The sequence below is a fragment of the Papio anubis genome, chromosome 18, assembly GCF_008728515.1.
Source record: "Papio anubis isolate 15944 chromosome 18, Panubis1.0, whole genome shotgun sequence".
NCBI classification, from domain to species: Eukaryota; Metazoa; Chordata; class Mammalia; order Primates; family Cercopithecidae; genus Papio; species Papio anubis.
The window spans coordinates 38,857,590-38,929,678 of NC_044993.1; positions in this window are offsets into that span (position 1 = coordinate 38,857,590).

A 72,089-nucleotide genomic window follows, 5' to 3' on the forward strand; every position below is an offset into this window, starting at 1 on the left:
CAATCAGGGATTCTGGGGCGGGCCTGTGGGCCAGCCATCCGGGCAGACCTGCCCTGCGCCACTGTTTACAGAAGAAAGGAAAAAATAGAAATCGATCTATGGCGTTGGTACAGGGGCCGGGTCAGGCGGGGCAGAGTATTCAGTTGCCACTCTTTCAGCCCCACGAAATGCCAGCTGATCTCTATCGGGCCCAAACTGGGGTATCTTTAAGGTAAATCTCCTGTTCCACACTCAGAGCCAGGTCTCTACTTTCCGATGCCTGGGCAGAGCGGTCCAGCACTGAATCCGCCCCGATCGGGTGACGTCTCGGGTATGGCAGCAAGGTGGGCATGCTGACATAAACCTTCCTTGCCGCTGGTCTGTGGCTCTCTCTGGAGGAAGGTACTGTCCCCACCCAGGCCTGGCCCCAATAGTTTCCATAAAGCTGAGTCATATTCCTGATGACAAAGATACATGGAGTTGGCCTTTCTGTTTTGAAATGTCCAGTTCTTTAAGTTATTAAAAATCAATAACAGGGGAATATGTATAGATCTCTATCTGAGATCTAAAGACAAGAGGTATATTGGCTGAGTGGCTGCTCACCAGGTGCCGTGGGTGGCATTTTGTATCCATTATCCTCATACAGGGAAGGACATACTGTTTTCCATTTTACAGATGAGAAGGCTGAGGTGCAGAGAGATTAAACAGCTTTTCCAAGAAAATGCAGCTGAAGTGACAAAGCCAGGAATTGAACAAAAGTCCACTTGTTTCTAAAGCCTATTTCTGTCGCCCACAGCCAACCATCTCCCACCAATAGCAAAAGTTTTTTATATTAATCTGCATTTTATTTCTAGATGTCTAAATATCCCAGTGAATGCCCCCTTGAGCCTCAGTTTCTCCATCTGTAAAATTAAGCAGTTGGACAAAGGCAGCTGTGGCATTTTCTTCCCCAGCTCTGATATTTCTGTAATTCTGTGTCTATGAATACATTCAGAGGCTTCCAAGCAATAAATCAAGCTGTTTAAAAATTACAAATAAGCAGGGAAACCAGGACTCACAGTGGCTGGGGCCTTTAAGCCATGGTCTATAAAAATAAAGAGCGACTTGAGAGGCTTACTGTTGGCAGGGGAGGTGCCCAGCTGAACTCGGCTCTTGTGCAGAATGTTGCCACCCTCCCTAAAATGGCTGGGTGGATGGAGCCCGCTCTGCAGGTTGGGCCTCGGTTCGAGGTGTGCCCCCATCGGGCCATGGGCCAGGGAGAAATGGGACTTCCTGTGGGATGGCGGGAGGGAGCTCAGGGGGCCACGTGTGGGTGTCAGACCATGCAGCGGGCAGATTTGGCAGGACCCATGGTGTTTTCTTTGTGCAGAGAGCTCTTGGGAGCCAGTTTTCCAATCCTTTGCTCCGGTCTATGACCCCTACCTTCCCTCTCCTGCCCCCCTCTTCCCGCTCCCAACGAGTGTGGCGGGAACCTGGCCAATGACTGAGAGAAAATGAAGACATTTCTCAAATGGCATGTTCCAGTGGGTGAGCGCTGGCAGGCAGAGGCTGCAGGGAAGTGGAGCCGGTTCCCTGTCCGTCCCCTAAATATCCTAAGTACGTTTCCTCCTTGGCCGCAAAACCACAGCAATGTCTCCTTGCCTTCCCCTCCTCCCTTGGACCCCGGGTCTGCAAGGAGCTCAGCCCACCGCAAGGTCCCAGAGGCGCCGCCGCTGCCAAGGGAGGGGCCTCGGCCAGCCTGGCGCTCGGCGGGCCTCCAGGCTTGTGCCGGCCTTCCGTAGCATGTCCTCCCCAGGCGTCCAGCCGCCATGGCCAGAGTCGCTTTCCAGGGGCAAGTGAGTCTACATGAAGAAGGCCCTCTAGGCCCTTGTTGCTCCTTCCTTCTTCTCCTGTTTCTTAGTGAGAACTCTGGGCACTGGTGGGCATGGAGCAGAACTCCTGGGCACTCACCCCAAGGTCCAGACCCATTTCTGACATTGACCCTTTGCATCACCCTTGGAAAGCCACTTCCCTCTCTAGGCCTCTGCTATATCATGAAAATGTTGGGGAAGATGAGTGGCTTTGGAACTTTCTTTTCAGAGTTTGATGGAAAGCACAAGAGAAAGGCAGCCAACCAGAGATTCCAGGCCCTCAGCTCTCAGGGCAGCTCCATTTTCCACCTGCTTTCAGACATGTTTATATGTTTTCACCTATTTTATACATTCATTCAACCAACATTCTTTGCATACCCTGAGCTATACATGTCAAGACCACCACTGATGTCACAGGTCCTTGTCTCCATGGGGGTTTCCAATGCAACCAAGGATAGAATTTGCACCAGCAGAAGTGACCATCAACTGGAACTAATGAGGAAAGGTCTCCAAGGCCCTTCATAGACTCGAAGGAGATGAGTCTTGGGCTGAGTGACTCTTTATCCCCATCCTCCCACTTAGGGTTTTCCTTTAGTCCTAGAGTCAGAGAGGTCTTCTACGGTCTTTCCTTTGAATTGGTTTCTCTTGTTCCACTCTCTCAAGATAACCCTCCAAATGCCGGTACTGCCAGGGTTCTGGTGTTTTCCTTGGTGCTTTGCTGTCTCCGTCTTGGTGGCCTCAATACCTCTAAAGGCTTCCAATCCCTGAGGTCAGCATTTTCAGCCCAGTCCACTGTCACTGTCCAAGATCTAGACCTGCAGTTCTACTCACATCCAGGCAGCTTCCCAATGTGACTTCCTGTACTTCTCATTCAACAAGGCACCAGAGTAACCGTCACCATGCTCCCAAATCAGCCCTTCCTCTGATGTCTCCATCCTGGTTCTTGGCACCACTATGACCCAGAATTACCCAGGCTCAAATCTTAGACTTGAGCTTCGCTGTGCCTTGAGTCTTCCCCACACTCCTGCCTGGCACTAACTCAGTATCTCCTTGCTGTATTGCTTCGTTCTTTTCTCTTCTCTCTAGTTCAAGACCTTGTGGCCATTGCCTGGATCCTTGAAGTAGCCACCATGGAACTTTCCTTCACTTCCTTAGGGGAAAGCTTACTGCTTCTGCTAAGCTGTACTTTGGCTTCATTTCCGAGATCAGATACCAATTTTATTTCTCTGCTTCTAGGTCTTGGCCTCTGAATACAATGGAACCCAGATGTGGCAAATGAAAAATAGTAACAACAGTATTTCCTGTCTTGTATACTCTTCTAGAACCTTGCCACTCCCACTTAAGATATGAAGGCTTAAGGATCCTCCCTTTGAGCCTGCGGAGAGGGGATTACTTTTGTGACTGACCCCATTAGATCACTTTCAAAGCTAGGCCATAAAAGGCAATACCACTTTCGCCTGACATTCTCTCTTGGGACATACACCTTTGAAACCCAGAGCTGCCATAAGAGAGGTCCAGTGACACCAAAACCACCGTGCCACAAAGACCAGATGGAGAGAGAGAGAGAAAGGCCTGAGACCATGAGATAATAATAAATAATTATTGTTCAAGCCGCTAATTTTAAGGTGGTTCATCACACAGAAGAAAGTTACTAGAACATCAAACTTTGAAGCCCGAAAGCCCTGGCTTTGCAGCCTAGCTCCAAGACAAGTTGCCCCAGCCAGGTCCCTTACTTTCTGAACCATCAGAGTCTCCTCATCTGTAAAATGGAAGGAGACATACTCACCCAGCAGGCTTGCTGTGGGGCTCACAGATGCCAGAGATGGTGCTGGCACAGCAGTTCTCACATTGCTGTTCTTGATGAGTGATAGTTTGCAGTATCATCTCCTCTAACTATTGCCTCTGAGGTGCTCCTAACCTCAGTCTCCATTTAGCCAAATTCCACATTGCTCTAACCCTTCCCTTTCAGGGATTTCCTTCCTGTCTTTCTGGCTACAAGAGAATAATCTCAACTCAGAACTTGATACCGTCTGCCTGACACTTTTCACACCCTTTTTTATCTTGTGGATATTTGCATATGGTGTAAGACGTAAATATACCTTACTAGCTAGCCAGGGAAATGCTATGGGTAGGGGCTGTGGGTCATCTCAGTCATCCTACATCCCCTTGGACACTGGACACTTCCTTATTCAAACATAACCAAGTGCAACACATATTAGCTGACCAGGATAAATAGATAATAGAGCATATCCTTTCAGAAAATCCTACTCATTTCTGTCCTGAAATCCATATGCTAGAGTCTTAGCTGATTCAGCCTGGGGCCTCTCAACACCCGTGCAGCCTGTATCTGGGTCTTGCTGGGACCCTCCACCCGCACTCCATGGATTATCTAACAGGAAGCCACAACGCGCCCATGATCAACACCAGCCAGTCACTCAGCACCTGCTGCCTCGAACAAGCAGAATGTGAATAATGAGAGAGACGCAGCTGTTCCCTGAAGTGTGACTGACCCAAGGGTAAGTTTGGAGGATGAACCAGGCAGGCCCCAGGAAAACTCTCATCTCAGCAAAGTGAGTAGATTTGCCCACAGCATGAAAAGATCTTGGCCAAGGAGATGCAGCTCAGAGGATGAGGACCCTGGAGCCCCGAGGCTCCCTCCTCACTTGTACTATCCCTCTATTAGAGGGACAAGACTGCAATGTTATCTGCAAACATCAACAACATGCTGGGTTAAGCACAGACACAGTCCCCACTTCTCCCCACTGAGCTTGCTTCATTGATGTAATTATTCATTCTGCAAACATTTGCTTCTGGCCCACTATGTGCCAGAGATGTGATTGGAACAAAATGGTGATCAAGGTACAGGCCCTTCCCTGAAGGAGCTCCTGTTATAAGGCATGCATGGGTGTGTACATGGGTGGGGTACAAATAATTGAACAGGTAATTGGCCCTACGTAGAGACTGTGGATGCATCTTGGAATTCAGGGAAGGTTTGCAGAGACGGTGGCTACTAAGCTGAGTCATGAACAGCTAGCCATGCAGAAGGATGATTGGAGTGCTGTGTGGGGAACCGGAGGCATTCCAGGCCACAAGGACAGAAGGCACAGAGGCCTGGAGGTGAATGAGGACTCAGTACATTGATGGGACTCATGTCATCAAGCAACGCTGATTAAGAGAGGGTGTGAGAGGCAAGTGGCAAGAGAGCAGGATGGGGAGATGCTTGGGGCTCAAATCACCTGGGGCCTCGTGGGTCGTTCACCAGCTTGACTTCATCTTTGAGCCACTCATGGGCCTTTCACCGTGGGTCAGTTCTGCATTTTAGAAACAGCCCATCAACAGCACAGAGAATGGATCTGAGGGGCCATGACTGGTGCAAGTCCACAATTAGAAGGTAATTGTGGTCACCCAGGCAAGCATTTGGCGTAGTCCAGACTAGGAGGATGGCAGAAGGCAAGAGAGGGACAAATGGATGGCCCCAGACAGGTAGAAGAGACAGAAAACACGTGGAAAGTTGAATTACAAACAGTACAAGGAAGTATAATAGCAAATTCAAAGGAGTGGGGCACACGGGCATTCCCAAGGAGGAGAGGTTCTCAGTCTTTAGCTGTGAGCACCAGCTTCCTTTTGATCCCTGTTTCTAACCAGGTGAGTGTTGATCAGGAGACACACAGAAGCAAGGTCACTAGGAGAAGCAAGAGGCCTGAGTCACCTCTTACCCACCCAGGCCCCTGGTGCTCCTGCTGCCATGATGGGGACTTGGCCAACACCCATTCCTCAAGGGAGCAGAGCCTGCCTGGCCCTCTGGACTCCAGGATGCCGGGACTCTGAGTTGCAGGAGGGAGCAGTGTGGAGTGGACGAAATGACCTTCTAATACTTCTAGTACTTCTGGTACTACCATGAGCCACATGCCCAAGGCTTAGCATCCAGAAATGAGAGGAAAACAAATCAGAGGGCTCAGATGGACACCAAGAAGGATTCTAAGGTTTGCAGTCCACCTGTCAGGAGGCCTTGCCACCTGAAGACCCAAGAATGCTTTGAGTCCTTGCTCAACAGTGGGCCTCAGTGTGTCTGTGGGTCCTGGCTGGGCTGGATGGCACCTGTTTTCAGAACCACTGACTTCCCTCTGCCAAATGGATTCCAGGAAGTGGGTAGAAGGTTTGGTTAATGGCTGCTTACTTGTCCATAGAGAGTGGTCAGAGTCCAGGGACAGTATTAGTTTAAGTGAGCAAATATGAGTGTTTAGCTATACACATGCATGTGTTACATCTAAGCATGTCTCTGGGATGTATTGTGGATGTACATGTGCGTGTGTGCTGTTTACACATACGTGTGTGTGCCCATGTGTGTGATCACTGAAGTGTGTGTGAGTTTACCTTTCTGTCTTTCTGTGCTTGTGTATACAAATAAGTGCAATGCATGGGTGTGTGCATGATGTGCAGCTGTATGTTCCTGTGAGTGACTGTATCAGTTAGCTTGTGCTGTGTAATGAGTCATCCTGAAGCTTAGCAACAAACATTTATAGTTTCTCATAATTCTGTAGGTTGACTGGGAGATTCTTCCAGTACAGACCCGCTTTGGTAAACTCTGTTCATGTGTCTGTGGCAGCTGGTGGCTCAGCTGGAGAGGGTAAGAGGTCTACTGTGACATCATTCATCTATCTGGTGGTGGCAGTTGATGCAACATCAGAAACTGACTTGGCCACATGATCTCACCCTCCAGCAAGCTAGCCAGGGCTTATTTATATGGCAGTTTTAAGGTTCTAAGCACAGCAAGAGCGAGTCTTCATGTATAAACACTTCAATCTCTGCTTGCATTACATTTGCTAATGTCCCACTGCCCAAATCAAGTCACATAGGTAAGCCCAGAGTCAGCAGGGCTGGGGAAAATTACCAAGAGCATGGGTGCAGGAAGAGGATGTACTGTTCCCATTTTTGCAAAAGATTTGCCAAGAGTACCTGTGTGTGTGCACTTGTAGGGGTGTACCCATATATACCCCTCTATGGACACACATACCTGTTTATGTACCTGTACATGCATGCGTGTGTGTGGATATGAGTATGTGTGTGGTTGCCCCAAAGAGCAGCTGTTGGAAACAGTGTGTAAGCACACCTCGGTGTGACTCTGTGTGTACATGCACGTGTGTCTATGTGGATGTATCTGGATGTGCATTCATGTGTTTAAATGTGCACATGGCGTGCATGCATGATTGCTCAAGAGAGCACAGCAGAAGTATGTATGTGAGCACATGAGTGCCCCTCTGTGTACATGGACACGCATTCCTGCATGTCATGGATGTGTGCATGGTGTGCATATGTGACTGCCTGATGGAGCAGGTGCAGGAGCCTGTGAGCACACACGTTGTGCCCCTATATGTATATGCATCTGGGAAAGGAGCCAGAGCTCAGGCTAGGTCACAGCCTGAGTCTAGACTATTATGTTGGCATTTCCCCAGGTGGTGAAGTTAATGAAGGTTGCTAGTGGTCTCCACTCTATACCTGCCGCCACCCAGCTCTACCTGCTGCCACCCAGCTCCACTTGCTGCCACCCAGCTCCACCTGCTGCCACTGTTCAGCAACACCTTTCCTTCCTCATTGTCCACTTCAGCTCTCCCTGTCCCTTGACACCTTTACCCTTCTCCAAGAAGCTTTCCCAAGTGGAACTACATCCCAGGGATGTGGGCATTACCATTATGCTCTTTTACAGATGTTAAAAATGAGGCTCAGATAGGCTAAGTGACTTGCCTAAGTCCACACAGCTAGTCAGTGGGAGGCCCAGTCTATCTGACCCCAACGCCCAGGCTAGGAACCACTCTGCATGCAGACAGCAGGAGCTGAATGATGCTGGTCCCAGAATCACAGTGGTAGAGCCAACGGCGAGTGGGCGGTCCATGCTCTGGGCCCCAGCCTGGGCCCCCAGGGCTCCCCAGACACTTGCCTGAGTTGCTGGTTATGTTAGCTCTAACCACTGTCTCCGGTGCAGGGGACACTGTTGTTCATGTGCGTGCCTCCCCCTTTTGCCTGAGAGCCCCTGGAGGAAAGGATCCACATCATGTGCAGTCCCATGGCCTCCCTGCCCGCCTTCCCATACATGGTGCCTTATATACAGTAGGTGCTCCATCCACACTGCTTAGAAAGGAGTTCAGTCTGCTGCTTCTCTGGCTGTGGGAGCCAATGAAAAAGGAGGCTGGTGGCCTCTTCCCTGGCTGGAAACAACTTCTCCCCAATGACCCCAAGTCCTACCTCCACCCACCTTTATGCAGGTCCTGTTTCCTAGCCCCCAGGTGGTGAAGTTAGTGACCACGTTAGTGAAGTTAGTGATTATGCAATAGGCACTCACGTAAGTGCGGTAAAAACAGTATTAATTTTAATCCCCAAAATAAGATGAGTAGCTGCTGTGATGTGAGCATTTACTACTATATTTTATCCATTCTCAGATGACTTTTTTTTTGTTTCCATTTTAACATTCTGAAATTGGGTCCTCCTTACAAATGATGATGTCTTCAACTATCAGCCAAGTGGCTGTCACGATGCAGCTGTCACTGCTTGGACAAGCTTGGTTATTGCTGTTCCCACTGTTGTCACCTCACTGGCTTTCCCTGCGGTGTTGTCGTCCCCACACTAAATGTAATTCCCATTTTATGTGTCTTCACAACCATCGGTCTATGATCAGTGATGAAATGACAAGTGACTGTGCACACAGAAAGGCACAGTTAAGGACACCAAGCCATGTGGGCAGAATTCAGGAGGCAGACATTCATTGTTGAAGAAATGACCACAGTGTATTATTATTATTATTATTATTTTGCAAAGCTACAACAAAGTGCATTATGGCACATAAGACAGGAAGATATCCCAAGGAGATAAAGTTGTGGGGTTGTTTTGTTTTGTTTTGCTTTTTTGTGTTTGTTGTTGTTGTTGTTGTTGTTGTTTGAGACTGAGTCTCGCTCAGTCGCCCAGGCTGGAGTGCCGTGGCGTGATCTCGGCTCACTGCAAGCTCTGCCTCCCAGGTTCTCGCCATTCTCCTGCCTCAGCCTCCCGAGTAGCTCGGACTACAGGTGCCCGCCACCACACCCAGCTAATTTTTTGTATTTTCAGTAGAGACGGGGTTTCACCATGTTAGCCAGGATGGTCTTGATCTGCTGACCTCATGATCCGCCTGCCTTGGCCTCCCAAAGTGCTGGATTACAGGCGTGAGCCACCACACCCAGCCAACTTAAGTTTTTTATGTTACTGAGATACACTCTAAAGGATTGTCTATCACTCACCAAGAATAAACTGAAGGCAGGAGAAATTGCCAAATACATAGAAATACATTAAACACATTTCAAAGCAAAAAGAGACTGGTCTGACCCTTTGCTGTCTCACATTATTGTTAAGATATTGCACCAGAGCTTAACAGATATTTTTCTTTCTTAGTGGTACATAAAACAATGGTGTGTCCTGCAATTAATAGTCTTAGATTAGATGTCAAATGACACATGTTCAACACTAAACATGCTTATCTCATTTAAGCCTCTCCATACCCTGAGATATGGGTGTTACTATTATCCCCTTTTACAGAGGTTAAAACTGAGGCTCAGAGAGGTTCAATGACTTGCCTAAGGTCACACAGCTATTATGAGGGAGGACTATTCTATTTGACCTCAGAGTCCAGACTGGGAACCATTCTGCATACCAGGAGTTGAATGATGCTGGTTCCAGAGTCACAGTGGGAGAGCTGTGCATCCTTCACCCCAACAGCGATTGGGTGGTTCATGCTCTGGGCCCCAGCCTGGCTACAGGGGAGTCAGAAGTCCTGATGGATCACATTCACTCTAATCAGCTTCAGCAGGGCCCCACAAGCCCAGATTGTATGTCCCAGGGGCTGAAAAGATTTCCTCAGTCTTCTCCTCTGTGTCTCACCTGTGGATAGTAATAAGGCAGCCAAGTTGACCCAATCTTTGCTATATCTGTATGTCCTGTGCTATTGTTTACTTGTTTTTATTTCTAAATCAGCCTGCTTTTCATATATCTGCATCAGTCAGGATATGCCTGATTACGCTGCAGTAACAAGCATCCCCACAAATCTTGGCAGCTGATAATAATGCAGGATTCTATCAGCCTAAGGTATATTTCCTGTTCACAAAGGAAAAGGTCATGTGGAGGAGGTGATCTGTGAACCTAAGAAGTAGCACTTAAGCCAAAAGGAAAAAACAAAGACACTCCAGGCTCTTCGTCAGGTTCTTCTTGAACCCATAATAGTCTCACTTGTCTAATGGGTGTTAGCAATTATTTCTCCCTTGCTTCCTTCCGACTGCCGTTCAAGAATCCAATGAGAGTGCGTAGACACTTGAAAAGATTGATTTTTAGCTGCTGCAGGTGATTGCGTTGGTGTTCCGACCATACCCTGTGGGCCTTCCCCTTTCTTCTTGCCTTGATCAACTCCCAACTGTGAGTACCTAGATCATTCCACTTGAAAGCTTTTCTGAACATTGGGAAGGCTGCTCTGGCTGTGTGCATGGCAGCCTGGAGGGTCCAGGGCCTTGCTACCCAGTGGCAGTCACCCTCTGTCAATGACTGACGGGATGTGGTACACATTTCCCCAGCTCCCTGGAGTCTTGGTGAGATAACTCTAAGACGATGCTTTGCCTTGTTTTCTGGAGTTCTCAGGGCACTAAGCTCCTGTATAACACAGGAGGTAAATAATGCACGCTGCATATGTTACTGTACCTGACTCGCAGCCTTGTTCCTGCACTTCCTAAATTAACCACTTGCTCTCAATTCCTTGTCTTGGGCTTTGCTTTTGGAGAAACCCAAACTAAGAGGGCTATAAGACCTCAATTCATAGAATAGATGGAAGAGGCATTACTCGACTTCAGGTGGAGTGTGATGCCCAGCATCGATTCCTGCTATTGCTTTGCAAGTGATGATTTGCTAGATACTAGCTCCAAAGTCCAAGTCTGCTACAAACAGCTTCAGGGGTTGCTGGGGACGGTGTCTGCAGGAGCAGGGACGGTGCTCACTGAAGCTCTCCTGAAGGCCTGGCCTGGATCACCTTTACAGCATGCCCCTACTTCAGTGTCAAGGATTAAGACATCAAGGCCCAGAGAGAGGCTGTTCAAGGTTGCATAGACTGAAGATGGAGACTGGAGACTGGGATTCTTTTAAACCCATCTCAGGGCACAAACCCACAGATGGAATTGGTTGAGACCTCTCTTGAAGCCGTTTTCCTCTCCTCAAGGTTTAGGATGCTGTTGGCCTTGGAAAGGAAGTCCCTGGCCAGCATTGGTGCCTGCTCTAGCCCTTTTTTAGGAGCATCTCCTCCTGCCTTCGGGTCTTCCAGAGCCCAGCCTCTGCTTGCTGGTCCCACATCTTTTCTTTTTCTTCTTGTTTTTTTTTTTTTTTTTTTTTTTTTTTTGACGGAGTCTCGCTCTGTCACCCAGGCTGGAGTGCAGTGGCACAATCTCGGCTCACTGCAACCTCAGCCTCCCAGGTTCAAGCGATTCTCCTGCCTCAGTCTCCCAAGTAGCTGGGATTACAGGTGTCTGCCACCACACTCAGCTAATTTTTGTGTTTTTAGTAGAGACAGGGTTTCACCATGTTGGCTAGGCTGGTTTCAAACTCCTGACTTCAAGTGATCTGTCTGCCTCAGCCTCCCAAAGTGCTGGAATTACAGGTGTGATGGTCCCACCTCTTGTCTTGCCACTCTCCACCCCTCATCATCTCTGCGTCAGTATCTGAACAGTATTCAGTTCCCAAGATTGTTGCCTGCTCTTAACACTTGTGTCTTAGCATGTGTTGACCCCTCACCATGCTCCTCCATTCCCTCCTCTTGCCTGCTTTGCCCAGCCAACTCCTACTCATCCTCCATTTCTTAGCTGGAGTGTCACTTCTTCCAGGAGGCCTCCCTGCTTTGCTCACTTACAAATTCTTGCAGTTCCCCCTTGACAACTCGTGTCACCCACGTGTTGTGTGTCTGCTAGGTCACTGGCTCCATGCCTGCAGACTGTGCCTTTTCTCTATGCCATCCCAGGGTCCAGCACCAGCCCTAGCCTACAGCAGAATCCACTGGGCAGTATGGGGCAAATGGGTGTTGGTGCCCCCCCCCCCCCCCCCGCCCCACAGAACCACAGAACCACAGAGACAGGGGCCCAAGGGTTGAGTTATCAAGACAGAGGCAGGGGAAAGAAAACAAGATCCCCCTTTGACTGAGCCAATGAAGTCACTGGTGAGAGAGTAAGCACAAGGAGCTATAAATAGCCCTGGAAATCATGCATATTACATTAGGGGTGTTGGTGACAGCTTAAGTATATTTCCATAAGGTTCCATTATATTTACGTATTAGTTAATGGATACTTAAAATATTATGTTACCGTAATGCTCATGTTTTATTAGCAAACTATCACATCAAATGGAGTTGCTAAGTGTGATAGAAAATTGGCTCTGCAGCTAGATTTCTGTATTTTCACACTGAATTTTTGATTTCTAATTCCCCGCCCACCCGCCTTTGGTGAGGAGCTAATACTCTCTGGAACACATGTGATTTCTGCCTTCCACCTGACCGGGAGGCTTGGAAGTTTAAAGAGAGGGCCCCAGCCCCTTGCTACAGAGCAAGAGATTTAGCCTAGGCATTTTTTGGGATGGATTCAAACTGTTATTAATCTGCTGTGTGACACTGGGGAAGTTACTTACCCTCTCCGTGCCTTGGTTATCCTTTCTGTTAAATGAAGAGTCGGACTCGAGGTTCTCTGGATATTTCAGAGGTCTCCAGAGAAACAAACCAATACAACGTGTGTGTGGAGAAAGAAAGGTTTATGTTAAGGAATTGGCTCATGAAGTTGTGGGGGCTGGCAAGTCTGAAATCTGCAGGGCAGGCTGGTAGACTGGAGACCCAGGGAACAGCTGATGTTGTACTGGTGTCTGAAGACAGTCTGAGGCAGGATTCCTTCCTCCGTAAAGAACCTCAATATCTTCTCTTGAGGCCTTCAACTGATTGGATGAGGCCCACCCATATTACAAAGGTGTACCTGCTTAACTCAAAGTCTACTGATTTAAATGTGAATCACATCTGAAAGATACCCTCACAGCAATATCTAGACAAAAGTTTTGACCCCAGACTGGATATCATGGCCTGGCCAAGTTGACACATAAAGTTAATCATTATGGTTTCTAATGTGCTTAGGGTTCTGTGGGTCAAATTCTGGATTATCTGCAAAGAAACTTCAAGCTCTGTTGTCTTAGACATCCTTGGGTACCCCAGAGCTTCCCATGAGGTGCGAGGGATCTTGACCTAAGGAGTCTTCAACTCTTCCTTCCTCTTATAGTGGCACAGACCCAGAGGAGGATTTCAAGCTTTGCTTCTCACTGCCAAAGGACAGCCCCTGAAAAACACCTGTTTAAAAGGCTGTAATTTTTTTTCCAGCCTTTGTTCAAGGATACAAAGAATCTGAATGAGAAGAGGTGGGGAAAGGCAGTCTAGGTGGAGAGACTGGTGCAGGCAGAAGCTGTGTGGGGAGAAACTGCCAGGGTAGGGCAAACAGGAGAGCTGGTCCTGGAAGCACCATGCCAGGCTCTTTAGTTGCATCTTTATGGCCACCCTGGAGCCCTGGGGGTCCCATAAGATGTGATCATGAGGATGGTGATTTCCTCCTGGTCACAGGTAAGTCAGAGGCTGGGGGGGAGCATGCTTAGGGCTTCCCACCTCCCAGCCAGGACATCCCAGGCCCCAGGCTCTTGGTGCCCGTGAAAAAATAGGATGACAAAAATGCCAGAGTGGTAAGAAAATGGACTTTGATGAACAGGATTCCAGTCCTGACCTCACCACTTGCTAGCCACCCCACATCTGCCTCAGTTTCCCTGCTTGCACAAGGGGAAAAATAACAGATCCAGCCTATCTTACAGGGGTAGGAGAAGGATTTGATAAATTCATACATCGAAATAAAGAAAACTGCAGTGAAAACTCAAGTGTGAGATCAAGAACATCTACTGGCTCGGTGACCTGGGACAATTCCTGCAGCTTTCTGGTCCTCAGTCTGAAAAATGGGGATCCTAACAGTGCAGACTTCAGGGTTGCCTGTTGATCAAAGGCTAAGGAAGTGCCGGTTATGGGGCCAAGCACTGGCTTGATACTAGAAAGGCAAACATGATTCACGTAACAGGCAAGTTCTCTGTCCTCATGGACCTGACATTCTACTGGCAAGTGTGTGCTGCTGGTGGTGGTATTATTAACAACACAACAAAGCAAAGACATATTTTAATCTATCTATCTATCTATCTATCTATCTATCTATCTATTTATTTTAGAGACAGGGTCTCACTCTGTTGTCCAGGCCAGAGTGCAGTGGCATGATCAGGCTCACTGCTTCTCCTTGGGTTCAAACGATCCTCCCACCTCAGCCTCCCAAGTAACTGAGGCTACAGGAATGCCCACCGTGCTTGGCTAATTTCTAAATTTTTTTTGTAGCAACTGGATCTCGTGATGTTGCCCAGGCTGGCCTCAAATGCCTGGACTCAAGCCATCCACCCACCTGAGCCTCTTAAAGCACCAGGATTATAGACGTGAGCCACCACACACAGCCCAAAACATATTTTAAAATATGCAATAAGAGGTATGGAGAAAAATAAACCAAGACTGTGAGTTGAGGGATGCCCAGAGCTCAGTTCACTTTTCTTTTTTTTTTTTTTTTTGAGACAGAGTCTTGCTCTGTCACCCAGGCTGGAGTGCAGTGGCTGGATCTCAGCTCACTGCAAGCTCCGCCTCCCAGGTTTATGCCATTCTCCTGCCTCAGCCTCCCAAGTAGCTGGGACTACAGGCACCCGCCACCTCGCCTGGCTAGGTTTTTGTATTTTTTAGTAGAGATGGGGTTTCACCGTGTTAGCCAGGATGGTCTCGATCTCTTGACCTCGTGATCCACCCGTCTCGGCCTCCCAAAGTGCTGGGGATACAGGCTTGAGCCACCGCGCCTGGCCCAGTTCACTTTTCAATAGTCAGGGAAGACCTCATTGAGAAAGTGACATTAGAACAAAGACCTTCGAAGAGTTGACAGCATCAAGCCAGGGTCAAGCCAACGATGGCTGAATCCTGCCATGACCATTTTTTCCATCGCTGATGGCTGCCTTCTCAAAGGACACATTGAGTGGCTGCAACAGAGACACTACATCCCACAAAGCCTAAAATATTTACCATCCGACCTTTGTAAAAAAGTTTACCAACCACTAGCACAAAGCACTGCATAGATGATCTGAACCCTAGTGAGCTTAATAAAATCATTTTTACTGTTATTATTTTTAGACGACAGTTAAATGATGCTGTCACTGGAGGTATCAGGGAATGGGGAATCAGATGTGGCCCCTTTCCCTGCACCTAGCCAAGGTTCCATGTCCCAAATCCTGTTCTTAGAATGTATAGCATCTTATCTTATTTTTAGTTTTTGAGACGGAGTCTTGCTCTGCCACTCTGCTGGAGTGCAGTGTGGCGCGATCTCGGCTCACTGCAACCTCTGCCTCCCAGTGCAAGCAATTCTCATGCCTCAGCCTCTTGAGTAGCTGGGACTACAGACCTGGGCCACCACACCTGGCTAATCCTTGTATTTTCAGTAGAGACAGGGTTTCACCATGTTGGTCAGGCTGGTCTCGAACTCCTGGCCTCAAGTGATCCGCCTGCCTCGGTCTCCCAAAGCGCTGGGATTACAGGTGTGAGCCATGGACCCAGGTCTTAGAATGTATAGAATCTTGACAGATAGAGTCATGGGAGAGGGGACTCCAGGCCGGGCGAGAAAACAGCATGAGAAAAAGTGCAGTGGCGGGAAATGACAGATTGGGTTTGGAGAGCCATAAGTGGCACATGGAAACAGGACTGCCATTTCCACCTCCAAAAATACCCCTGCCCTGCGTGTGACCAGCAGCAAGGCCCCGGGCCGGGACCCCCGGCTGTCAGCAGGCTGCTCTGCTGGAGGCTGTGGGCTGGAGGCTCTGGGAGCGACATTAGCCGCCTGATTGAGTTATGACAGCTCCTAGCGCCCAACGGGAAGCCGGGCAAGGCCGTCCTAGCGGGGGCCTGCAGACAAATGATGATAAAGTGCTCACTTTAAGGAACCATCTCCATAATATTTCATGCTCGCGGCAGGGGGAGGGGGCGGGCAGGCTGCCCTGGTGGCACAGCTAACTACTCCATCAATTGATTTGATTCACGGCAGCAGCTACTCCCAGTCATAATATTTCAAATAAATGGGGCCGTGGATAGAAATAATATCTGCATCAATATTAACCCTGAAAGAACTAATAGACATAAGCTATAATTTCCTGGACACCCTAATAACGCATTTTGACCGTTGCAGGCATGGGACAATTTTTCTTTCTCTTTTCTCTCCTCCACTCCTCTGTCTGCCTCTCTCCTTAGACTCTGGCAGATAGGCTTTGTGCAATCCCAGCCTAAGGTTTGGGGACTTGAAGTCCTGTCCCACCTCCCGCCAGCCATAGCACCCGGCTGAAGAGGAAAAAGGGAAGCCTGAACTTTCATGGTCCGTTTATTCCGAGTTTGTACAGTTCCCTGCACCGGGGAGAGTAGAATTATCTGCGGAAGGAGAACTTGCCTGGCAGGCTTGTTAGAAAAGACTCTCACCAGGCCGGGCGCAGTGGCTCATGCCTGTAATCCCAGCACTTTGGGAGCCTGAGGCGGGCAGATCACGAGGTCAGGAGATAGAGACCATCCTGGACAACATGGTGAAACCCCGTCTCTACTAAAAGTACAAAAATTAGCTGGGCATGGTGGTGCACGCCTGTAGTCCCAGCTACTCAGGAGGCTGAGGCAGGAGAATCGCTTGAACCCAGGAGGCGGAGCTTGCAGTGAGCTGAGATCGCGCCACTGCACTCCAGCCTGGGTGACAGAGCAAGACTCCGTCTCAAAAAAAAAGAAAAGAAAAGAAAAGAAAAATGACGCTCATCTGCCTCCTTCTGTCATTCACTCATGAAACAGACAGGTACTGTGCACCTAGCATCTACTACATGTTGGGCCCTTTACTAGGTGTGCGGGATCCATCAGTAAACAAAAGAGAAGAAAACTGTCCTGTGGAGTTCATAGTTATCAAAGGTGAGAGGGTCCAGGAAAGACAAAATTGATAGCCCCAAACCTGTGAGTAATAATTACACAGTTTGTTAGCAAGCTTGACGCCCAGCCCCCCAGTCCCAGAGTTGGCCCATTTGCAGACTGGGTTTGTCAGAGGGGAGAAGGATGGGAAAGACACTGGGCATGTCGTGGGCCTGTTCTTGCCCACAGTGGTTAAGAACTGGCTGCCTGAGACTGAAATCAGCCCTTGGGGGGTGTTTCGTCTGTCCTGCATAATATTTTCTGAAAATTCATGGATAACATTTTTAAAGCAAGAGATTTTGCTTAAAAATCTGATTTCCACCTTCTCTTTAGAAATGGGAAGATTCGGCATCACCCACATTTGCTCATGGCAGCAATTGACTGGAGTGGGTCAGCGTCTGCCCCTTCAGATGAGGCTTGGGTTCTGCAGTTGGCCACTGTCCCCACCGCTCTCTACTGTCCCTGGTGCACCAAGCCCAGCCTGCCCTGCGGTGCCCATGTGGTCATTATGGGCACCTGCCCTGTGGCCTCTGCTTGTCTCCTTAGAGCTGGTTTCTGAATTTCCCTGTCCTTGCCCAAGTTGCTCTCCTTGTGGCTCCCCTGCTTCTGGTCACACCCTTTGCATGACAGCCTTTCCTCCTTTTGCGTCTACTGCCTCTTTTCCTGCCATTTTGTGGCTCTGTCACCACAATGCTCGAGGCGCTGCATCACTTAGTGAGAACAGACACGTCTAGCAGGGGGGCTGAAACCAGACCTCTTCCCTTTGCAAGTGTGAGGCACCCAGCCACTCCCTTCCTCTGCTGTCCAGCCCAATTTTAGCCTTGAAATCTCGTTTCCCTATTTTAAAAAATTAAATTATGCCTATGGAAGTGCTCTGTGAAGGTGACCCCAACGTTACACTATTATCAGTGCTCAGGCCTGGGTGAAGATTCAAAGTGGTTTCCTAGCTGAGCTGACCACACCTTTGCTGCTTTTTTTCCTTTCTCTCTCTCTAAGAGGGAAAGGAAACTGATGCTAGGGACCCAGTGGTGAATAACAGGTGCAGGAGAGCTAAAGTGGGGAAGGGGCCTGGGAGAGTCTCCATGGGGCTGAATGTGTTCCTGAGAAATGAAGGTGAGGAGCACCTGGCAGGGGTGCTAGCCCCAGATGTGATCCTCATATCTATAAGATGGGGCCAGCAGTCAAGCACCAACCTGCAGATGGTGGAGTGCCCAGCAGCAGCACCCCACAGGAAGCTGGTGATGGGCCACTCCCACCTTCCTTTCTGTCTCTCAGAGTGCACCCTATCTACTCCTTTGCTAAAGAGGGGACGATCTATGTATCAGATGCTGCTTGTGTGACACTTCAAGACGCCTCGGTCTCACCTCTCTCTCTAGACACTACTGCAGCACCCAGTTGTATGCAGGCTGCAATCACTTGGCACAGGTGCCATCTGGCAGCACGCACCTGGCACCATGCCCCATTGGTCTCACTTCCTGCTGAAGTTTCTTTCCCACCATCTCATGGGATATGCAGCACTCACACATGCACAACCTGGATGTTCATGTCCTTGACCAAAGAGCATTAACATCGAGGGGTCCTTGCTTCCCCCTTCCATCCTCTGGTCGGCACTTCTGATATGCATGTCCTAAGGTTTGCCAGAACGCCAGGGGATCAAGTTCAGTCATCCATATTGGTGACCAACAGCATAAAGCAGCTCTGCATGGGCCTTCCTGCCTTCTCTGTTTGTTGCCACTTGTCTTGCACACTTGCTCTCTGGTGTCACCTCCTTAATAAACTTCTTGATCAGAAGCCATTGTCTCAGGCTCTGCTTTGGGGAAACTTCACCTGCTTAGAGAACCTCCAAAAGACACCTGAGATTGCAAGTTGGTGAAAGAACCATCCAATAATTCAGTAAATGCTTGCTGGCTCTGACACCTGGACCAGCACATGCTGAGTCTCAGAGATGCAACAACAGACAAGGGAATGAATGGGTTACAGATTCTGGCCTTGGCCTCGAAGAGCTCACAGTGCAGCAAGGAAAGGATTCATGATCCAACAGACACTTTGAAGGCTAAGAAATGCCAGAGTCAGAAGAAACAGAGTGGGTACCCAATCCACTCTGCCCAGAAGAGGTGACACCTGAGCTGAGATCTGTCACTAGACCAGGACAAAATCCAAATCAGCTCTTCAGTTTTCAAAGTCCACCCTAGGAGGGCAGAAATCGGATACATGCAATGAATATAACTTACTGTGTCTCCCTTCTAGAATATACTAGCATCTGCTGATCTGCCCTCAAGAAAGCTCTCCTGAGAGTCTAACCAGAGCCTGCCTGCTCCAATTTGTCCATTTTCTCCTGCTCAGGCCTTGGAGATGGAGAGAAGCAGGTTCCCAGACCTAAAAGAATAAGATGCAATCCCCAGACAGCCCCTCACAGCCAAGAGGTTCAGTGCTGACACTGAGCTACTCTTTTTCTCCTCTCTCTGCCACCATTTCTTCCACTCTTGTTTCCACCTGGTTCCATTCTCCTTGCTGGCCCAGACTTGGCACAGCACTGGAAGAGGACTTGGTCCCGAGGGAATCAGGACTGCAGGGGATGTGTCCCTTACGGGGAAAACCCTCAGTGTCCCAAAATAGATCACAGGCCCACCTGCCCCCATCACTACCTCCCTGCTCTCAAAATGCAGTCCCTTAGGTTCAGTGGCACTCAGAGGGGGTCCAGGCATGTTCTGACATCCCTAGGAATCCTCCCTCCAATTCTCAAAGCACTGTTGTTGGTTTTACTCTGCTTTAACTTCTGAAAAGAGCCGTGAGCATAAAAATGAGCCACATAGACCTTTTCAGATGAAAGGGCAGAAACAGTCAAATTAGGTGTTGTCTTTCTGAACTGCACAAATATTTGGGAAGGGCCAGCTTAGACTCACCTCTGACCTGGGAAGTGGGGAAGGGACCAAGCGGATGTTCCTCTAAATGGCTCCCCTTGGCCCCAGACATGGTTAGGATTTTCTGTGCTAAGGCATCTCCTGTGTTTTCATGGGGCCATCGTGCCTTGTCCCCAGGACCTACTGGGGGAGGGATATCTGCTTTACTTTTCTGAACTCTTGTTCTTACTCATTCTGGGAAATGTGGGTGCCAACTCTCTTAAGGGATGTGGGATTTGGCTCTTGGTTTCTGCTGAGAGCCAGCATTTCCTGGGACTGAAATCGGGCCAAGACCTCTGTGTGGCACAGCTAATCTCCTTCCTGTCCAGTTCTCAGACCCCCTAGGTGGTGGGGTCAGCAGGGTCAACTTCCTCCCTCTCTTGGCACTAGGGGAACTTGGCCGAGGACAAACTGAAGTCCGATGGCAGCTGGCCCAGCCAGCGTCAACCTGCTCCTTGGTGCAGATTCCCTGAGGAAGGAAGTCTGCTTCTGGGGATAGTGTAGCTGGGATATTTGGTTGGCAGCCAAGAGACCTGCGTTGTAATCCTAGCTCTACTATGACCGTGCTGTGCGATCTTGGGCAAGTCACTATCTCTTTCTGGGTCTCAACAGCTCCATATGTAAAATGAACATGCCAAGACATCTCTCATATTCCAAGACACTAACTGTGATTGCAGGGGGGAGAGAGAGAGAGAGAAAAGGAGAGAGAAAATGTATAGGTAAGCACAAGCTTTGGGGAGGAGCCTTCTGCAGCTCAGCAGCCTGGAGCATCCTTCTGAGCAAAGCAATGGATTTGGAATTCAAAGATCACGAAGGTTCTTTATTGCTAAAGGGGGAAAGGTCCGAATATTGCTTAGCAAATTACCATCTGCTAGGGGCACCATTATGCCTTGACACAACCATTGGTCAGCAAATTGGTCACATTATTGGTTAGTAAATTTGAGGCTGCAGAATTATTTATTGGCAAATTAGAGATGGCAGAATTATTGGTTGGAGAGGCCAGAATTGCAGCGATTGGTTAGCAAATTAGAGATGCCTGTTTTGGTCTGTGAATAAATCACGGCTGGTCAGGGTATTGGAGGCCAAATTAGAGGTGGCCGGGTTATTTATGGCCAAGCCAGGAAAGCAAAAAGTGCATTTGCCAGGCAGAATGGGGGTCAGCCCTCAGTGTGTGGAGCTACTCTGTGAATGCACCTCCAGGTCGAAGTACTGTGGGCTGGATTCTTGTCCTGCAACTTCCAACTCCCATCTGCATCCCCTTGTTTCCAAAGAGAATTTAAAAGATGTTTGCAGTGCTGGGGCTGGTCAGCAGAATAGAGGCTTAAAGTCCAGCCCAAGAAAAGATACGATCAGAGTTGCTGGCTGGAAAGCAAGCTGGGTCCAGCTTAGGAACATGCCCTTCGAAGACAAGATTTCTCACTGTCGTTTGGCCCAGCCTAGGATGGGGTGCCATGGGGCATGAGAAGTCCCTGGCCTCAGGAGCCCAGGATCAAGTTGAAACCCTTCTTCTTTAGGGCTGTGTCCAGACACCAGTGGTCTGGGAAGGCCACTTCTTCTCTGGAAGTTTCCAGTGGTCTCACTCTTTTCTGAACTTTTCCTGTCTATGTCACTAACTACTCAGTTATATTCACCCTGCTTTCTAGTGGATTTTGCCTCTTGTTGAATTTTTCATAGCTCCTCTGCCAGATGAGAAGCTTTTTGAGGGCAGAACTCTTGCCTTGTTTCACTCATGGGGCCTGGCACAGGACTTGGCATGTGTAGGTACATATGAAGGACACATGTATGTGTGTATAAATGGAGAGATGGATGAGGAATGGGTGGATGATGGATGGACGGATGGATAGATGGATGATAGATGGATGGGTGATGGATGGATAATGAGCAGATGAATAGATGAATGAATGAGAAATAGGTGGATGAGTGGATGGATGGATGGATGGATGAATGGATGGATAGTGTTTTTAAAGGTTGCATAGAAGGGTAGATGATTGTTTTTGATGTTGTTTTTAGAAAGCCAGGGATCCCAAAGTGGAGTAACTTGGAGTTTCAGAGTTAGAAGAAATTTGAAGCCATGTAACTCACTCCCTCATATTCCCTAGGCCAAGTTTTTAAATAAAAAATTAAGAGAAATCATTGTCATGCTCACACATCTGGGACCATAAGGGAAAATAAGCCAAGGTCTTCCAGTTAATGATCCCCTCTCATCCTCCATCTAGAGAACAAATTCTACAGAGAGCCCTGAAACCGTCTCAGAACTGAATGAGGATAATGGCATCACAGGGAGCTTAGGCCTCCATGGTCATCATAAGCTGAGTTTTATCTTTCTAAAGTGGCAGGACACTCACCTCATCACTTATTCTCACCTCATCCTGGAGAGCAATGTGGTGGGAAGACTTCTCTTCATGTTATAGATGAGGAAACTGCAGGTCAGAGGGAAGGAGTAACTTGCCCAAAGGCCCACAGGGCTAGAATCCAGTTCTCCTGGACCCTGCCCCTGGCAACCCACCACCAGGCAACTGGCCTGCCCCTCTTCCCCCTTCCCAGTCCTCAATGCTGGCGTGCACACTCCGATGTTACTATTCATCTCATTACTTGCATTGCAATTTCCTTATTTTATCTTTTTTTTCTCTCTCTCTCCCCAACTAGATTATAAACATCTGATAGCAAGGACCATGTCAAGCATCTGTCCCCAGTGAATAGATTCAGGTCAGCACAGTCTTGGTGTTAGCTGAGTAATGAAAACTAAAAGATGATACAATTGTGTCCTACCAACTCAACACAAATACCTCACCTTTGAGGTTTTTAACTTTTCAAAGTTATCCAGTTATCTCATGTATTCCCCAGAAAGGCACCCTGGTGTCATGCAACACTGGTTATTCTGTTAGCCCTCCTCCTGGACTTGTTCTCTGCTCTGTTCTCGGCCTTGAGGTTAATTGTTGGGGACCACATATCCAGCCTGCTTACCCTCTGGCTTCTGGTCAGGCTTGGCTGATAAAGCAGGAGATGAGCAGGTGAGCAGAGAGACAAGGTGGATAATTTCTCCCTGGGTCCCTCCTTGCTTTATTGTTGTGTCTCTGCTAGGAGCTGAATCCTTGCATGGTGACACCTCCCACCAGGTGGCCCTTCCTCCAATTCTAGTTCTCACAGGGAAGCACTACTTTCTCTTCTCCCCTTCAGCCCTAGGGGTGACAACACGGCAAAGCTCTGGGTATGGGGAGCAGTCCAGCACATCCCTTGCTGACTCATTTCATCCTGCAGACACCTCTGCTACTCTCTTGGTCGATGTCAGCTCATTTGCACCATTGGTTGGTGGACAGGCAAGCCCTGGAAACAGATGCCAACATTTGACTTCCTCCTCCCAAGACTCAGCTCTGACAACAGAGGTGTTGATCACATCCCACCCACTTCTTTCCATCTTAGTCTTAACAACCCTTCTCTCTGGGGAGAATGCGCTTCTATTTCTCAGCTTCCTCCACCCTCGACAACCACCAGCAGCCACTCATCTATGCGTTGTGATTGGGTCATGATAAACCTCAGCCTGTGACCTCCAGCTAGGGATGTCCTCCTGTGTCCCATTTCTTATCTCTTAGATGGGGAAAGCATCACTATCATGAGGAATAAATGAAACAATGTAAGTTTAGTGTCTGCTGCATGGAAGGCACTCAATAAATGGGAGATGTATTATCACTTTAGTGATAACCATCCCCTTAGTGTTGAACATTTCAGTTATTTCACCTTTTCAGTACCACAAAGAATGCTCTGATGAACATCTTTGTAGATAAAACAATTTTCATGTTTAGTACAGATTGAGTACCTCTTCTTTTTTTTTTTTTTTTTTGACAGAGTCTTGTTCTCTGTTGCCCGAGTTAGAGTGCAGTGGTGTGATCTCAGCTTACTGCAACTTCTGCCTCCTGGGTTCAAGAAGTTCTCCCGCCTCAGCCTCCCGAGTAGCTGGGATTACAGGTGCCCACCACCACTCCTGGCTAATTTTTGTATTTTTAGTAGAGACGGAGTTTTGCCATGTTGTCCAGACTGGCCTTGAACTCCTGACCTCAGGTGAGCTGCCAACCTTGGCCTCCCAAAGTGCTGGGATTACAGGTGTGAGCCACTGTGCCCTGCCCAGGTTGAGTACCTCTAATATGAAAATTCAAAATCCGAAATGCTCCAAACTTTGAAACATTTAGAGTGCCAACATGATGCTCAAAGGAAATGCTCAGTGGAGCCCTTCAGGTTACAAATTTGAGATCCTCAACTGGTAAGTGTAATGCCAGTATTTGAAAATCAATCAATCAAACAAACAAAAAAAACTGGAATCCAAATCATTTTTGGTCCCAAGCATTTCAGGTAAGGGATACTCAACCTGTGTTATATCCTTAGGACTAATTCTTGGCTCCAGTTAAACTGATAGGCTGAGTCGAAAGGTATGATGTTGGTAATTTTGCAAATACAACGAAATCAGTCTTTCAAAACTGCCTCACTGAATGGGTTTGTTTATTTGTTGACCAAGCCTCACTCAGTGGTGCAATCTCAGCTCACTTCAACCTCCACCTCCTGGGTTCAAGGGACTCTCCTGCCTCAGCCTCCTGAGTAGCTGAGATTGCACGCCCAGCTAATTTTTGTACTTTTAGTACAGATGGGGTTTCACCATGTTGGCCAGGCTGTTCTCGAACTCCTGGCCTCAAGGGATCTGCCCGTCTCGGCCTCCTAAAGTGCTAGGATAACAGGTCTGAGCCACCGTGCCTGGCCTGAATGGGTTTTAATTGTAGCAGCCACCATGTATTAAGTGCTTTCTGTGTGCCTGGCACTGCGCTAAGCACTTTTTGTGGACTGAGCCTCCCCTGCGAGGTAGGTAGTTCATTATCTCTGATTTACAGAACTGAAAACTGAAGTGAGAGCAGTTTGATGACTTACTCTAGGTCTCAAAGTCTCACAATGGAACAACTGGAGGTTGAAATTCAGATCCGCCTGACTCCAAAGCCTCTCCTTTCAACTGCTTGCTGCCCTGTGGCTTTGCTGTAGTGACCTGGTCCAGCCCGCTCTCCCTGGCACCTGCCCTCTGCACCAATACCTGGGCACAGTGCTCTTCACGTGCCCCACCTAGTTGTGGGCAGAGGCCATGCTGGCTCAGATACAGCTGGAGTGGGGAAGCAGGAACTCTCTCCATGCTTCTCCATTCCAGGGTACTTCGGAATCTTACAGCTCAAGGGACATCAGGGAAAAACAGCCTCTTAGAGAGTTAGAACCAGGAGGGCCTTTGCAGTGCCCTGAGGAAAAGATTTTCATGCATGGGGAACCTCCTGGCATTCCCTGGCAGCTTTCCAAGCTAAGCCCCACCCCTTCTGAAGTTGGATAGGCCAGGGCCAAGGAAGCCCTGTGGCCTGAGGACTCCCTGCTTTGGGTGGCCTAGGGGTACAGGGCAAACAGGTTGCCCTACATAACTATATTATATACTATATAGTATATATATACTATATATACTATATGCCTTTCTTTACTGCATCAGATTTGCGATGTTCTATAGAAAGGCTCACTGTGTAGATCTGGCCACCAAATCCTTGCAAACCCAAATTGTCCATAGGAGCCTAAATCTACCATGTCCAGTGCCTGGAGCTCCGAGCGGGGAGACCATGGGAGGCTCAGAGCAGTGACTCAACAGAGAAACAGCCCTGGCTTTTCAGGCTGGAAGTGCTCCCCCTGGAAGCCTCACCCAGGCAACCTCCACTAGGATCTCAGGGCCTTCCAGAGACGCCTTGGCTTCCTGCCTCACTGGCTCGGAGGAGAAGTAACAGGAGCTGCACTGGAAGATCCAGAGAAAAAGTCAATTACTGGGTCACAAATCCAGCTGGGGTAGGAAGCGCAATCCGTAACTCTGTTCTTTTTCTAGGCTTGGATGGGGACGTAGGGCAAGGCTGAGCGGACTTTCCCAGAGCAGCCAGGTCCTGGACGGTGACTGTCCGGTGCAACTTTCTGTCACCTTCTCCCACCCGCAGACCTACTGGGTATTGAGAACCAGCCCAGGCATCACTGCAGGAGCCACAGTCTGGGTCCGAATCCATGACCATCTGTAACATGAGCCTAGATGTATTGTGTTTGATCTGTGCAGAGTTCAGAAAAATAAGAAATCATGGCCAACCTTTAAGCATTAGAAACAGGTTCATCTGGATTTCTGACTGCTGTTACAAAAAGCCAGACTTGTCCACCCCAGGCACACGCCCTCATGGCAACAGACGTTGGGAACCGAGTAGCAGAAGCTCCCTATAGACAGGGCTTGAACTCTCCCACCAACCACAGTCCCCCCGACACTCTCATCTCTGGACTCGACCAGTTTCTCCCACTGAGGGGCCCTGCCCAGCATTGGGAGGCATTTTACCATCTGACCTCAGCTATATACTAGGGTGGCTGAGAGCTGGCCCTGCCTTCAAGGGGACCGATGCTTGACACTCATCTCTACTATCAGGCGACCCATGGGAAGTGCCATCAGGGCAGGGCAGGAGCACAGACAAAGTGCTGCAAAGTGCTGAGCAGGCTGTGGAATGAGCATTCATACAAAGGGGTCAAGGCAGATCTCATGGAGGAGGGGCGCTAAGCCATGCATTCGGTGACGGTTACAAGGTCAATGGCTGCACAAGGGGAGCAGTTTCCCAGAAGCCAATAGATGCTGGAGTTGGCAGGACCTTTTAGGATAATAAGTCTATGAGGCTAGACGGGGAATGTAAAGGATCAGGGGACAGACCAGTGATCCACTGTAGGAGAGGTCCTGTGGCTTATAAGCCCTTGCCTTCAGACTATATCTTGCTTTGGTCAGAAAAACCTGGATTTTAACCTGGCTCTGCTACTTTCTACATATACAACTTATTCAACTTCTTGACTTCTAATTTTGCATCTGTAAGAGAACTATAATATACCCATCTGTATTGGTTGGCTCAGGCTGCCATAACAAAATACTATAAGCTGAGTGACTCAAACAGAAATGTGTTTTCTCATAATAGTTCTGAAGGCTCCAAGTTCAAGGTGCGAGCAGGTAAGTTTCATTCTGAGGCCTCTTCTCTTAGGTAGAACTGCTATCTCATTGGGTGCTCACATGATCTCTTTGTGTGCACTATCTCTCTCTTTTAAATACCTATCAGAGCAGGGTCCCAACCTAATAAACTCATTTAACCTTAATTACTTCCTTGGGAGCTTTATCTCCAAATACAGTCACACATGAATTTTGGAGAGACTCAATTCAGTTCATGGCACCGTCTAATAATTGATGATGGGGATTTAACTGGACCAATATGTAAAGCACCCAGAACATGTTTAGGGCAGAAGCATCAGGATAATAGGGACTGGTGGGGAGTGGGGTGAAGTGGAGAGTACGTGGCCTACACAGCATAAAGCCTAAAGACCAGCTCTACTCAGATCCAACCAATGGTGCTCCCATTGTGGCCACAGCTTTGATTTTTTTCAAGGAGGCTGGAAATTCAGACTTTTACATGAAATTCATAAAATTTAAATATTGGCTCAAATACTCTTAAGCACTGAACAGGTCTAAGAAGAAGGCATGTGCTACCTGGATACAGTCTATTGGTTGTCTCTTTGCAATATCATGCTTGGTATATAGAAGATGCTTGATAAGCATTACTTCTTTTTTCCTAAAGAAGAGAAGCATTTACATGTCACTTGCTTTCCTTTGCATCATTTTTCTGGAAAGAAGCCATCCCTCTGTGAGGTAGAGCAGGACCCCCCATAACATGGACCCCAGACTCCTCACATTAAAATCTCTTTTTCTGTGGCTACTGTATGGACTGAAGTCTCAGCATTAATACCCCTTTGTCCCACAAAGCACTTTGGTTGGTGAGGTTTCACTGGTGCCAAGCTGGCCCTGGAGTTTACCTGGGGCATGGGCTGCTGAGTGTGCCACCGCATCATAGGACAACAGATATTTTGGTTTTCAGACATTGAACACAGAACGCGAAGCACAGAGATGGCGTCCCCGCAGCACGATTAGAGGCTGGAGCCCTTTAGAAAACACTGCCAGTGAAAGGCTTACCAGTCTTTGGAATAACCAAGAACAGTTAAGAACAGGGATGCACAGCTTCCGACAGGAGGTTGCTTGCTCTGCTCCTTGTCATCTCACCCACCCTCCACTTCTCCCAACCTCAGTACCACACGTTAGATGGGCAGTCTTGAGCTGATAGTCCTTTAAAGAATGAGAATATCAGAACAATTCCTAGAGAGGTGGTGTCATGTGGAGATAGGCCAGCAGAGGGATGCCAGGTAACATATAGGGTTTTCAGGTAAATATAAATCTCAGATAAACAGTCAATAATTGTTTAACATAAGAAGGTCCCCAATATTGCATGGGACATACTTATACTTAAAAAATCCATTGTTTATCTGAAATTCAAATTTAACTGTTTTTCCTGTATTTATTTTTGCTAAATCTTGGCTAACCTTCAGCTAGTGAGTGAGGTGCAAAACAGAGAGCAGAAAGCAAGAATTTGGATATAAGACAGGAGTAGATGAGACATAAGAATCCTTCAAGATATTGAGGGTTATGCTAGCTTTCTCACCAATGAGGGAACGAATAATTCAATCAATTGTAATTAAATCTCAAAGGAAAGATGACCATCAGCTCGTAGCTGTTTCTCCAAAGATGAATAAAACTTTGTTCATGTTCAAAAGTGAGCCACACCTTCCAGGAACAGGCAGTCCAGTGGGGAAGGCATCCGACAATGACAGTGCAGACAACATGAGAGACATCTAGGTTCTCTGGGGGAAACAAAGGGGGCTATAGGAGCCCATGGGGGGTCCCAAACCAGCCTGGGGCACCTTCAGGCTGAGTCCTGTAAGATGAGGAGATGAGTTGGGCATGTGAGTTCTTCCAGTCAGCAAAGGAGACTTCTCATTCCCATGTCACAGAACAAATCGAGGTCCAGACAAGTTACGGGATCAGCCCAAGGTTCCACCCCTAATAAGTGGCCTGGAAGTGCCTATTGGTTGTCCTGGTTTTGAACCATAAAGCCTGGTTCCTCTTTAAAAAGCTTATGGCCAGCTGGGTGCGGTGGCTCACACCTGTAATCCCAGCACTTTAGGAGGCTGAGGCAGGCGAATTGCCTGAGGTCAGGAGTTCAAGACAAGCCTGGCCAACATGGTGAAACCTCATCTCTACCAAAAATACAAAAATTAGCCGGGGAATGGTGGCTTGTGCCTGTAATCCCAGCTACTCAGGAGGCTGAGACAGGAGAATCTCTTGAACCCCGGAGGCGAAGGTTGCAGTGAGCTGAGATCATGCCACTGCACTCCAGCCTGGGTGACAAGAAATTCTGTCTCAAAAAAAATAAAAAGAAAAAAGAAAAAAAGAAAAAGAAAAAGAAGAAGAAGAAAAAGGCCTGCAGAAGTTTCCTGACATACACAGTTTGATAATAAAGAGAAACTAAGGGAGACAGGTAGTGTATTTCTTGGAGATCCTTGCTAGGTACAGTTGAGCTGGAATAAAATAAAGTCACGGACATGAGAGGATGGGCAATGTACACTGTAAAGTGCAGTGCCAGCCCAAAAGAGGACTATGTATAGCAGCCTTCTACCTACAGGGTCAACACGCCGGAACAACGCTTCCACATCTACCCCTCCTACCCCTAGCTCTGGTCCCAGAATGTTTTGTCCAGAAAGAGAAAATGAGGAGATGTGGTGTTTACTTCTGAAACCAAGGATGAGCCAGGCAGCATTGTGCCAGGGTGAGCCTATAGATGCTGAGGCCCCGCCACCAACCTTGAATCCTTCTCAGCCACCTATCAGGCAGCGGCACTTTGCCTCATCTCCCCTGACCTCTGCTTTCCTGTCTGTACGGTCAGCATAATGATAGTTCTCGGCTCACGGATGTTGAGTTAAATGAATTAATACACGTTAAGCACTTACAACACTGTGGGCACATTTTCAGCACAATTTAAGTGCTAGCATCTATGTCTCGAGTTCTTGATTTATTTTTACAAGACACAGGAACAAACATGAAGTAGGAGTTTTCTCATCTATCGGAATGAAACATCCAAAACCATCAGTCTCCAGTCACAGAAATATCCACAACTAACCCAAAATGTTCAGAATTTCAGGCTCCAGGACCAGGCAGGGGATAGAGAATTTCGCTCCTGGGTAGACTTCAGGCAATCCCGAAGTCATACCGTGTAGGCCTTGACACTGTTTCCCCATGCCCCTCATCACTCGGATATTTGGAAATGGTGAGTCCTTCAGAAGGGATCCAGCACAGTGACTGGGCTGGAAAGGGTGTTTCCAGTTAGGGAGTTTTCCCACAGGCAATAGCTCCTTGGTCACCAGAAGGTAGAAAGCTCCCTCAGACATTCAGTGACTTTGAGCCCCACAGGACGGACCATTCCAAAACCTTCTAGGTCTGGGTGTGTGTGCACGTGCACTGTGAGTAGGCTGGAGGAATACTGAAATTCTCTAAACATTCATCAGAGTGGACCCCAGGCCCACTGCTCACTGCCTGTCTCAAAGGGATTGCGTGCTCACCCCGCAGTTACCTGCCACCTGCCACTAGGGCCACTGGCTGCAGACTGGACACACAGCTAGTCCAAGGCTCCTCCTAGATTCTGGCTGAACTTCTCTCCCAGGCAGTGTGAAGGAGCCAACAGGTGTTTTCACGATTTTTCCCTCTGTTTTTCTTTCTTCTCCCTTTTCTTTACACTAAGTTTGCTCTCTGGGTGAGTTTCTCTGCTTGCTGTCTCACAGCCTAATGATTATTACTTGAAAAACTGGCTTCTTGCACCTAAGAGAGATGCTCTTTTACTCCAGTAACTAGGAATTTTCAATGGTAGTCACTGAGCAATTATACAGTACGATTTACACTAGATCTTCCAGCCTGCTCTTTGACAAAATGAGTCCCTATTATTATTCGTGAGGCACTAATCAAATGCCTAAAATAGGCTGATAGAAGATCTCTGAACCACAGGAACGGGTTATTACTGGAAGCTATGATACAGTTCAGAAACAGGTTTCCAGAAAAATATGCAACTACACACAAATATTCTTTTCTTTCTTTCTTTCTTTCTTTCTTTCTTTCTTTCTTTCTTTCTTTTTTCTTTCTTTTTTTGGCCAGGGAGAAGCCATGCAGTTCAGAAAAGGAAAAGGGTGTGGGGGTTGGGGAGTGGGAAACCACAGACCTATCAAGTTTATAGTTCCTAACTCATTGCAAAGCCTCCAAGGTCTAACTCGTTCTCTGGGGTCTTTTATGCAAAAAGGCAATTTGCTGGGCACTGGTTGAACTTCATTGCCCAGGAAACCACTTGAAGGAGTCAGAAATTCTGTTGCATCACACACCGTTTTGCAAACTCCTAGATCCTTTCATCTTCCTGGCTTGTTCTGTACACTCTAACTTATAAATGTGAATCCCAAACTTCCACCATTTTTCTTTGTGTATTATCCTCACAATTTTCTTCATATCCACGTGCCTCCTGTACTATAATACTGAATTTTTTTGAAGACGCTTGTTCTGAATAAATAAAACTTTAAATTCATTGATTGGAGTCAGCAACTCTATGACATTGCTATAAATGGGAAATCAGTCTCCTTCCTCACTACTTGAAGGCACAGGTTGCTTCTGTCCCAGCCTGCTGCCATCTCTGCAGACAAGCCCTCTGCCCCTGTTTCTGTGCCTGGGGGATTCTCAGGCTGCCCACTTTTAGCTCCCCAGTCTGCCCCAGGATTTCAAGGTGGGATGGAGGGGCAGCTCTGCATTGGGCAGTGAGAATCACCACCTTCCATGGCCAGATGGCAGCAATATAAGCCTATTTTAGGCATTTGATTATTGCCAGATGGGAGTGTGTGTGTGTGCCTTAGATTTCTGTTAATTGATATGCTTTTTCATTAAGCCCAAGGAGGTCTGTATCTTCTGAAAGTGACCCAGCTTTCTCTTAGGTTCCTCTTTCCTAATGTTTCACAGACAGCAAATTTAGCTCACTCTGTCTTCCATCACCTGCCTCCGGTACAGTGGATGCAGAGGGTCCATCTGCCCAATTCACTATTTCAGTACTTTGTTATTTCTTCTTTCTCGGTCTAGAACACTCCAGGGAGGAATCCACATCCAAACTGAGTCTTCTCACTGCTCTTTGGAAGAGTTTGAGCTTGTTGAGAGAATCCCAAAGAAGAACTTCTTTGGTTTCTATTGGCTGAGAAATTGGAAGCACAATTGACAGAGGCTTAGGAACTAGGACAGAAGGGGCTGCCATCTTCTTCCAGCCTTTGCAACAAAACTGCACCTTGCAGGGTCCAAATACTTAGAGAACATTTAACACACAATTTCTTATTTTCTTCACAGGAATGCAGGATCTCAGCACACACTCTTCCAGCTTTATGGCAGGCTTTCAATTCCAGCTGCACTGTTCAGGGAAATATTTGTCCTCCCTGAATCTCAATTTCTTCTCTGTAAAATGGACAAAATGAGGATGGCTATGCTCCTACACCCCACCCAAGGGACTGAGGGAGGAAGGGTACATGAAGCTCCCAGCCTAGTCCTGGCACACAATGTGGGCTTCCTCTTTCCAAACAGCAAGCCACATGCCACAGACCTCCACTCCCCACTAGGCTAGCTTGGACCAGCCACTGGAAAAACCTATCAGTCTCCAACTTTCCTTAACAAAGTTCAAGCATGCACCTAGCATGACCCTTTCCCAGTGGCCCTGTGTTTGTGAGCAGAATGTTGTCTATTCCCAAGGGCTGACCCAGGTCAACCTCACCTTGGCATTTTCCCAGAGGTCCTAACTTCTGGGATTGAATTTTCACAGGCTATTTCCCTTGTCCATAGTGAGGAATGTCCTTTTGCAGCCCTCACCCCCTACCTCCAGCCCTCCCTGGCAGAACTTTCCCATTACAACTCTTACAGCCGAGGAGGAGGAGCCAGACCTAGGTCTCCACCAGCCCATGGGAGCTTGCTGACATCCCTAGAGTCTCCCAGATCTACATGCTCAATAGTTGTGAGTATTGAGCATACTCAATGAATATAGCATACTCAATGTTGCTAGTATGCAGCTTTGGAGAAAGTACTAGATGGTCTTAGTGATTTTGCCGTGGTCTTAGGCAAATGAGTTTGCTTCCTTTCTAGATTTTTCGTTTCTTTTTTTCTTTTTTCTTTTTTTTTCAGAAGGAGTCTCGCTCTGTTGCCCAGGCTGGAGTGCAGTGGGGTGATCTGGGCTCACCGCAACCTCTGCCTCCCGGGTTCAAGCGATTCTCCTGCCTCAACCTCCTGAGTAGCTGGGATTACGGGTGTGTGTCACCACACCTGGCTAATTTTTGTGTTTTTAGTAGAGACTGGGGTTTCACCATGTTGATCAGGCTGGTCTCGAACTCCTGACCTCAGGTGATCTGACCGCCTTGGCCTTCCAAAGTGCTGGGATTACAGGCATGAGCCACCTCGCCTGGCCTCTTTCTTATTTTATAAGGATATTAATCCTATCATAAATTTCTCAGCCTCCAGATCAAATCTAACCTTATTTATCTCCTTTGGGAGATAAATAAGTTGGAAAACCATGGCTAGGAGGTCAACTGTGACCAGCTGCCTGTTCTTGCAAATAAAGTTTTATTGAAACACAGCCATGCTTATTCATTACATATGGCATATCGCTGCTTTCATGCTACAAAGGGAGAGTTGAAGAGCTGCAACAGAGATTGTACAGCCTGCAATGTAGAAAATATTTTCTACCTGGCTCTTTCCAGAAAGAAAGCCAACCCCTGGGTTATATGTGTATGATACCTGTCCATTTCCATATGTGTCCTCATATGGCCAAAGGGGCAAATAAGCTCCCTCAGGCCCCTTTTATGAGGGCACTGATCCCATCCATGAGGGAGTGGATCCCTCATTACTTAATCCCCTCCAAAAGGCCCATCTCTTAACATTATCATGTTGGGGATTTGATTTCAACATATAAATTTATGGGGTACACATACATCATAGGTTTCGACATATGAGCTATGGGGGTTTACAGACATAGCAGTGACTACCTATAAGCCAGGAAGAGGCCCTCACCAGACACCAAATCTGCCGCACCTTGATCTTGGACTTGCAGCCTCTAGGACTCTAAGAAGTACGCGTTTGTTGTTTAAGCCATCCAGTCTATGGTGTGCTGTTACACCAGCCCACACCAAGGAGAACACTAATCCCTGACATAACCCAGTGAATTATCACAAAATGAGCACACCTGTGTGACCACTGCTCAGCTCAAGAAATAAAAGGTTATAGCATCCCAAGAGCCCATGTGTGCCCCTTCTCATCCACTAGACTCAATTTACTTCTGATGGACTCCAACGTTTTTTCTTATAATTTTTGATTTCTTATATCTCACCGTTTTTCTTCTAATTTAAATGTTAATCTTATTTGATTGATTAGTTAGACATTATCATTTAGGACAGTGGCTTTCCTACTTTCTAGAAACAGCAGAAACCTGTCTTCAAGTGAAACACTCTGTGACCCCCCCAGGATGTACTGTGTGTAAAAAGCAGAGCTCTGAGTGCACAGGAAGCAGAGACTTGGAGCGTATCCATTCCTCATCTTCTCTGTATTTGGGGCCTAATTGGTAACCACTGAGGCATGTCTGGGAACTCTGAGGGTTTCTCTGAACCCAGTTTGAAAACCACTCCTTAAAATATGCATGAATATCCCAATTAAGATAGATGTTTAATCTATAATTCACATATTCTTCTAAGATAATACCTATTCTTCTCCATGACCCTTGGGATGAGCCAGGGCTCTGAAGTGGTAGTAACGACAGGTTAGTGGTGTCAGGTGGGCACATGGGCTCACTGATTCATGAGCATGAGTGATACACCCCCTGCCAACCTTCCAGAAGCACCTGGGGGAGTGGAGCTCTGCAGAGGGCTGGGTCCTGCATCATCAGGAGGAAGCAGAACATGGGTAATGGCTGAGGAGGTGACCTCAGCTGGGAGCACCTGGGCAATACAAGTTACAGAAACATTCTTGGTTACAACAAATATATCTAAGAGTAGAAGACACCTATTTTATTTTCTGTTCCATTTCTTTATTGATCAAGCAGTGCCCTTAGGATTCCAGGCAACTTGTGGTCTTTTCCCTCCTCTAGGATTTAGATCCCTCATTCAGAGAAAAGGTGAGGGTAAAGGTTAGGCTCTGTAGGAATCGGCTTAGGAATCATTAACTGAAGGCCACAAGGAAGCCTCCAGAAAGTGCCCTGGGTTAGATTCTCCCCTCACTTCCTACTTTTGTCTTCACGATGGCTCTTGCATCAAAAGGGTGAATGAAGCTTTTCAGATAGAATTTTCAGCATCTGTGAGAAGACGGGGCATGAGCACAGGTAAGCTGAATATGCATTGACGAGACAGTGAGGGAGGCTGTCCTAGTCCTTTCAGTGCTGCTGTAATGAAAATACACAGACTGGGTAACTCGTAAAGAACAGAAATGTATTTCCTTACAGTTCTGGAGGCTGGGAAATCTAAGATCAAGATTCCGGCATCTGGTGAGAACCTTCTTGCTGCATCTTCCTGTGGCTGAAGGCACAAGGACAAAATAGAGGGGGAGACAGGCAAACCCACTCCCACAATAGCAATGTTAGTTCATTCATGAGCATGGAGACAAACTTCTTAAAGTTTTCACCTCCCAATACCATCGCAATGACAAATTTCAACATGAGTTTTGGTGGAACCTCAAGCACTCAAACTCCAGCAGAAGCCTGTTACTGAAAGAGGGATTAGAGTCATACCAAAAGTAGCCTGTGGCTGGGCTTCTGCACTCAGCTCCTCTGCTCAACTGCTATTTGACCTAGTGATGCTCACCCAATCTCCCTGAACTTCAGAACATGCTGTTTAAAAAAGGAAAATGATCCTTATTTAAGCACTCTGCCAGAATGTTTGCACTGTTCAGATGGAATGGTGGGAGTGAGGACGCTTTGTCACTCTACAGCAGTGGTCTTCAACCAGGGATGCTGTTGCCCACCCCACCCTTCCCCAAGGGATATTTGGAAATATCTGGAAACAATGTGTTGGTTGTCAAAACTAGAGGAAGGCTCTACTGGCATCTAGTGAGTAGAGGCCAGTGATGCTGCTTAAATGTCCTGCAATGCATGGGACAGCCCCTCCCTCCCAACCCACGCAATAAAGAACTATCCATCCCAGATGTCAATAGTGCTGGGTTTGAGGAACCCTGGGCTAGAGTCTGTGAGATGTGTGATTTAGACAAGGCCCGCTGTCAGTGGGTACCCTGAGACAGGTGATGAATGATGGGACTTTGCTCTGGTTGGGAGGTGAAGTGACAAGAAAAGATTCCAGACTCCCAAGGTCTCTGAATCTTCTCTAGAGTTTGAGTCCAGAGAACTTGTTGAATGTGGGCAAAAGAAACATGGCCCTGGTCACTAAAAGAAATATCTTCTCTGCCAGACATGGTGGCTCATGCCTGTAATTCCAGCACTTTGGGATGCCGAGGTGGACGGATCACAAGTTCAGGAGATCAAGACCATCCTGGCTAACACGGTGAAACACCATCTCTACTAAAAATACAAAAAATTAGCCAGGCGTGATGGCCGGTGCCTGTAGTCCCAGCTACTCAGGAGGCTGAGGTGGGAGAATGGCATGAACCCAGGAGGTGGAGCTTGCAGTGAGCCAAGATCATGCCACTGCACTCCAGCCTGGGTGACAGGGTGAGACGCCATCTGAAAAAAAAAAAATGTATGTGTATATATATCTGCTCCAGTTGAGCAGCAGGCCATATAAACATTAACAGCTTTCTGAAGAAATTCTTTTGTCACTGGGGATCGCATTACCCAAGCTTCGCCACTCAAATTCTCTCCTCCCTGGATCACTGCGAAGTGTCAGAGCTTCCCCTTTAGGTTCTGAAAAGACCTTATCAGGCATGTGGGCACCAATCCATGGCGAATCACTGGAAGATCAAGCCCCCCGATACCTCATATATCTTGTCCCCAGACGCCCCAGTTGCTGGCTGCAAACAGAGCAGATCTGGTTTTGGGTGATATCATTCCATGTCCTCAACCAGAGACATTGAGATAATAACTTTCCAAATATTGTCTTACGAGATACTTATCACTGTAAAACAATATTTTGTCACCAAGCAGTGAGCAATGGGCAGTATCATCTTGCAGAAACACCCATGTTGATGAGGAAAGGTCAGGTCAGCACACGGAGTGGGGAGGTTTGGAGGCAGCAGTGAATGGGCTGAGAGAGTGGGCTTCAAAGACACTCAAAGGTCTTTGAGACAAGTGAGTGGGGCTTTTCCAGAGGAGCTGTTTTTCAGGCTGTAAGCAATGAGCCGGTTTCCAGGCTGCCACATTAGAGGGGAAATGCATTTGCTCTTAACATGGAGTTTGGTGGATGATGTAGAAACGAAAGTCCCTTCCCCTGCTTTCAAGGTGTTTACAATCTAAATGGGAAGACACAGGAAGCCTGTGCAAAACAAAGCAACTCTATTAAATGGCCACATTGAGCTACCAGGTAGCTTTGTTTCATTGTATGATAATTATCAACTTCATAACAGTTCTTCAGCAGGAATAAGGTACATAACAATTCTCAACTACATTACACATACACATTAGCTATAAGATGCATGGTCCCTTGGTCTCTGCTTTCCTAATGGTAACAGACAGGTCTCAGCTGAGGTGAGCTCCAGGCCCATCAGCCCAGGATGTGAGTCTGGATATGTGGAGAAAAGGCAGGGGAAAGAAATAGTGATAGAGGATGGAAGAGAACAGGTCAGTACAATTCTGTGTATTTGTGTATACACACAAATTCTGTGTATCAGGGCTGAGGCTATTGGACTCCATTCCCCAGTGCCCACCTCTGGTGTCAGAATTCCTTTAGAAAATTCCAGTCCTTTGTGAGACCCTTTCTAGGGAACTCTGCAGCAGGACAAATGCAGATGGAAATAAAAAGAGGAAGAGAAAATGCTGTGGGTGCTTTGTTTATTTTGTTTTGGGGATTGAGACGTGGTCGTGCTGAGGTCTTAGTAGTTTAGTGCTGCTGTGACATGAGCCAAATCCCTGATGTTCCCAGAGTCAGGATCAGGTCAAAGTGAAGGGCATGGTGTGTCCCAGCTGGCTCCATGCAAACTCTGACTTGACCACGTACTCGTAGCTATGTGATCTTGGGTGAGTTTCTCAATTTCTCTGTCTCCAGCTTTCTCATCTATAAAATGAGGACATTAATAGGGTTGTTGTGAGGATTAAATGAACACACTTAGAACACCACCTGACATGGAATAAAACCACTGTAACTGATAGTTTTAATTGCTTTCATCACAGAGATGTTCTGAGGATTAAATGAGACAACACGCACAGTCCACACTATCTGGTGGATCATCACCCCCGTATGCCAGGTCCTGGCAGGCAAAAACCATGCTCTTCAAGAGTTTACGTTCTAATGGGGGTGACATATTTCCATGAAGACTTTAAAAATATAATTTCAGGTAGTGATAGTGACTATGAAAGTAATCATTGCTGTGAGAAAGAGAAAAGTTCATCTAAAGGCTGGTAGAACTGGGAGCTGTCCTAGGCAGCTTTAGACATGGCGGCTGCAGGGGCCTCTCGCTGGGGCCGCCATTAGATCAGAGACTTGGAGGAGGTAAGGGAGTATGGGTCCTGAAGAGAGGTGGAGGCAACCATCCCAGGCAGGAGCACAGAAGCCCCAGGCAGGATCAGGCTCTGTCTAGGAGCCGTGCATCTGGAAAGAGGGAGGGAGGGGGTGGCGGGAGGAGCTCCTGGCAGAGGGGTGGGCAGAGGCCAATTCACAAGAAGTCTTAGAAGCCAGGGGACTTTGGATTTTATTCTGGGAATACTAATTTCCTAGGGTTTCTGTAGCAAGTATCACAAACTGATGGCTTGAAACAACAGAAATTTGTTCTCTCCCACTTCTGGAGACTGGAAGTCCTGTGTCAAGGTGTCACTAGGCCATGCTCCCTGTGGAGCACTAGGTAAACTTCTTCCTTGCCTCTTCCTGGTGGTGACTGTGAATCCTGGGCTTGCAGCTGCCTCACTCCAGTCTCTGCCTCTGTCATCACATGGTTCTCCCTGTGTGTCTGAGTCTTCTAAGGACACCCATCATGGGATTAAGTGTCCGCCCTACTCCAGTATGATCTCATCTTAACTAATTACACTTACAACTACCCTACATTATATCCTGTGGTATTGGGGGTTAGGACTTCAGCATAGCTTTAGGGGGAACACAATTTAAACCCACAAAACTGGGTGATATGAGAAACCAGGGAAGGGTTGTGAACAGTGTCATAACATAATCTGATTTATATTTTAAAAATATCATTTCACCTGCTACATGCAGAGTAGACTCCGGAAGCCGGAGATGGGAGCAGCGGCCCACTTCGAGGCTGTTGCAGGAACAAGGTGCTCCATGGCCATGGCTTGGAGCAGGAGGGAGCAGTGGAGGAGATGGGAGGTGGCTGCATCCTGCATGCGTTGTGAAGGAGGAGCTGAGAGAATTTGCTAATGGAGCAGAGGTCATGTGTGAAGGCAAGAAATAACTGTTAGATTGACACTGCATTTTGACTTGAGCAGGTAGACTTGTGTGGCCATTTACTGAGCTAGTGACCAAAGGGGTTGGGGCAGGTTTGTGGTGGGGTGGACAGCAGTGATTCCAGAGTCTGCCTGGGCACAAGTTTCAGTTGCCATCCAAGTGACCGCTGCATGGAGAGTTGCATCCTCAAACTCACCGTGTCCAGATCTCAACCCTTTGCTTTCTGGACTCAAGCCTGTTCCTCCTCCTGTTTCCACATCTGTGTTCATGGTCCCACCACTCACCCAGATAACCAAGCAGAAATTCTGGGGACAATATCACCCTCCAAAGCGTCACCAAATCATGAGACTTCTGCCTGTTACATGCGCCCCAAACCATCCACAGGTCTCCATCTCCACTGTCCTCTTCCCAGCAGCCTTCATCTTGTCCTCATGACCATCTTGTGTCCACCTGATTATAGTGGCCTCCTTGCTAGCTTCCTGCTCCTGGCCTTGTCCCTTCTGATCCACCGCACATCCTGCAGCTTGGGGGATGGTTATGAAAGCTACAAGGGGGCATTTCAGGTATCTTCCTTCAGCTGGTGGTGTCACACAGAAAGACTTGCTCAAGGAAGATTAGGTGGTATTCCTGAATTGTCACATGGTTCAGAGGGAGTCATCTGTAGTACAGGGCTAGACCTGTACTAGACCTTTAAAGTTCTAGACCTTTAAAGCCAAGGTCCAAGATTCAAGTCCTGACCTCCAGCCTTCTTGGCTGAGTGACTGTGGTTGGGTGATCATGGAATGTATTGTCCCACCTGACAAAAAAGATGCCTTTGTAATTATCATCATAGGACAATAGGCATATCATGCATTGTGGTGGACTGACCACAATGTAGGGATACCCTATACATTGGGTAAGTTACTAAATCTCTCCGAGCTTCAGTTTACCCAAAGATAAAGGAGGACAGCCAAGCCTAACAAGTAGGGTTGCCTGAGAATGAAACGAGGTCCTGTGCAGGCAGACACCTAGCCGGGCACCTGGCACAGAGAGGTCATCACAACTAACTGCACACAAAGAACCGCTTGAAAGTCAGTGTCACACACAGATCTGCCAACTATTCCCGGTACATTTCTCAATTGGAGGAAGAGCAATTTTGAGAAACTACAGTCATTTGAAGTCCTTCTTCATTATTAATTTTATAGAGAGTTATTTTGTGGTTCTGGCTTTTTTTTTTTTGGTAATTAGATGCTGTAAAAATTTTTTAGTGATTTTCTCTTCTTTGTAATTAGAAATAGCGATTAGAGTATCTTTTATATTACATGGCATTTTTCCTTTAAACAATTGTATACATTTTGTATTCTTTGCTTTTCTCCATACAGACTTTAATGAGAATGGATTCATTGTGTACCATAATTTGCTATTATTATAGTGTGTCATGAAAATGAGTTATTTCCGTCACAGAAATATAATGCCCAGTGTAATGTATTTTTGCTGGTGGTTTTTATTTTTTCCCTCTAGGGACAGGGGAAATGCATTTGCCAAGTTTAGAACCCACTTGAACCTGAAAGGCTGGGAAATTGCAAAGTGAACTCGGGCTTTCTGGAGTCTGAAATTGCCCTTCTGCTACTTTGGACCACATGGAGTGGAGTGCGAGGCAGCCTAGAGGTGATTTTCCATGTTTCAATAAAAAAACAAACACATAAATGGCATCTGGGCAAATAGCATCTGTTCAAGCCAGGCATGGGAAAACCAGAAACAGGTCACTTCTTAAGACTTGAAGAGGCTGTGTCATGGCCGAGGTTTGTCAGGGTACCAAAAGAATTCTGAAAATCTGCCTGTGTTTCTTTCTGCTGCCGAGTGCAAACTCTGCCCATGCAGGGGGACAGCCCACATTAAGTTTTATGTGGCACAGCCCAGCCTATGCACAGAATGTGGCAGTGAGCTTCAGACTGGGGTTCCTGGCTTGTCTGCTCCAGCCTTCCAGTTGTGAGTGGCAGCCAAGGCAGGAAGCAGGAGGATGTTATTCCTGCAACTCACAGTGCGGAAGGAGCACAGAGGCTGAGCTTTCCTTAATCAGGCTCTTTCTACACTCGCACCTACACATGGGGGTACCTTTCCTAATGTATTCCGATGCCTCCATCTAATGCCTGCACTGGAACTGGCTCCCAGGGCAAAGATGGAATGTGGACACCAGGCCCAGATTCAAAGAACATGGTGGGGGTGGAACAGACCAGCCATATTTGGCCCTGGGGCATTCTCTGTGCTGTGACACCTCACAGCCCTGGTTAGGGTGGGTACCATGGAATTGGAACACAAGGGACATGCTGTATGTGCCAGTGGGGATGAGTTTCAGCGGGAGACAAGTGGCATCCTCTGAAAGAGTGACTGGAGAGTTTATGAGCACCCACCTCACACAGGTGTGGGCACCGGCAGCTCTGGGGAGCATCCCAACCTCTAATGGATGAGCAAGGCAGCGGGGCCTGCTGGGCCCGTGTGTGGCCGCGGGTGAGGCCATCGCCCTGGAGCTGCCCTCTCCCTACCTCCGAGTGAAGGAACTCGCTTTCCCTTGGAGGGTCCCACAATGCTCATAACAGCCTCCTTCTGTCCTGAGGTTTCCGGGGATTGCAAAGCATGGCGTTTCGTCTCATCTCCTTCAACTCTCCTGACAGGCCTGGCAGGCAGCCTTCAGGACAATTCCTCCCATCTTACAGAGAGGAAAATGGGAGACTTAATAACAATTGGCCTGAAGCCACAGCTAAATGTCTAGCGAGCGTCTCAGTACCCTCCCGGGTGGGGAGCAGGCTGAGGAAGGCAGAGAAGGGGAGACCATACCATCAAGGGCAACAGCCAACTAGGGTAGACCCTCCACATTGCCTGCTTAACCAATTTCCCCACAGCCAGCCCTGACCCAGACTGTCCTAGTTAAGAGACCAGGATCCGGCAGCAAATTCCCAGAGTTCAAATCCTGGCTCTGCCACTTGGTAGTCATGATTGTGGACAGATTACCTAACTTTGTGGTGCCTCAGTTTCCCTATGTAGAAATCAAGGAAAATAACACCATCAACCTCATGGGATCATGATGAGAATTAAAAGAACTCACACAGGGAAAGCCCTGTGGACCAGCATAGACAGGCTCCTGGAGGCACTGCTCTGTTTGTGTCGTGCACTCCTCCAGGTGAGGAGGCTGCAACCTCCACAAAGCTCAGAGGGTCAGGCCCTGCATCTGTGTGCTTATACCAGCCCGGAGAGGGAACCTACTAATGCATCCACCTGGAGGGGCACCTTTCCCCATTCTTTTTTTTATTTTTGTTTACATATTTATTATTTCTTTATAGGTGGGGTCTTGCTCTATTGCCCAGGCTAGAGTGCAATGGCATAATCATATCTCACTGCAGCCTGGAACTCCTGAGCTCAAGCAATCCTCCCACCTCAGCCTCCAGAGTAGCTGGGACTAAAAGTGCACACCACCTTGGCCGGCCAATTTTTTAATTTTTTGTAGAGACAGGGTCTTGCTATGCTGCCCAAGCTGGTCTCAAACTCCCAGCCTCAAACCATCCTCCTGCCTTGGCCTCTCAAAATGCTGGGATTATAGGCATGAGCCATGGTGGCTGGCCCAGTTCTTTTTTTTTTTTTTTTTTTTTTTTTTTTTGAGGCGGAGTCTCTCTCTGTCACCCAGGCTGGAGTGCAGTGGCCAGATCTCGGCTCACTGCAAGCTCCGCCTCCCGGGTTCACGCCATTCTCCTGCCTCAGCCTCCCGAGTAGCTGGGACTACAGGCGCCCGCTACCTCGCCCGGCTAGTTTTTTTTGTAATTTTTAGTAGAGACGGGGTTTCACCATGTTAGCCAGGATGGTCTCGATCTCCTGACCTCGCGATCCGCCCGTCTCGGCCTCCCAAAGTGCTGGGATTACAGGCTTGAGCCACCGCACCCGGCCTGGCCCAGTTCTTAACAAGACTCGCATTGGCTAGCAGTGGCCTGGTTCTAAAGAGCACACACATTCAAGGTGTTCAGTTAGCATAGTGTTTAGTCCCTTGAATTCTCCCTGTCTCCCTGCTCAAACTCCCCTCTGGGAAGCAGTAAAGCCATGCCAGTTTACTGAATCCGGAGAGAAAAGGAGAGTGTGTTCATGTAGCTGCTGTTGCCTGCACTGCTGTGTCTCCCCAGTAGATAGCCCATAGGTAAGTGTGTATATACACACACACACACACACACACACACACACATATATGCAATATATATAACAGTGTCTTGATAGCCCACACCCTCCACCTTTCCCTGCAGAGCACAGCCCTTGGCCCCTGGAGAGCGCTTCCCTTAGCTCTTTCTCTCTTGCTTTCCTCTTGCAGGTTTTCTTTGACTCTCTCCTCAGCTGAGGACTCATATTTAAGCAGGCCAAAGTGACATTTGATCATTAATACTTAATGCATTTCTACTGAGTTGTGTAAACATGCTGCCTAGCACAGGGTTCCATCCGCGCCCCCCTCATCCCACTCCCCATTATAATTGTTTTCACTCCCCTAAATTCAGATGTAATTCAAGTAGGAGAAATCGCTGCTGGATTACATCTGCAGGCAGGGAATTATTAGTATGACTTTTTGGCAGTGTGACAGTGATGTTTCGACAATCTATACATATTGATTTAGGTCGATAATAAACAATTTGATTAGCCTCCCCATCCACGGGCTGTCATTTCAATCACTGACAGGGGCCAGCAGAGTGGAAGGGAGGCAGCACTCACAAGTGGCAAGAATTCTCAAAATAAGAAACTCGGTCCTGATTAGAGGCCTGGCTTCAGTGAATTGGACAAGACAGCTCGGCCGCCACGTTATTAACTCCCTGGGAAAATACTCAGCCGGTCCCTGGGGCCAGCCTGCATATTCTGATGTGGATCGATAAGCAATCTCCGGTGTATATGGAATTCAGACTCGAATCATTTGTCTCTGGCTCCTTTCTTCAAAGGGAACCCTGTGGTCCGGACCTGGCCTGCCACCCCAGCGCCCCTCCCCACACCCCCACACACCCTCCCCTTTTAACTAATGACCCGCCGTGGAGGAGGCTGGAGAGTTGAAACCTCTTCCATCATCAAGAGAGGCTCTCTCAGGTGGGCCTAATGATGGTAATGGCCTTATTGCAATTTTTTTAAAATGACGCCCACCCCAACATCTTGGGGGTGAGTTTATGTAAGTGATGGATATGCCTCTCGATGGCAGATAGACGGATGTCCTGGTAATGGACAGCCCTCCCCCAACCTGGAAGTGTTCACACTTGATGGTGACTCTTTAGCAGAGCAAGAAGGTGACCCCTTCTGCCAGGCTTCTGTGAGGAAGACAGAAGGGTGGGTGCCACCCAAAAGGCTGGTGGCTGGGACTGTGGCTGGGGCAGAAAAGAAGAGGAGGTGACAGCAGGGAAGGCTCCAAGCTCCTTGCAAGCTGGCTTCTTGGGCCTCTGGTCACTGACTGATGGAGGAACCATCAGATGCCACTCCCTTTGGTAACAGGTGGTAACAGACTCTGAAGGGCACTGAAGGCAAGGATCCTGCATGGGGCTACATGGCAAGCCAGCTATTGGTAGGGTCCCAGGTCTCCTAATGTCTCACAACAGACAGGGCAGTGTGGTTTAGTGGTTGGGACAGGCTTTGGATCAGGCAAATCTGAGCTTTGCAGCTGATGAGTTACTTCACCTCTTGGAACTTCAGTTTCTCGATGTTTAAAACAAGGCTACTAACACCTACCTTGCATATTCATGATGAGAATTTGATGAAATAATGCAGGTTGAAGTATTATTAGTATGACTTTTTGGCAGCGTGGCAGTGACGTTTCGACAATCTATACAGGCATAGTAGATGCTCGGTAAACATTGAACATCAACATAACAACTGCGGTGAGTTTTACACATTGTTACTTACATATTATTTTTACTTTTATCATCAGACTCCTAGCAGAAGTCTAATATGTGACATAGATAAAATCAGCTGCTCTGCCTTATGTGAAGGCTGAGAACCTGAGTTTTGCCCAACTGGCCACCCACCCCTGGTCACACACCCTTTCCACCATCTCGTGTCTCTGGAGCCCTAGGGCTCTCTGGAACCAATCCAGAAACTACTGGCACAGTGGACAGATGATGATGTCAGTAGGCATGGCAATGAAGCCGGCTTCTAGTTCCAGCTCTAAAATGCTGGGTCTATTCCTCTTTTGAGGCCTCGGTTTCCCCAGGTGATGACACATCACCTCTCAGATTCTCTAAGGCACTATGGTCCATTGACTCCCATAAAATCAGATAGTCATAACACCAATGGCACAGAGCGGTGGTCTCCACGCTGTGCGTCATGCAGAAGGGCCTCAATAGCCTCTCAAGTGGAGAGTGTCAAGTGGGCTAGGCCCTGAGCTCCCCATCCCCACAGAAGAGTCTGTGTCTCCACCCAAGGGACCTGTGTCCAAAAGAAAAACAAGCACAGTGTCCGTGAGGATTGGATTTGGCTGTGAGAAACAGAGACCTAAAATAACAAGACTTCAACAAGGTCATACTTTATCTCTCTTTTACATAAAAGCCGGGAAGTCAGCCGTCCGGGCCTGGTGTGGCTGCTCAGCTGCACGAAGTCCCCAGGGACCGAATTTCCTTCCCGCTCACTGCTCCACCATCACTGGGGTCGTGGGGGCTGCATTGTCTGCATGTTCCAAGATGGCGGCCAACAAATCCAATGTTCCAGGAAGTAACACAAAGAAATAGACAAGAGATATTGGGACAGAGTACAGACCAACTCTTTATTTTTTTTTAATTTTGAAAGTTTTATTTATAGAAAAGTTGTGAAGATAGTACAGAGAGTTCTCATAGCATCCACAATCCAATTCCTCCTAGTATTAACATCTTATGTTCATATGGTACGTTTCTCAAAATTAATAAACCAGGATGGATACACAATCATAAACTAAACTCCACACTTCATTAAATATCCTTATTTTTTACCTAATGTCCTTTTATTCTGTGCCAGGATCTCATTCAAGATACGATTTTACAATTAGTTATCATGTCTTCTTAGTCTCTTCTTGGCTGTGACCATTTCGCAGACTTCCCATGTTTTTGATGACCTTGACAGTTTTGAGGAGCACTGATCAGGTATTTTGCAAAATGTCCCTCAACTGGAAATTTCTGCTGTTTTTCTCATGATTAGACTGGAGTTACAGATTTGGGGAGGGAGACAACAGAGATAAAGTGTCATTCTCATCACAAGAACATCTTGGTTGTTTCTAGTTTCCAATAATTATGAATGAAGCTGCTGTAAACACATGCATGTTTTTATGTGACATGCCAACTCTTTTGAAAAGAAGATTCTCAGAGACAACTGCAAAATTTTACCTCTGTCTTATAAACTAAATTTACTCACCTGGCCACACTTACCTGCAAGGGAGGCTGGTAAATGTAGACTTTATTCCATGCCCAGCTAAAATGTAAGGTTTTTCTTACTACAGAAGAAGAAGGAGAAGATATATTGCAGACAACCAGCAGTCTCAGCCAAGAGGACTTAACAGGGAAAGAAGCAGACAGTACCAAGGAAGTATAAAGGAAAGAGTGAATTTCAAGTACCCAATCCCTGCCACTGAGGGTACCAGGAAAAGCCTGGCCAATCATCCCTGGGTCTATAAAACAGAGCCTGGTGGTGGGAAAATGTTGAACAACTCATTCAAAAAGACATATTGAGTGTCTCAGGGAACAAAGTGTGAACCATGGCCCTGCTGAGGTTTATAGCCCCGTGATAAGGGTCTAACCATATTTTTGAAGAAGAAAAAGTTGTGTGGTGTTCTGAGATCTCAAACAATCTAATGGAATAGGGTGGAAGCTTGTGGACGTTTCTACCAATTCCAAGATCCATGAATCATTCTTTAAGTTAGGTCAGCTTTTTCACTTGCAAAGTCACTCATTCTCTTTGATCTACAGCACAGGACAGCTCCTGGCTTGTGGGGATGTCCAATTTGGTATCTAATGTTAATGCATATGAAGCCATCTTCTTGAGCCTGATAAGCTGATGCTCAACAGCTGGCTGGAGCAGCTTTGTGGGCCTGGGAAGTGGCTCTCAAGGAGGCAGCAGGTCTAATCCCATGCACATTCTGCCCAGTGCTGCCCTAGTTCTCAAGGACTTATCATCTTCTTGGGAAATTAGTTTGACTCTGATTCCAAGGCAGATGGGCATTACCTGGAATTCCCTCCAAGTATGAGTAAACTTTTACTTAGGGTAAAATTGAGCATTTTGATGTATTTGCTTGCACTTATATATAAAGACTTTCAGTGATGCCAAGTGGCATTTCTCAATTAAGGAATGGGCAGGTGAGAGTCTTCCTAAATTCCTGTCTTCAAAACCCCTCTAAAGTTTATTGTAACATCAGAGGGCTTCCCCCCAGAGTCCCGTGGTTAAAGGTGTTCACCATTATAAAGAACAGGTCGAGCACACAGACCTCCCAGGTTTCCCCAGGGGTGGATGAGTGTGGCAGGGGGAACCAGAGCAAATTCCCAGGCCTAGGGGTCAAATGGGGCTCAGCCACATTGCATTGCACATCAACACAGATAAACACATGGAAAAATTATGCTTCATCTGCCTTTGCTGGACGGCCTGATTTTTTTTTTTTTAACTAGGGCCCAACCATCTCTAGACAGTCCAAAAAACCATAATATAATATTTCCGACTCTTCAGTCCCTGAGTTACAATTTATTCTTTCTGCCTCCTTATTGCCCCATGACTGGTGACTCGCATGACAATTGCAGCACAATTTCATCCCACTTTGTCCTATTGTGAATTATGTACAGGTTTGGCTACCAACGAGATGTAAGTTCCTCAGAGGACTTGGACTTGGTCCCCTTTTCATTCTCCAGGATGTCCTGCATTTAGGACATGGTTAGGTGTATAGCCCAAAGACCCAGCTTTCTCACTTACCAGGCCACATGATCTGGGGCCAGCTGCTGAATTCACTGGAGCCTCAGTTGCTCATCTGTACTACGGGACTCACTCACACCCTCCCATGGTTATGTGTAAGTACTAAATGCTGTAACAGATCAAACTGCCCTGCACCGTGACTGTCCCATAGAAAATGCCCAGAAAACACTGGATGAAAATAAAAACAGATGTGCATGAGTGTCGAAGGGATGAATTAACGCACAAGCACATGAATGTTTCTCTCTGGGATAGTGCAGTTAACAAGAAAAGGCTGGAGTTATGTTAATTCCCATTAATATCCTCAGAGGGTGTGGGGGAACAAGATGGACTAGCGAGCCTTGAAATGCAATCAGATCTCGTTTTTATCTCCCTTGCTACAGCTTTATTGTAGTGAAATATGTTCATTTTAACAGAGGGTAATCACCCTAAATAGACAACGGGAGAGGCATGAGATGCCAGCAGAAATTTTCAGAGCATCTGCCTGGGACGCCCAGCTCCAGGCCGTTTTGGTTTATGTATTAAAGCCGCCCGCAGATGTGATTGTGCGTAGCTGGCTGATGGATATTTGCCGCAGTTAGGCTGCATTAGACTCAATTTATCCCCCAGCACTTATTGTTGCTATTGATTGATTTTTAAATTAGATGAAGGCAATCAGTAAATACCACCCAATCAAGTTCTAAAAACATACAGGAGATTAGACAATTTAGGGTAATCAATGGAAATATTCTTTGATTTGCTACCACTCAATTTTGACCATAAATTACAACTATAACTTGCAAGTTAGTAAGCTATAAAGCAAGTGGAAGTGACAAGAAAAACTACAGGAAATGAATTAAGAGGCTAAGGAAGCACCACTGATGTTGTCCTATAATGAGGTGAATGACTCTTCCATCATATTTTGCATTTCTTCTTGCGCCTCAACACCAGTGATAGGTCAAGACGAGGAGGGGAGCTCAAAATTTGCCTGCCCTTTATAAAAAACTAAATTTGGGGTGGGTGGGTGGAAAATTTGTATTCAAAGTCTAACCAATGACTTTGAATAATAACTAATCAACCTAATTTTTTGATTTCAAATAAACGTCATACAATTTTAGGCTCAAAACCCCATGGTTTTTGGCATGCAGTTCAAGGCTCAGGAAAAAAAAAACTTAGTGAAAACCCTCACCTACCTCACAGACACTTTCAAATGCTAATTTGAAAGCCACACTTCTGCACTGTTATTTCCTACAAAGTCTAAAAGGTAACAATGATTACATGTAATTTTAGGCCAGAACTTTATACTCTTAAAAGTTATATTTGTCTGTCTGTACAATCTGCACATCTTCCATATTTTTCAAAGAAGCACATTCAGACTGTGGTTTCATTTTTCTTTCCCCACCCAACAGGTATGTGATTTAGAGGAAATGAATTTACTTTCAGGAGCTCATGGTTTCACCGCAAAGGCGGAGATTCCACAGCAGCCTGCATCACTCATTCATCCATTCATTCATTCACTGGTGCACATGAACGCAGAAAGAGAGACAGGTTGCTCCTGGTTTTCTCCTTTCCTTTTTTTTTTTTTTTTGGCACTCCTAGGAGCTTTGTAAAAAGTAGGAAATAAATAATCAAACTATATAGTACTCAGTCTATGCCAGCAAATAATCTAAGGACTTTCTGAGACATTAAGGTGAACAGGTCAATTCTGGTGCCTCTGCCCCGGGCAGTGGGAAGGAAGAATCTGCGATGGGCTCCTCTGTCTTGTGGCTTGTGGAGGGTGGAGCAGGATGACTTCTTCTGACAGACCCCTGCCCTGGTGGGACCTACTGGCAAGCAAGGGTGATTGGGTTTGGGACTGGATTGTGTATGTTCTGGTTTGGGGACTGGGTCAGAAAGTCATGGGACCTGTCTCCTCAAGGATCCTAGAGAGAATGGTGCCCAGGAACCTACCCTTCAGATGGCCTTGGGAATTCAAGATAGAGTGGGACTTCTGATGGTAAGGGGGTTCTCTGGAAAGCAGTTGGCAGGGTAGGGAAGGAAAGGTTAATGCTGAACTTTTTTGTTTTCCGGAAGACTGGGAACGTAATTTTAAAAAATAAATTATCCTGCACTGATTTTAAATCAACTCATGCTGACTATAGAAAACTTAGAAAGTTATAAGGTAGAAAATTAAAATCACCCAGAATGCTAGTACCTCAAATTTCTCCTGTTTTTATGTATCTCCCTTTCTGCTTCTTTCCAGCATTTGGCCTACGAATACAAAAATAAAGCTAGCCTGTCTGGTGCCTGCTTTTTAAAAATTTAACATTGCATAATAGGCATTGGCTCATATTATTAAAATTTCCAATTAACACCATTTCCAAAAATGTAAAATCCCCCATGAGAATGGCAATACTCACTGAGTGTTGACTGTGAAGGAAGCACTTAAGTGCATCGTTGCGGTGGATCCTTGTAACAGCCCTATGACGTAGGTCCTGTTGCTGTTATCGTTGCCACTTTGCATGCTCATTACGGAACATTAGAGCTAGGAGTGAACCCAGGGAGCCAAGCTCTGGGCCTCTCAATCTCAGCAGCAGCTACAGGATTTATGTTTGGGTCTTGCAGAGATAAGACAGAAACTCCTTTCAATACCGGGAAGAATTTCCTGCTGGTCACAGCACATTTGAGTTGCTCAACTTCTCTGATGTGTCATTTGCCAAATAGGCCCTTGCCTAGTAGAATGACTGGTGCATGGCTGGTCTCAGATCGCATTCACTGAGGGGACACCTGGTGACAGTGTTCCTCCCCCGGTTGTTACGAACACAAAATGAGGTCTTCTCTGGGAAAGTGTTGTACACTGTAGAGTGCTGTACACAAGCAAAGGGTCCACCAACAGTGGTGCACAACGATGCTGTCAACCAGATGTTACTGACTGCCAGGCTGTGGTCCAGATTGGATGAGCAGATGGGTTTCACTTAACTCAATGATGTTAAAACATTTTTGAATTAATTGTTAATATTTAAAAATCAGAAAATTTCCAGAAAAATATCAGGATTTCCAAATTCTCTAGATAGGACCACTGGGCCTACATTCCCATGTGGCAGCCATTGGCTTGAGTTAAGCAACAGCCACCTCCTGTAGACAGAAATGTGGTCACAGAGCACCACAGTCCTCACCACTCCCTTCTGCATCCCATCTGACCTGCTGCATCCACTGACGCTCCTTGCCCAGCCATGGGAGTTGTAGGAGTTTACCATGCTTGCCCTAGATATTCTCTGGAGATAGAATTCTGTTCCCATCTTCTCTCAGTAAGCCCTGAAATGGGTGGCCAGTCTCTGCCTACTGCCACTGGAATATAAGCTCCACATGGGCCAGGAACTGTTCTGTTGTATTCTTGCTGCACCCCAGCTGGCCCAAGCAGGAGTGGACACCCATTCATTGTTGAAGGGATGAGTGAATAAGAAGGAGGCTGACGAGGTCTATAAGATGCAGGCGGTTTCCAGGGTGACACAGGTGAGCTGTCTGATGAGCCATCAGGTATTGGTGTCTCAGCAGGTGAAACGAGCTGCATGAAGACTCCTGTGGATGCCAGCCAGGTAGACTGGGAGCCTGGGAAGGCCCAAATGGAAGGTAGACTTGGCCGGAAGCCAGTTGCTTGCCATGGCCGTCACTGCTCAGGAAAGAACTTTCCTTAGCGCTCCTGCAGCAGAGGGCGGCAGCAAGACTGCAGGGAAGGCTCCCCATTGGCCTGTCAGCAGGGATCGTTAATCCCACCTCACATCTGTTCTTTACTGTGCAGGCTGCAAAGCCTCCTCTTGCCTTGTCTTTTTAATGTCTCACCACGACCCTGCAGGGTGAGGAGACCCAGGCAGGTGGCTTACCCAGAGTATCCCAGTGAGTAAATGGCGGGGCTGAGCCTTTACTCTGGGTCTCTGGCAGTTGCCTCCAATATGGGGATCTTTGATGGTGTGGATCTGGCTTCTAGGAGGCTCTTCCAAGAACAAACACAGTATCCAGATGGGAAATGCCTCAATGCAAGCTCTGAGGCTCTTCCTGACTCAGATTCTAGAGTTGCCACCTCTAAGAAGAACCAAAGCAGACATTTCCTCCCAAGGAGAGGGAGCTGGGGACAGGGGTGTTCAGGAAGCACACTGATGAAAGATTCAGAGGTCAACCTGTCTGGATCTAATTCTGACTCTGCCCTTTAATAGGAGCTTCAGCAACCCATGAACTCTGTGCCTCAGTTTTTCCTACCTGTGAAATGGGGATATCAATGGTTACTGCCTCTCTGGGCAGCTGAGTGATATTGATAGAGCCAGCACATCAGAAGCTAACATTGACAGGACACTTACTATGTGACAGGGCTGCTGAAAGCCCTGGGCAAGCATTTGCAGGGCCCGCTATTCAGTAAATACCATATGAACTCGTGTTAAATAAATCACCTCCTTGTATCTCCATAGCCACATGGGGTAGGTTTCATATTATCCCCATTTTGTAGAGGAAAGTGAGGCATAAAGAGGTTCCATAACTTGCCCAAGATTGCTCAGCTCGCAGGTAGAGGAGCTGAGGTCCACACTAGACAGCATGACAGCAGAGTCCACATTTCTCAGCTCTGTCTGCCTCTCCTTTGCAAAGAGCTTCACCCACAGTACTAAACCGAACCGTATGATCAGGTTGAACTGCGATCTCTGTGGAATCTCAGATCAATCTCAAATCATCAAATACCTGCAGTTTCATGTGGATCAACACACGAAGAGCTTGGTAACTTCTCGTAATGGAAATGATGAAGATGATGATGATGACGACTTGCATCCAAGGCAGAGGATGTGAGGCCATGTCCCAGGCTGCAGGTCTGAGCTCTCACCCCAGGCTGGCCTCCTCAGGGGTCTGGGAGGGCCAGGGAGCTTTAGAGGAATTGCCTGGGAGGTGACCAGGAGAAGTGAGCTTTACTTTATCATGGTACAGAACTAAAAGGGCAGACTAATTAATCATAGAAGTTTCTAAAAGTGCTTTTATTTTGCCATTTAGTATGCCAGTGAGATCATTTCCCTTAATGTATACTCCTGGTATTAACACGCCTTAATCCATCACGGGCTGTATTATGAAATTACTGTGTTTTACTCCCGGGTCCCGCGGAAGATCATTAACCCAACTCTTCTCCGGGCCATACATCATCGGCAGGATTACCTCATGGGTCCAGAGACCCCTCTCCCTGGGCTATGCAGTGGGGCTGCCCCAGTCATTTTTCCTTGCCTCACCTGACAAACAGGGCTGTTTGCATTAGTGAGCAGATGGCTCACGGGTGACAAGCAGACGTCCCTTCCCGCCCACCACCTCTCCTTCCAGTGACCCAGGTTTCCAATGGACACAGCCGAGAGGGAGGCAGTATCCACTCAAAGCCGTCCTCCCCACCTCTGCTGATGCAGTCAGGCTAGCCAGGGGCTGTGTTCTTATGTCCTAAAGGCCATCAGGGACTTCTGTTGTGAGATCCCACCACCCTGGGGCTCATCTCCTGGGGACTCCGCTCTGGGTTCAGGGGGAGGCAGAGGGTGGCCATAGGCACTCCTGCATTAGTCAGTTCAAGGGACTACCTGCCTTAACCACCTAGGCTATTGCATCTGACCCCAACACATTCCTTCCTCTATCTGCCTCATTGCCCCACAATTTACCTTGTTCTTTTATTTTATTATTATTTTTTCTGTTTTGTTTTGCTTAGAGACAGAGTCTCTCTCTGTCATTCAGGCTGGAGTACAGTGATATGATCACGGCTCACTGCAGGCTCAACCTCCTGGGTTCAGGTGATCCTCCTACCTAAGCCGAGTTGATGGGACTACAGGTATGTGCCACTATGCCCTAATTTTTCAATATTTTGTAGAGACAGGGTCTCACTATGTAGCCCAGGATGGTCTTGAACTCCTGGATTCAAGCAATCCTCCTGCCTCAGCTTTCAAAATTGCTTAGAGGACAAGTGTGAGTCACCATTCCTGGCCCATTCCTTTCTTTTTAAGTCTTTTGGGGAACTGCCAAACTGTTTTCCATAGTTTGCTGTGCCATTTTAAATTATAATTATTTTTAATAGACAAGTAAAATTATACATATTTATGGCATATAGCATGGTGTTCTGATATATACATACATGGTAGAATAGCTAAATCAAGTTATTTAACATATGCATTACATCACATCTTTTGTTTTTGTGTTGACAATACTTAAAATCTACTCTCTTAGCAATTTTCAATTATGCAATATGTTATTAACTGCAGTCACCACTATCCATCATGTATATACAATGGATCTCTTGAACTTATTCCTCCTGTCTTACTGAAACTCTGTATCCTTTGCCCAACATCTTCCCAATCCCCTCACCCTCCAGCCTCTGGAAACCACTAGTCTACTCTGTTTCTATGAGTTCAACTGTTTCAGATGCCGTATGTAACTGAGATCATGCAGTATTTGTCTTTCTGGGCCTGGCTTATTTTACTTGACATGTGCTGTAACTTCATCCATATTATTGCAAATGACAGAGATTCCTTCTTTTTTAAGGCTGAGTAGTATTTCGCTGCAAATATGCCACATTTTCTCTATGTATTCGTTTACTGATGAAGACTTAGGTTGCTTCTGTATCTTGGCTACTGTGGATAGAGCTGCAGTGACCATGGAAGTGCAAATATCCCTTCAGCATACTGATTTCCCGTCCTTTGGCCATATACTTATATATTAGTCCGTTTTCCTGCTGCTGATGAAGACATACCCGAAACTGGGTAATTTATAAAGAAAAAGAGGTTTCATGAACTCACACTTCCACATGGCTGGGGAGGCCTCACAATTATGGTGGAAGGTGATAGGCGCGTCTTATATGGTGACAGACAAGAGAGAATGAGAGTCAAATGAAACGGGAAACCCCTTATCAAACCATCAGATCTCGTGAGACTTATTTGCTACCACCAGAACAGTATGGGGGAAACATCCCCCATGATTCAATCATCTCCCACTGGGGCCCTCTCACAACAGGTGGGAATTATAGCAACCACAATGCAAGATGAGATTTGGGTGGGGACACAGCTGAACCGTATCAACTCAGAAGTGCAATTGCTGAATCAGTTCTACTTTTAGTTTTCTAAGGAGCCCCCCTCCTGTTTTCTCTAATGCCTGTACTAATTTACATTCCTAACAACAGTGCATGAGCCCACCTCATTCTTGAAGGCAAAAGAATCTGAGCTGTCTTCTCTAATTCTCTTGCTCTTAGTCATCTTAGTCTGTCCATCAGCAACTCTTCTTGGCTCTATCAACAAAAAAGTCTTGAACGTACCATTTCCCTTGTATCCCTGCATCCACCCTAATTTAAGCCTGGATGACCAAACCTTGCCTCTAACCGGTGTCCCTGTTTCAACTCTCGGCCCTCTGCAATGCTTTCTCCACGCAGCAGCCAGAGGGATCTTTTAGAAACACTAGTCTCTGGGGTGCTAGAACTGTCCTGGATTTTAACCCTAAGGCAACACAGGTGCACATATGATGGAAATTTATTGAATGCTTACTAAGATGTGTGCACTTACACACTTCCTGAATGTATTTTATACCTCAACTCTTAATCTTGAAAAAGGTAAATAACACAAATCCGGTCATATCATTCCCCTGCTGCAAATTCCCCGGTGAATTCTCTGTGTCCTTCGATGGAATTATGCAGCTTGTCCTCATGGCCCCTGGTCACCTGGCCTGCTGTTCTTCCTGACCTCATTTCTTGCTATGACCTTTACCCCTTGTCCCCCTTGTCCTACTCTCTAGGTCCGGAATACACCAAGCCTCAAGGCCTTTGCCTTTGCTGTGCCTCTCGCCTGGAACACTGTTCAAGATCTTTACCTGGCTGATTCCACCAGGTCACACTGGCCACAGCCCAAAGTCACCCCCTTGGATTGATCTCCCTTGGCCTGCTTACTTAAAGCACTCTTTCCCTCACTCATCACTTTCTCTCACATTACTCTGTTATTTTCTTCACGGGAGCCAACACGACCTGAAATGATCTTGTATGTGTGTCCATTGTTATCTAGTCTCATTAGTCTGCAAGCTACCCCAGAGCAGGAAACACGTCTGTCTTTGTTCATCCCTGTCTCCCCAGAACCCTGCCTGCCCCTTCTTGGCCTCGCCCTCCCATTCATTGTCCAAGGACACCCTAAAGTGACAATGGGACCCAAAGGGGAAAAGGGGGAATCAATGGGCTGTGTTGATCATGAGAGTGGACTTGGAGAGTGGCAGCCGGAGCCACAGGTGTTGTCTGTCTCTGAGAAGCCCCTCCAATGTGACGCCTTCTTAGCTCCACATGTTCCAATTTCACTGGGCCACCCCCCTCTGAGTAACATGACGTCTGAACACTGCTAGATGGAGGCATAAGAAAGAGGCTGTCGGGCTGAGAGCAGCTCTGCATACTTCAAAATGTTTCAGGTAGGCCATGCTTCACGTAGTCCTTTAAAAAACCAGGAATTCAGGCTTCTGAAGACACCCGTCTATCCACGAGTCTGTACATATCTCCAGTCTTTGCCCTCTCTCCCCTGGTGAGAGGAGCAGAAGTAACACCTTCCCACCAGGTGTCTGCTGACCTGTGCGCCAACCCTGAGGGTTCAGCCAGGTCACAGAGTGGCCTTGCTGTGCATGGGTAGGAGACAGGTTTGGAGCAAGAGGCCCAACCATGGTACACAGTGTGGAAGGATGAGGTGCTGAGTGCCCGTCAGAAGGAGGCTGACATAATACTGTCCTCTGGCACAGCCAGCCCACAGAAGGGCCAGGGTGAAGCCCTTAGCTGAGGCTCCAGGGGACACCGGGTCCCAGAAACTTGGGGCAGGCCTTCCAGGGCTGTCTTAACTTAAGTTCCTCTAAGAACAGACCCTAGTTGGATGCAGATGGTTTATTTGGGAGGTGATCCCAGGAAGTACAAGCAAGGCAGGGAGAAACCGAGACAATGATGGGAGGAAAGCCATATTAGGTTTGTCCATGATCTGGTACTGCCGTGAGCAACTGGGGCTTGATGCCACTGGGACCCTCTGAGGAACTGTGTGAAAAACACTTCAGAATCATCCCCTGGAGGATGGAGAGGCTGGGCCATTTAGCCACTCATTCCGATCCCTGTTGGCTGAAGCATGTGCATGCATGCCTGTGTATGCATGTGCGCGTGCACACACACACACACACACACACACACACACACACACACTGCCTGGGTGCACGCTGGCATTTAACCCAAGCAAGCTCCCTTGGTGCCCAAAAAAAGAAGAAAGACAAAGAGGAAGACAGGGTTGGGTGGATGCTGTCTGCCTACCAAGAGCTATCTGCAACTTCAAGTCAGCTCAGATGGGCCAAGGGGATGGAGGATGAGGCATCCACAAAATCTGCTAGAGAGTTGCTGTGATCATGGACTTGGGGCAGTTACAGGGCATCTTGCACTGCGTCAATAACCACTGCTGTGGGTTCAGCCCTTGTGTGTCCTCTGGGTGGCTCCATGTCCCCAGGGCCATGGGCTGCTGGACAGCAGCAAGGGCAAGCCGACTCTCCCTCATTCATAGTCCCTTTCAAAGCCAGTGGCCAGGAGCCGGGTGCTGGGGAAATCGACCCTTAAATAAGACTCTTCACTGGTATTTGCTTACAACTTGCTATACCAGCTAATGGGTATGTTATTTCATTTCACAGAAGCCTTAAGCAGAGTGCCACAAATTTCCCACCTTGCAGATGAGGAAACTGAGACACCAGAAGGAGGGGTAACTCACTCACCATCACGTGGTAGAGACAGCACCCTAGGTTTATCTGAGTCTGAAGCTCCACTCTGAGCAGCTCTGAAGAATGATCCCTGCAGGGCAGCCTCTGAAATCCCTGTGAGCAGCCCAGGCAGGGAGCCCAAAGTTTCATCCCAGGAGCACCTCGTTCACCCATGGTCACAATCACCATTGACCTGGGTACAGATCCAATCAGAATTGATGCCAGAGTTACACATCCCCCTGCTCTCTGGTCAGAAAGGAGGCGGTGGATCTGGGGTCTGCAGTGATGGGCCTAGGGCAACTGCTTTGACAGAGGTGCAATGGCCTGACCAAGGCATGCCAAGCCTGTGGATGTGCCACTGGGCCACAAGTCAGGACATCATTGCTCTCTTGCCTTGGAACACAGCCGGGCATGTCAGGGACACACAAAACTTGGCATTCATCTGCTGTAAGGGCTAAGTTAGACTAAGACAGATTACCACTGTTCCTTTCCTACTTCTTTGTCCCTGAAGGCTCCCTTCTTGGAAAGGAGCAGGGTCCCTGGAAACGCTAGGAAAGGCTCCCGTGAGCACTGATATCCGCATGTTGGCCAAGTAAGTGATGTACTGATGTGTTACTTTACTGTTAGCCCTTTGCACAGACAGTAGGTTTCATTGCTTTCTTCAAATCAGCAGGGAAATACTTGGTTACAGATTAAAGGCCAAAGCACAAATTGTTCTGGACAACTTTGGTGAAAAGTTAGAAATCACAGGATGACTAGCATCAGCAAAGGTCAACAGGCAGCCTGGCATATCAATAATCCCAGTTACATCGTTCTTAGAAGAAAGGACAAGAATGCAGGCCATCGTACTTTGCCATACTAACACCTAAGTGACCTGGTTTGGTCTGGGTTGGAAAACCAACAAAGGAACATGTGATAAAAGCCACACTGGTTGGAGACAGGAGGCAACTGGGGCTGGCCTTCTGGGATTCTCATGAAGGGGGCAGGTAAGCTGTCACTTGATCAGTGGAGGAGGCAATCCTAGAAGAGCAGCCAGAAGCCAGGGTTGGACCCCATCTGAAATCCTCCACGTGATGGGGCCAAGTTTCTTTGTCTCTCTTGGCCTCAGTTTCTCCCACATGTGCAAGGGGATAATTATAATGCAACACATCACATACCAGGGGGAGATCGGGGCATTTATACCCTTCAGGTAATACACCAGACAATGATATCTTGCATCCTAAACAGATGCCCCAATTCATCTTTTTCTAGCCAAAGCGATGGAAATCTCTTATAGTACTATAGGAGGCATCTTGGCGCCTTCAAAGCCCACTCCTGATCTCCTGCAGTGGCCCATGTAGGAAGCAGTAGTCAGGGCTCAAGTACTAAGTGGTCTATTTCCTGGCCTATGTCCTTGAGCTCACATATAACTTCTTGGGTTCCTCAGAAACAAAAGAAAAGCCTCACAGAGTAACTATGCCTTAGTGATTCAAAGTAGCTGGGTGATTAATGAATACAATAATCCAAGCTTCTCCACTGGAGGGCCTTTGGATATGTTTCCTTTACCTAAAATGCCCTTTTCTTGATTTTGCCATCAAGAAGGCTGCCGCTTCTTGATTTCAGCTTAAATATGATCCTCTTGGCAAGGCCATCTCTGTCTACTTTCTCTCACTAGGGCTTCCCCATTCATTATATCTTTCCCTCTCTCAGCATTCTGTGTAGTTCTGTTACAAAATTTGCACCTTACATATAACTATTAAATTGATTCCTCATCTGTCTGTGGTCTGTCTCTCCCACCAGTTGTGAAGTTCTCAAGGGTGGGGACTTCGTGTGTGTTTTGTTCACAACTGCATAACTAGACAGTGCCAATCACAGGATAGATAAAAGGGTGGACAGATGGATGGATGGATGGTTGGATGGATGGATGGATGGATGGATGGATGGATGGATGGATGAACAGATGGACTGATGCACAGATGGACGGATAGATGAATGGGTGGATGGATGGATGCAAGATTATTGTGAGGATCAAATGAGAGAGCATGTGTGGAAATGCTTTGGAAATTGTTAAATATTATATTAATGTAATACATCATTGTAAAATGCTAGTGCCAGGCACTGTGATAGATGCTTTGCAAACATCATTACCTCCAATCATCTAACTCTGCCTCATGGGTACTATTCATCCATTGTACAGGTGGAGAAACAAAGGCTCTGGTAAAGTTGATTAACTTGCCTAAGATCGCAGGGTTGGTACTGAAGTCACTGAAGGGGTGGGATTCAATCCCAGGTAAGTCTAACTGAAGGCTTATGCTCTTCCCAAAATTACACCATGTTCCAAAGTTCTCATCTTCCAAAAAGTGACCATGCAGTGAGGTCCTCATGGTCATTAACAAGCCTGAAACTCCTTACCCTTAAACAAAAAAGCCACATCGTCATTCTTGAGTCACTTTGTCTTGTTTTTGAAGCATCATCTACCTCTCCCCCGCCTCCATATTCAGTCGTCCTTCCTTGCTGCTGTCATCGAGGAACCTTCACCTAACACCAATTCCTCTCTAAGGAACCACTTCTAATTACTTTTAACATGAAACAATTCTGTTAAAATTGGGTGTAAAGTGAGAGTCAAGAGTTTCTAAGCAAGAAGGGGCATTTGTGAATTAGTTGCAATCTCCTTTGATTCCTCCAGGGGTCTTTCTTTTTTACAAATTCTTTTGGTTTCAGGAAATGAATCCAGAAAGTTAAAATGCGGGTAGGAGGTGGTATTCAGATAAGAAAGGACCATCTTGCCTGTTTCATAGGGTTCCCAAGAGAACCAAATGAGAAAATAAACACGAAAGTACATTGGGAAAAAAAACACAGCAATGTGAAGACACAGATATTTAAGAATATGGTACTGCTGCCAGTGCTTAACCTTTATCCCAAGCTCATGATGCTGCCAAGGAGATTTTATGGCATTTTTTAATTTAATCCTCACACAACCCTCTGCGGCAGCTAGTATCAATATGTTCATATTACAGAAATAAACGCCAGTTCAGCAGTAGCTAGGGGCTCGCTCAGTTGAGACTGGCACACCAGGTCCCTGTCACAGAGCTGGAGCACTTGCTGCTGCGTTTTTCATGGTCAGCAGCCAAGATTCCCCTGGAGGAATTCAGCACAGGCTACGTTTCCTATAGAAGCCACCCTGGCAAAAAACGAGGCCATCAACTGTCCGGAGATAGCAGGACTGGCTTGGGAGGCTTGAGATCAAGTTCAAGCTCATAATTTTGTGTCCACTTATGGCTGCAGTGGGGTCCAAAGGACTGTTCGAATCTCCTCATCATCATAAACTCAGGGGGTGAGGCTGAGTCCCGAGACTCCCCAGGAGAGAGGGTTGTTCCTGTGTCCTTCTCTTGCAGGAATTGGAAACAGAAAGAGACAGTGAAGTCCAGAGAGGAGTAAGTGACATCTAGGGGTCCCCAGGCTTGAGTAGCAGTCATCACACTGACCAGGGGTTTGTGAAAATGTAGATTTCAATTGCATTTTCCAAACTGATTGAATTATAATCTTGGGTGTGAGCCCTAAAACTCTGCATTCTTAACAAGGTCCCAGGGAGAATTGGATGATTGGCCAGTTTGGAAAATTACTGGTGTAAGGGAGACAGAGCCTAAAATTGGAGTCTAGACTGGATTGAATAATGTCCCCTCAAAATTCATGACCATCTGGAACCTCAGAATGGGAACTTATCCTATTTCAGGGCCTTTGGAAATGTGATTTCAGTCTGTTTCTGTTATTACAGTAGTTATGCTCTATGAAGTCACTGCAAACACTGAGTTAGAGAATTCTAAACCACTTCTCCTAGCTGAAACAGAGTGAAGTTCCTGCAAGCCTCTGGTCACAGTGTTTCCTCTAACCAACCATGCGTATTTTTTTTTTTTTGAGATGGAATCTAGCTCTGTTGCCCAGGCTGTTACAGTGGCACCATCTTGGCTCACTGCAACCTCTGCCTCCCAGGTTCAAGCGATTTTCCTGCCTCAGCCTCCAGAGTAGCTGGAATTCCAGGCTACCTGCCACCACACCCGGCTAATTTCTGTATATTTAGTAGAGTCAAGGTTTTACTACGTTGGCCAGGCTGGTCTCGAACTCCTGACCTCAGGTGATCCGCCCTCCTCAGCCTCCCAAAGTGCCGGGATTACAGGTGTGAGCCACCATGCCTGGCCCCATGTGTATTTTTTTGCGTGCTTCTACTTGAGGACATCTTATTTAATACGTATTGTTGTTTCATTCATTGAACTCAAAGCCAACTGCGCTATAACTCGTACCTGGGCAAAGCTTCTCTAACACATATATTCTCCATAAGGCACATCACAGCCTTCTCGCACATAGGCACACTAGACAGCACTTTAGTGTTACACTTTGGGGTCATTTCAAACAGCAGAGTCACCAACAAAAAGTACAAACATGCAAAAAACACAGCACTAAATAAAGTGAAAGAAAAGCACCTGTTTTTGAGAGAGCTGAACCCTGAAAGCAGAGCACCACCTTACCTGACCTCAGCTGGGAACTTGCACAGTGGGCAACCCATATTTTTCATTGCTCTGTGTATATCTATCTGCAGATGACCACATGTGTTGGTTTCGAGCTTAACAAACAAATTTTAGTGAGGAAGTAAATAGCAAATACGGAATTCATGAAGAATGAGGATCCTCTGGAGTTAAGATGAGGTCATTCTGGTTGAGGGTGGGTCCTAAATCCAATATGAGGTGTCCTTAAAAGAAGAGAAGAGGACATACAGAGACAGCCACAGAGGAGGAAAAAAAATTCATGTGCTGACGGAGGCAGAGATTGTAGCAATGCAGTTGCAAGCCAAGAAATGCATAGATTGCCAGAATCCACTGGAAGTGGGAGGAGGCAGGGAAGGATTATTCCTTAGAGCCTTCAGACGGAGCATGGGCCTGCTATCACCTCAATTTCAGACACCAGAAGTGGGCCATCCCATGGCCGGGTGCAGTGGCTCAAGCCTGTAATCCCAGCACTTTGGGAGGCTGAGGCGGGTGGATTACTTGAGGTCAGGAGATCGAGACCAGCCTGGCCAACATGGTGAAACCCCATCTCTACCAAAAATACAAAACTTAGCTGGGTGTGGTGGTGCATGCCTGCAGTCCCAGCTACTTGGGAGGCTGAGGCGAATCGCTTGAACCCGAAAGGCAGAGGTTGTAGTGAGCTGAGATTGCGCCATTGCATTCCATCCTGGGCAACAAGAGCAAGACTCTGTCTCAAAAACAACAACAACAAAAAAAAAAGGGAAGTGTGCCATCCCTTGTTACGTCAGCCCCTAGGCTCCAGGAACCATCAGTCCTGCACATGCAGGAGCCAGCCTGGCTCCAGGAACCACCAGTCTTGTGGTTCTAGGGAATCCCTTCCACTGGAGAGCCAGCCCAGCTCCAAATCCTATAGGCTTGCCTCAGAAATCAAATGAGAGAATATCTATGAAGAACTTAAGAAACTGGAGCATGTTCTATCTGTTCAGCAGATTGTTATGCAAGCCCTCGGGTCCCTAAATCACCTTTCAGCTGCCTCACAGCACCCACTCCAAACATCCTGGGCTCCAGCCACACTGAACTCTTCACTCTTCCAGGCAAACACTGGTCACAGGGCTGCCTCCATACGTTTGTTCAGGTCATTCCCTACCTACATCAGAAAACCCATCCCTCAAATGCCACAGCCTTGATCTGCCAAGAAGATGGAGCTCTTCTCTCCTCCGAAACTTCAGTCCTATACAGAATGCCTCTCCCTGACATCACATAGATTTTTACCTTTAAGAGGCAGGAACTTCTTAGTCCAAGTGTCTTGTGCCTGTCTGGCACACGGTAGGTGCTTAATAAATAAGTTGGAGTTGTGTGGGCACTCAGCGGGGTGTGTTAGGTCCTCCAGGATAAGAGGGTTTTTAGCCAAAGGACCTTCAAGGCCCCTCCTACCTTGACATTCAGACTCCAGGATTGTTAGAGGAATGAATGAGTTGGTCAATTTTAAGCCCTTTCTACAGCAGATCGGAAGACAGAGCCCTGAGGCTTGTATAAGATCAAGGGAGCTCTGGAGCAGGGATGGGAGATCATGCTCCAACGCTGCTTCTGGAGACTGGCTCCAGCCTCGCTGCACACCTGCATCAGGCCTCAGGGTTCCCTATGCCCAGCCTCTGCCCTAATGAAGTCAGTTTGAAGGTCCATTGGAAAAGCAAGTATGACTGCACACCATTCATTCTGAACTTAGGTTTTTTCCATGTCTCCGGGCTGTGCAGTCCTCCAGAGCAGGTAGGTAGGAGATGAGCAAGGTGGCTGGGAGCTGCTGAGTACCCCTGAGCTTTGGTGGATGGAGACCACAGACAGGAGGACCTGACAGCTGGAATCCAGACCTTCATTCTGGCAGGGAGGGCACTGCCATATCTGACACCTCTCTCTACCCTTTCTTAGAACCACAAAATGATAGAGAAGTGGGGACTCAAAGAGATGGCTAATCCAGGATCACACACTCAGGACCAGACAGGTAAGCAGTATGGATGACTGGACCAAGTAGTGTTTGGCCTCCAGTGAGTAGTTGGCCTATGGACCCACCTGGAGACTGGATGCATTCAGTCATCATTACCTTTAGTGCTGAACAAAATACGAAGTGCCTGGTGGGTCAGATTCAGTCTCATGACCATCTAATCCAATTCCCTGACTGTCCTGATGGAAACTCATGGAATCCCCTCGAGGCCTAGTGGTAAGGGATGGGCAGCAGCAGGAGAGCCAGCCCAGCTCTGCCCACACCTAGACCATCTTCTGTTTATTCTTTCAGCTCAGGAAGTCTGGACATAGAAGAGCTGAAAGAACCTTAGAGAAAGCCCCATTATACAGGCAGAAAAACTGAGGCCACAGAAGGGAAAAAACTTGCCAAGTTCACTCAGAAAGTAAAGAGTACCAGGCAGAACAAGGGCTCAAGCTAAAATGTGACTTGTTTGTGTGTGCATGTTGGTGGCGATTGCATTTCTTTATTTCAAGCCTTCTGTGAGGACAGAACAGTACCTGGCATAGGATACACACCCAATAAGTTCACGGCTTTGGGATAAGTGCAAACTTAGAGATCATAGCTTGGGACCTTGCAGGCTGGGAAAGTGCTCTCCCAACATCCTTTTACCACTGGAAGGCTTCTGAGCTATCAACACGTTTTCCCCAAATTCCTGAGCATTTCTTTTGGGTGCCAAGTTTGACATGACTGCTTCAAATTCATAATGAGTATGGAATACGCAGAAAGCAGCTCAAGGTGAGTCATTCATTAATCATAAGAAAAACAGGCCCTGATCAAGGGCACATCAGCACAAACCATAAAAAAGAAACGGGGGGACAGGATTGCCCAATCGCCTTATTTAATATTAACTACAGTATGTTTTTTTCACTTGAGTTCTGAGAAACATTGCTCCCCACTCCCTGGTTTTGTCTGAACTCAATCCAAAGTCAATTTTCCCTGAATACAGGGTGTCTGCTTCATGGCTGCTGAGAGTGAGATGCGGGACTTTGGAACCATAGTCAGTCACCCTGGAAGAAAGTCAGCCGGCAGGACCACTGACTTTCAGCCTTGTCCTCAGTCACTTTTTCCGCACTGCCTGATATATTCTGGGAGAACATAGATGAACAACATGAGGACCAATAGCCATCTGTTCATACCACTGGGCTGTGGACAGTGGGGGTACAACCTGATTGGGAAGGTGAGATAAGTTAGCATGAGCACCACGTGGACGGTTTGATCACATTTCCATCTTTTTCTCTTTTGCTGTCACATATGTCCCATGATGTGGGCAGATCAAGGGGTGTGATTACAAACTGAGGCTCCGAGTACAGCCGATGCCCCCTGCAGTGTTCTTCCCACTCCCCACACCACTGTCGGAACAGTGCAGCCGAAGGTTCTGCACTCTGAAAGGGTAGGTGTTGCTACATGCTGAGCTATGATCCCTCCCAGGGCTGCTTGTCTGTCCAAAGGGGAAGACTCTGGGCTTGACAAGTACTGCCGTTTGCGCTTGTTGTGATGCCTTTGTGCCTTCTCCTCCCTTTCCTGGTATTTGCAGCCCACCAGTCGCTGGCCCCATTGTCTCTCTCCAGCTATGGAAATGGCTGAGCTCTACTGTGCACCTTGATTAAAGTGTGCAGCTCCTTGAGAAGGTGGCAGGGCCCCAGCTGATGTGAGCAAGTCCCCATATAATTTGCACAGCATGAGACTACTGTGATCTAAAGGTGAGATTCAGGAGTTTGCCCCCAAAAAAACGCAGAGTTGGAAGGGAAAGATAAAGAGATGAGAATAAAATCGGACACAAATTACCTGGTGCTTTCTGGAGGGGGATGAGGCAGTGGCAGCAGCCAGGGCAAGTCTGGTTGCTACCATCTCAGTAGAACAGAGAGGCCGGCATGGCAGGTCGGGGGCAGGGAAGGGGGAGGAGCTCATGTGGACTTGGTGTGGGCATCACTTGGAAATCCCAGGATGTCAGAACTGGACGGGTTTTGAGAGGCTTTCTTGCTTACTAGTTACAAATGTCTAGGCACTAGCAAGCTGCAGTAGAATTGTAACTGGAACAGGTTTGTTGCGTGATGTACACAGCAAATCAATATACTGAAACACCAGTTGCAACAGAGAAACAGGTTTAATCATAGGGTCACCAAATGAGGAGATGAGCGGACACCTCAGATCCATCTCCGGAGGAGTTTGGAGTTGTGGTTTTAAGAGTTTTGGAGTGGGCTGGTTGGTTGAAGAGTGCAGGTGAAGTCATGGGGCTGGGAGAGGATGAGGCCGTGTTCTCATGCTGATCCCCTTCCTCTGGAAGGGTCTCCAAAATGGTTGCTGGAATTCGGGGTCTAAAAAACATCTTAAGCAATCTTTAAGCAAAAGTCTTATGATTCTAATGTCAGAGATCTTGCCTGTAGGAACAATGAGGATGCAAATCAATTCTCAAAGAGTCTTAGGATTCCAGTGTCACAAACCCTATCTATAGGAACAATGGGGTTGCAATGGTCAGGATCTAGTGCTACATGACTTTCACCAACAAGGAAGTGAGCCAAAGTACAGTCTGATGAATGCTTAATTCTAACTCTATTTCTGTCTAGAAGCTGGCATGCAATTCTTGTCAACTCTGTGGGGATGGTTTCAGAATCACCTGGGAGCTTGCTAAAAATGCAGAGAACTGGATCCCACCCTTCGTGGTTCTGAATTAGGAAATCTGGGGCACAGTCATTGCAGCCATATTGCCATTCAGTGTCAGGCACAACCCTGATGTAAAGCCTGCTGGGAAATCACTATTCATTTGACAGAGAAGGAAACTGAGTCGCAGAGGAAAAAGGTTTGACCAAGATCCCACAGAGAGATACAAGCAGATCTTTTAATAGTTTCTTGATTTCTTCCTCTCTCCTTTCCCTCCATCCTCCCTCTTTTTCTCCTTCCTTTCTTCTTCCTACCTTCCTTCTTTCATTCCTCTCTTCTTCTGTCTTTCCTTTCGTCCCTTCCTCCCTTTCTTCTTTCCTTCTTCCCTCCCTCCATCCCTCCTTCCTTCTCTCTTCCATTCATGCATTTATTCAACAAACATTTGTTGAGTATCTGCTATGTGCCAGGCACTGTGTTAGGTGCAGAAACAACCCAGATCCCTCCCCCTTCTAGAGCAAACACCTTTGTGGGAAAGACCAGCAGTAATCAAATCATCACATGCAAAAATGTAAAATCACAGCTATGCCCAGGAGAGGCACACAAATGGTTGTACCAGCTGGATTTAACATTACACATGGCCTCAGCGTCTTTATCTGTAAAATGGAGTCTCCTCACTTGCCCTAGCTCCTTCCCACCTGCACAGCTCACACTGGAAATTAACAGAGAACAGATTTTTAAAACATAAAAATGATTATCCAAATGCTGGGCTTATCTTGACTCTGATAGTCAATCAATAAATGTTTGTAGAATTGAATTGCTAAATTGAATTATTCTACAAAAATAAAGCAAGGATTAATAAGAATCCCCACCACCAATCCAGTGTTCATTTAATTTTCCTGTTTGTGCAGATAAGACACAGGCTGGGTTTGCTGGATTTAAACAAAAACCAGCAGAAAGACTGCTTTCCGCAGATCCCTGGAATGTCAGAGTTGGAGGGAGCTCAGATATTACCACATCATATCTTCCCCAACTTCACAGAATGGGAAAAAGTTATTCAAGGTCACATGTGGGAAAAGTGGTAGAGCCAAAGCCAGGACACAGATGATAGATTAACAATAACAACAAAAAAGGACATGTTTTGGGTGCCTAGACATGCCTAGGCTGTTATTCTCTATGGTAAAAATCCCGACATTGGAAACATCTTCCATTTATTAATTAAGGCTCTACTACAGGATGATTCCCAGGAATATTCCTCCAAGGGACGCAGCCAAGAGCAAATGTCTATGTACATTCAGTAGACAATGATTGATTTCACCACTTTCTGTTCTGGTAAAAGCATCCGCATTTCTCTTTGGGGGGTCACCCTCTTCCTTCCCACTCTGAATCCATGAGGTTTAGGTACCAATTGAATCTATTTGCTTCCAAGCGAGGTAAGCACATGTCTGCCAATCAGCTTGTTCCATCTCCCTGGTCATAGTGATTGGTTCAGGGAAGGACATGCAACTCAAGATGATCCAATGAGAGTCAGTCCTGGGACTTTGGCTGAAACTATTGGGAAAGAGACACTGTATTTCCATTGATTTCATTATGCTGGTAAGATGTTATTCTGGAGCTGCTGGCAGGCATCTTGCTACTGAGCTAGAGAGCCTTTCTCTTAATGAGTCCACACGATGATGGGGAGGGAAATAAGTGCTGAGGAGCCACTGAGTCTTGATTGAATATGTTTTTTTGGACTTGTAGATGCAGCCATTCCTGAAATTAAATCCTCTGCACTTTTCATTGTCATAGGGGGCAATAAATTCCCTATAACTGGTTTACCCAATGGCAGAGACAGCCAGCAGAGATTTGTGGAGTTTTCACTGGGAAGCAATTTCCCAGTTAAGGACAATATTTTTCAGCATCCTTACAACTAGGTGGTACCAGGCAACTGAGTTCTGGACAATGCAATTGGAGGCAGAAGTGAAGTATAGCGCTTCCACCAAAACCTTCCCTGCAATATTTCACACTCTTTTCTTCCATCCACTGATTAAATGTTAAAACATCTAGGATGATCTTGGGAGTCAAATACTGAAAATGACATTGGAAGTTGGTGTCCACTGCCATTTAGACTGAGGTAAATGAAAAGTAAACTTCCTATATGTTAAGCCACCAAAAATCCGAAGCCTGTTCGTAATAACAGCTACCATTATCTTCCTTAATTCAGCTATTGTTTCAATCAGGGCTTTTAGTCATAAACAGTAAAAATCACCTCTGGCTAACTTAAACTGAGAAGGTATGCATTAAAAGGATAGTAAATGCTCATAGACACTCCACGAGGGCAGGAGAGCCAGGACTGGGACTACATGGCTCAGAACAATGCCAGACTTATGCCATCAAACTGGAATGGGGGGACACCATTGAAAGTGACACTGAGCACTCATATCTCACCTTGCTCATTGGCACCCCTGATGCTGCTGCTGGGGTTGAATATAGCTACCACCACGGTCACTGTCTTTTGTAGAATGGATCCACAAAGTCCCTGCTTCTCCATGTCTTTCGGAAAGTCTAGGGCAGTTATATCTTTACTGATGGAGGCTTAGGTCATGGAACCATACTCTAGCTGCAATGGAGGCTGGGAAAGTGAACAAAGGGCATTTTCCCATTACTACAGTGGAAGACAGGCTTTGCTTCAAAAAGTGGGAAATTTTCCAAACATGAGAAGGGAGTTCAAACATAGGACAGCCTAAAGGATTGATAAATGTATGCTACAGTCACCATGAGATGGGCTTCTATCCCTGAAAGAAACTGACTGATAATGTGTACTGTTAACATGCTTCAAATTTTATGCAAAACAGAAAATAGACATGTTCTAGAGATTGTGCTAAGCACTTGACATATATTATCTCAGGTAATCCTCACAATGACTCCAAGAGGGTAGAAACTATTATCCCCAATTAGCAAATGAAGAAACTGAGTCCTGAAGAAAAAATTTTATTTGTGTGAATTCATGTAGCAGGGATATAATGAAATCTTGTAACACAAAAGACAAGGGATCATGTGATAGTTTCCTATATAGTGAGGTTCCTGGGTTGAAACCACACCAGGATTTAGATGAATTTGAAAACTGGGTGGTGGGTCTAAGAGTTCCATGGCTTCCTGAGAGAGCCTATCCTGATAAAGAGATTCAAGTAGGACCAGCTCGATCAAGGAATAAAACTTTGGTTATAGGGTATTAAGGAAGGAATTAAGATTCTGAATATGATGAGGGGAGCAGTTTGTCCCTGACATGTCTTCTGGGAAGCCTTGCGCACTAGCATCAGAGTCCCGACAGCAAGAGAGCTGAAGGTGAAAATTGCAAAGGATATTTCACTCTAGACTGTACTCAAGATGTTGGAGAACTTGTCATTGCTTTGGGACTCCTCTGGCAGGTGTAGCTCAGGGTGGGAGAGGCCTTCTCCCTCACTTCTTTGCAGATCACCATGAAGCTCTGCAGAGCAAGGCTCCAATGCATTGTCGGTGGTGCCAGAGCAGCGGTCACACCCAACTAGAAAAGACTTGTTTGTGAGCACACATGAGACTTCCCCTGAGAACTCTCTGAAATACTTGGAGAGGGAGAGATTTACAGGAATGGGGAGGCCGTGTGGCAGCAGGTGGGGTCAAGAGCCAGTGGAGCTCAACATCTCAATGTCAATGTGAACGTCAGTGGTACTCCCAAACCAAGTCAAGGGCAAATATGCTGGGCGTCTTCATTTGCTGCTCAAATCCTCTCTCCACCCTTTCCTGCTCAGCTCTGGGCCCCTTCACATAAATGAACTGGAGAACTGGGATCCCATGCCTTTTGGCTTCTAGCTGGACTCAACCGATGGGCAGCACTAGCAGACCTGTCCCCTAGAGTTGTCATGGACATGACCACATCCCTGCCCCCACCAGGATCACCAAGGTCCTGCCAGCTGCCCTCTTCACACAGCTCTCTGCCTCCAGCATCTAGCAACTGTACTCTTCCTTCACTGTGTTAGGTCTAGGAGAGGTTGTCGTTCAATGCTATTCTGAGCCCTGTGTGCTGCTCCATCCCAGGTGGGCCCATTCCTCTGTAAAGACCCCCTGTATTAAACTATCTTAGTTGCCCAGTCCGAGTGTGCCATTGGTTTCAGCCAAGACTCTGACTGATAGAAGGAAATGTGGATCCCACTAAGAGATCGTGATTTTGAGCAATATCATTTTCCATCGTGTTTTCTGTTTATTTTTTCAGGCAGTCAAACACACCTGTGCCAGAACTTTTGTGGGTTTTTTGTAGACCCCTGGCACCTGGTAATCTTGTTGCAGTACTCTGGCTCCTTTTGGGCCCCGTCCAGTTGGCCTTAGATCCGTCATTGTTGGGGAAAATGCCGTAAACCAAATGACTGAGGGAAAACGTCATGGAAACATCCACTCCAGGGGCTAAAAAATAGCCTGAGACGCCAAACCCTTAAAGGCACCAAGATGGTGAGAGGGCCAGAGCTGAGCCATGATTGGATTCAGGTTTGGAAGGGCTTCTTGACATACCTGGGGCTGTAGATGCCTGAACACCCACATGGAAGAGGGTCACTCACTGTTTCTCCCATTGGTCATTCTTCATTCAACCCAATAGCAAATGGCCCAGGCTCAGACAAGTGAGAGGCAGTGTCTCATCCTACCCTGGTCCTGCCCTGCAGTTCTGTGGCCTGGGGCCCTCTCTGGTGAGTCCAGGTGGTCCAGGGACCTCAGGCCGGTGGTAAAGGAGTCAGCGGAGACTGTTCACCGTGTCCCCCATCCCATTCAGAGAGAAGGGGTTGTGAGTGTGCTTCCCAATCAATGGACTCACATTCACCAGGACTGTTTTTAGGACAGCAAATAACCTGATCCAGGCTCACAGAGGAGCCTGGGTCTCCAGGCCCACTAGAGACCAGCATCCACTCCCCTAGCAAAAGCCAGGAGCCCAGGCCAGCTGTCCCTCCCCATCTCATCTCCAATTCTGGCCAAATTTCTCCCCTAAGAATATCCTGATCCTCCATATTGCTGTCTGGGGTGCCCAATTTGGGGACTACTAACTTCCAGAGAAAGCATCCAAGACAGGAGTCACTACCACCA